At 44.9% G+C, this 72,089-nt stretch overlaps 3 protein-coding genes across 3 annotated transcripts; 2 read left to right on the top strand and 1 right to left on the bottom strand.

The window, feature by feature from the left end:
• The first annotated feature begins 27,192 nt into the window (after positions 1-27,192).
• SKOR2 (SKI family transcriptional corepressor 2) lies at positions 27,193-35,771 on the top strand. Its single transcript, XM_078600338.1, has 6 exons — positions 27,193-29,109; positions 29,449-29,524; positions 29,696-29,791; positions 31,867-31,941; positions 32,593-32,667; positions 33,403-35,771. The coding sequence occupies exons 1-6, from the start codon at positions 27,193-27,195 to the stop codon at positions 33,456-33,458; spliced, it is 2,295 nt and encodes a 764-aa protein (XP_078456464.1). The 3' UTR covers positions 33,459-35,771.
• Positions 35,772-48,455: 12,684 nt separating this feature from the next.
• Positions 48,456-52,447, top strand: IER3IP1 (immediate early response 3 interacting protein 1). The gene is made up of 3 exons (XM_078599979.1): positions 48,456-48,602; positions 50,567-50,668; positions 52,048-52,447. The coding sequence occupies exons 1-3, from the start codon at positions 48,512-48,514 to the stop codon at positions 52,101-52,103; spliced, it is 249 nt and encodes an 82-aa protein (XP_078456105.1). The 5' UTR covers positions 48,456-48,511; the 3' UTR covers positions 52,104-52,447.
• A 9,851-nt stretch (positions 52,448-62,298) lies between these two features.
• On the bottom strand, positions 62,299-65,211 carry LOC144722151 (uncharacterized). Its single transcript, XM_078600324.1, has 3 exons — positions 65,200-65,211; positions 64,926-65,104; positions 62,299-62,822 (listed from the first exon to the last, which is right to left on the bottom strand). The coding sequence occupies exons 1-3, from the start codon at positions 65,209-65,211 to the stop codon at positions 62,579-62,581; spliced, it is 435 nt and encodes a 144-aa protein (XP_078456450.1). The 3' UTR covers positions 62,299-62,578.
• Positions 65,212-72,089: the final 6,878 nt, after the last annotated feature.

Below are 72,089 nucleotides of genomic sequence, written 5' to 3'. Positions count from 1 at the left end.
GTCACAGCCAGATTAGCAGCTAATTTCATTTTTTACCTACGTGACTTTACCGAAAGAACTAAGAGTATGAATCCTTGCAGTCACGAAAGCTTCAAATCTAGAATTAAGTGTGAGTGTCAAGATCCAGCAATGTCCTTTCTCTGTCTCTCTGGGTTCCACGCTATGTGAACTGTAATGGATTGTTTAATATGATTTCTGCAATGTAATCAGCACCCAGGTCCTCAGTATAATTCTAGCGATTTGCATTATGCGTTGCTAATTATTTACCTGGGAAAGCATCAATCATTCTCGAGATTCGTTTGCAGGAGGGTCCTGCGACATCGGAAAGTTTGGCAAGTACCACTATTGGTTGTTTGCCTTCATTTTCGGAGGAAAGCGGAGTAAAGACAATCCCGGAAAGGTTAAGTTTCCCGAGAACGATTCGTAACCCGATTTTACCCCCACGTAAGCTTTCGCGACCAATATCATCCATAATATAGGTAAAATGTTTTATTACATTTATTTTTATTTCTCAATTTCGTTAGATTATCTAATTAGTCTTAGCCAGTAGTAACTAGTTTTGCACAGAACTTCAACATTATCCGTTCGAATAGCTACAGGCTAAGTGCTGCTTGCAAGCGAATAATCAAATAATACATTATTTAAATGCATGCCTATACAGCTCACCATACATCAATGGGGGTTACGTGTACTCAGATAATAACAGGTACAGCTATTATATTGTACGGAAACGACAGGAGGTACAACAACAATGTGCATAGATAATGTGAATGCAAAAAGTACGTCGATTACCATATGAATAACCCAACTTGCAATGGATATCCATTTTAGTTTATGTGCGTTCATTAATCCCCCCCCCGCCTTTCACACGTGAAGGGCTCACAAGTGACGTCATCACATCTATCCCTCTATTTAAGGAGCGTAACAGGAGGATTTCTCCACAAATCTGGCTGCCGCCTGATGATGCCGGTTGTGATTACTGGCGAAACGTCATACTCAAATTGTAAATGTTGTGGATTAGCTCTCCAACACACCAGTATTCTGTACTAGCTACGAATTCGCATGTTCTGTTTACGTGACAAACCTTACTCACTAGCCTTTTGCCCGTCCAAGGACGGGTGTATTGCAGTAAATCTGAAACTTTCAAGTGAAAAGCAGAGCGCGACGTGATATTCATTGCATCAATGCGTGTGCAATTTGTAAGGCCGCGGTGACACAGACTTATTTCATTGTAAGGTTATAATCCCTTGTTCATCGTGACGTCCTTTTTACTTCGATGTCTCAACAGCGCTACGGAGATCGCGTGACGTGAGAGTTCTGCCTTTGTAGTGAGGGTTGTAAGTTGACGCCGAGGAGGGGGAGGAGGCACGTGTTCATGATTATTAATGAGGGGGGCTGGTCGACGTGGAGTGACTTCACGCGCGTTACACACTGACATTCTTGGCTCATTATAGTAGGTATGCTGGCTAACTGCTAGGTGTAACAGGCAAGGATCCTTTCTTTAAGACATGGGTCCCAGTTTTATGCCAAATTTATTATTTTTATACATAAAAAAACACCGGGTCCAAAGTTTGCTTGTATGAAGTCAATGCTGCTGAAATGTTGCGCTCCGTGCAAGGATTGGTTGTGTAAATAATATTTATCTTTTTTAATATGGAGAGACGGATACGTGAAGATTTACAGTGTTGCCTTCTTATTTTCAACGTATATGCTCCACAACAATGCTCGTAATTATTTCGTGTTTTTTTTAATGCATTATTTTCTCATTACAAAGCTATAAACTGAAGAGATGTACAGCACAGGTGCGTACGCACAAGATACACTAGCCTTCTGGTTCGTGTTTAATAATCAAACAGCTGGTCATGTTTTATGGGCAGGCTGACCAATTTTGCAGCAATGCACAAGTCTCCCCTGACAAGACCGTCTTGGGGATATTATCAAATGAGTATACAGACCTCTCCTTCGGCGGAGACGTCACATCTGTTTGTAGTGATCGTAAGGCACAAGGAAAGCTCTTTCGAGGTGTAAGTTATTATTACTTATGAGCGCTGTGGCTGAATTTGCTCCCTTTTGTTTACTTGCAGCGCTTCAAATTGCGCCTCAAAATTTGATTATAAAAACGGCTACCGTTTTCTCGAGGATTATAAGATGTTTTTTCCTCCCCTGTATAATAACGCAGAAGTTGCGTCTGATAATCCGCGAGGTGTGTGCGCGCGTGTGACCAGATTATCTGAAGGGAAGTCCTTCATACAGCAGCGGATTCACACAACGCTCGACTCCATCATCGCATTATATATTTCGATTTAAAGCTTTCGTGACTGCAGGGATTCATCTTCTTGGTGCTTTCGGTAAAGTCACGTAGAAGGGAAATAATAAAATAATAACAATTAAACAGCTTAAATATACGCTGCCAAGCATGGTGGTGCTCATTCAGACGCTGTCTCCCCGACAGACCTGTTCTTCACCTGAGGACGGCTGCTTGCGTTGTGGCCGAAATGTCGTGAGAATTATTTTATTATGTTTTATTTTTATTATTTTATTATTTCCCTTCTACGTGACTTTACCGAAAGAACCAAGAAGATCATTATATATTGTCACGGTTGGTTACCGAAAGAACCAAGAATATGCGTAACGATGTTTAACGGTGTGGTGTAATTTAACAATATGGCGCTTGTGATACATTCGCAGAATCTCGCGTATTATTGATTATTTACAAAATGTGCACCTTGTACATATGCCGAACTGATTTCGCACCTCATATGTTATGGGCTCACATGGCCCCTACAGCAGCTACATTCATCACAACATTTAGAAAAATATTATTCACGTAAATTAATTGTTTATTTGTTACATGGAAAATCCTGTTTATGTTGAACTTCTTTCGCACCGTACTTAGCCAACCGTGTTAATCGGAGGTGGTAGACACTTACCCAGCTACATGTACGTGCATTTTTACTTGCTATACAGCATAATAATTATCATAATCAGCCACGATCAATGCACTGTTGGACGAAGTTCTCCCCAAGCTCTCACCATCTCTTACACCCCTGTGATGCAACAATCCATCTGTCACCTGTACATAAGCTATATATATTTCATATTTCAAGTCACTAGTAGTATTTATTGCGTGGGACAAAATAGACCGCATACATCTGTCCCTGCACCTAAAGAAGACGTATTTCTGACACCACCCATCGGCCATACGGCCGTCTGGAAGTGTTTAATATCAGCAGCATTGATGCAATACAAGCAAAATCTGGACGCATTTCAACATACAGTGTCTCATTAACAATCAGGCTTGAATCAATGGTGCTGGTGAACTGCCAGATGTTATAGGAAAGGACCCTGTTTGTTTAGAAATGGGTGCTAGTTATTATTGCATGAGTTTGGCAGCTCCGATTGTCTTTCTCAATGTACTTATCTGTACTTATCTGCCCCTTCTCTAGCTACAGCCTCGTATCCTTCCATCTCACCCTCGGTCTCTCACTGCCATCACCGGCATCTTCATAGTCATTATGTCACCTGCTCATGAGCTGTATATAGATATATATCTATAAAGTGTCAGTGCGGTTGTGGTGTAATCTTGTAATAGCTTTATGACAGCACATTTTTTGCGGCATAATTGGACGCGGCACAAATGTGCCTGATGGTGCCTCACTCCCTGGGGAATCCCTGTGGAGGCCGTGACCTCATCACGACCCCCTGCCCACTCTCTCCGCTGGTCGTCGCCCACTCAGCCACGACCCCCCCGCCACACACCTCGCCTTAAGCCCTCGCCCAATTCTGTTCAACCTCCATGGCCACCCCCTCCCCGCCACCTACCACCCATACCCGGTCCCTTGGCACCTCCCAGCAATTTACAGCAAAATGTTTTATCGATTCGCTTTGACACCCAGCCGAACGCACCTGTCACTCTGACATTCTCACTGATGACTGCGTTGGGAGGGTGTGGGCTGGATGGCTGGGCTGGATGGGTGGGTGGTAGGGTGGGTTGGTGGGTGGGTGGCTGGGTAGGTGGGTTGGTGGTGTGGTTGCGAGGGGGCTGATGAGAGAAGCAGGGTTTGTGTAGCAGGATTGGTGGTGGGGGGGTACAACATGAGCCGTGCCACCGAAAAACACTGGCTCTTATGACAGGTCTACTCTCACTCTCTCTCAATTCACATTGATTTATTTTTGTTTACACTATTTAGATTATTTTGATGGCATAAATGTCCAAATGATAAGCCACTTTGTTGAGCTATAACTCAAAAATAAGTTAATACCTCCGTGGGCTTTGTCTGGTAGGATGGGGATGCTAAAATTGTATTTTCATGTGATGGGCCGATTTGTTTACCTTTCTTGTACTTTGTACTCAGTGTTTTTGTACTGTTTGTTCTTGTAATGTTCTTACCCGCCCCGGCTGGATATCTGTGCAAAAGAACTTTATAGCTCATCGAATTCCTCCAGTGTAAATAAATAGTTTAATTCTGTAATAAGGACGTGTTCACAATTTTGAGACTACAGTACTCCTTAACAATCCCAAATTCAGGCCTACACACTCAATTGTGGATGATCCCCAAGTGGAGATTCCGAATTGGATTCGAACGTTTTACGTCACTGGGAAGTCTTCCACCTGTTACGTCACTTCCGGGCGTTTCTCGGCAAAATATGGTGTCGCACGTGGTATCGGGCTATTTGCCCTCATTATCACGACACGTAAGATTATCACATACCTGTCAACCCCGTATCAGTGCCAACCTTATTACAAACCAATTCACACCTTATTGGCCCTTATACATCTCTAAGTTCATCTTATAAAGTTATATCACAAGGGGGAAACACACAAAAAAAGACAGATAATTTTAACCCGTATTGAAACGCCTGTATGCCGCATGGACCTGAAAACGAAATTTATCTGTACAAAAATGCGGGTAACCCGTATGGGTTGACAGGTGTGTTATCACGTCTTGTAAATGATCGCAAAATCCAGACAAAAGAACCATGTATCCCTGCCTTTGATCAAATGGCCCATATGCCCCAGATCTCGTAAGCTGAGCAAATTCTATCCGGGAAAGTGCTTGGATGGGTGACCACACTGTTTAACAGGACTTATTGGTGGTGGGGGTGTGGCTACAATGTGGCAGTAAAAGGGGGCAGTGCGGCAAAATGTCGTGTTGTATTGTACCTCTAGGCCCCATGTGTGTGCTCCCCACCTTCAACATGCACCAGCTGTGTGGCGACACGCAGTGGAGAGCCGCTCGTTTGACCTGCGCGGCATGGGGAGGCCCTCATCCAGCAGTGGATTGACAAAGGGATATATACATTGTAGAGTTTAAATTTCGATTTAAAGCTTTCGTGACTGCAGGGAGTCATTTTCTTGGTTCTTTCGGTAAAGTCATCACGTAGAAGGGAAGTAATAAAATAATAAAAATAAAACATAATAAAATAATTCTCATGACGTTTCGGCCACAACGCAATACCTGAGGACGGCTGCTTGCGTTGAGGCCGAAACGTCGTGAGAATTATTTTATTATGTTTTATTTTTATTATTTTATTACTTCCCTTCTACGTGACTTTACCGAAAGAACCAAGAAGATTGTAGAGTTTCTCTACAAAGATTTTAGATGGCTCCTTTGAGTTTCTACATAATTGCTGCCAAAAGTGTCACCTGTCGCGCGCAGGACCCTTTGTTGTTAAATAGTTTTGATTTAGTGGGGTTGGTATATATGCGTATATTTTGAAACCCCGAGCATATATAGCTTACTAAACGAGCTCTATCATCAGAGTCACGCTGGTTTTTTTTTTTGCGCGGTGCTGATGACACGAAAACGAGCCGCCCACCTTATTAGGTCCGGCACGCGGGACACCATCCACCGCTGTCATTTCATTTTTTATGGTTTTAATAGAGAGCGGCGTAATGGCGCGATAATTTACTGCATTCGGACGAGTGTAATTACGTTGCTCCGAGGTTCGAGAAGGGACGTTGGTGTACGTTAACGTCTGAATTGGTTCATCCGCGCCATCATTCTTAGCTGAATCACTAATTGCACTCTGTGCGGCCCCGTGTTAATCGCGGGTCACATTCCAAGCAGGCCAGTAAATGTCTGCGCAATCCGGCTCTTTAATTAACACAGAAATCACGGATGGACAGGTCGGTTAAGCAGATCTGGGCACCCCCCTCCTCCCCCCGTAAGCTCCAATTCTGTAGTGGATTTGAGGAACTTAACGGCAGCTGTAAGCACATATCGGCGGGGATGAAGGGGCGGGAAAAAAAGGATGTTGTAGGATTTGACATCTTGTTCCCGAGTGATTATGCAGCTCTGACGCCATACATTTAAGACTCCTTGATGTGACCCTGTATCCGGAGATTTGCCCAGAATGTTTTGGCAAAGGTAACGAACGGCCTGTGACAAGGCAGCGGCTACGGACTTAAAATGGTTTATACACGTGCTGGAAATGCCCGTTAGCGGCAGCGTCCGACAGTCTTAGCGTGCCTGGCGACAAGGAGGCTGAAAATAGCTCTTTGGCTTACAAGGCCACTGCTGACATGGCTTAGACAAATAAAACAAAGCACTTGTCAAGAGCTGCTGTATAAAGATACTGTATTCATATATTTTTTTACACGATTCAGGCTCTTAGTGCGTGTGTAATATAACGTTTTTTCTTTTTAATAGCACAGTGGCTAATGCACTGCGCTTAGAAACCAGCTACCTGAGTTAAATTCACGCTCATGTTTAACATCGGTAAAGGGCCTCCCCTAGGTCGACTCAGTCTTACGTGATTTCTTGGTGCGGTGTGTAAATGGGGAGGCAAAGGCGGCCAGGCGTGGTGCTGGCTACATCGCCTCCTGTGCTGTGGGAAAAGGCTCCATCACTTCATTTGACGAGGACTCATCGCGTGGGCTCACAGGGGCCTCTTTGTTTGATGGACACAACTGATAAGGCAGATGCCCATCATGCTGTGTAATTAATTCACATGCTTTCGTCTGTGAAGTGGAAGGCAACGTTACACATTGTGATGAAAGGATGAACCGCATGGACTTTTAACTGGCGCGTAGAAATAATAGAAAACATGATCTCCACGCTTCCACCCCCCTCCAATGACAACCTTGTATAACGAAAAATATTTAGGAGCGGTGGTGCAGTGTTTAGCGGACTGCACTTAAACATTTAATCCGTGAAGCCCGATTTTATAGTAAATGCTGTTTCACCTAATAGAATTGAGGCCTCGTTTTGTAAAACCTCGAAGCTCATCTGCTTTCACCATTAATAGACTTTCCTCTAAATTATCCAATGAATGTATCATTGCCTTCCTTTTTTGTTATTGTCGAAGTCGCTGTAGTGTGTTTTTTTTGCTTATGGGGGTTTGTGCGGGTTTATTTATTTTAACTTTAATTCAAATGTGCAAAAGAGGGCCAGCAGAGCAGGGTTCAGCCGTTCGCTGCTTGCAAATAAAAAAATAAAACATGTATATGATGAGGAAAAACCCATCACGGCAGGAAAATAGTGCAGGCCGTAACGTTTCAAACAGCACGCAGAAATGTGTACAACAAGCACAGAGCCTTTGTACCTTATGCAAAACCCATTACCAGTTCCTGAAGAACTGTATTGTGGTCCTTTTATAATCGGTCACATTTGATAAAAGTTTTTTTTATGGTGGCCTTATACAAGAGGACCACTATGCAGTTATTCAAGAACTGTTGATGCTGTTTGCACAATATACACAGGCTGAGTGCTTTTTATACACATTTCTGTGCGTGTTATATTAACATGTATGTTCATTGGCACCGTACGTAGCCAACCGTACTATCGGAGGTGCGGGAAAAGAACTAAACGCAAAAAAAAATCAGTTCCAAATAAATTAGTCTTCAATTTAAAAGTGCATAGCTCAAGCGGCTTCCTAATATGTAAGGAAGAGCGTTCCAGACGGCCACAGAGGTGCATCTGAAAGTGTGCGAAGCAGTGACTGTGTTTGTTCGACGGTTAGCCAAAAGCTGCTGCGCGGATGACTGGAGGTTGCTTGATGGTTTATCCTCCTCGAGTAGATCAGAAAGGTATTGTGGTTCATTTGTGGCAAGCACTTTGTCTGTAATGAGCACGACCTCATAAAAACGAGTGTTTATAGAGAGTACACATCGAACTATTGGCGAGACTTCCACATTGCGGTGAGCGATTGAGGCAATGGTGCTCATCTCCTGTTTACAGCCCTTAGCCAGTGCTGTAAATTCCACATTCCTATCGTGGGCGTGAGTCTCTCCACAGGACATCCACTGCTGACTTCCCCACAAAGTGGTTACTAAAGTTTATCAACCATTATGATTTGTGCCGAGCACAACTAGTGAGAGGTAATTATATATTCTTTGGTTCTTTCGTTAAATTCACGTAGATAAAAAATAAAAATAAGAATAATTAAAATGATAACATTAATCAAAACAAAAACTAACTAAGTTTCGATCGCAACACAAGCGGTCGTTGTCAGGCGACCGCTTGTGTTGCGATCGAAACGTCGTGAGTGTTTATTTATTAATTTGATTTTAAAGTTAATTTATGTTATTATTTTCTATCTACGTGACTTTACCGAAAGAACCAATGAATATGAATTCCTGCAGTCACGAAAGTTTTAAGTCAAAGGTATATGTGTGCTGCTTTTCGTCTGGCTAACAATCCAACACGATTCGAGCTCAAACCCACGAAATACTGTGCATGAAATATTCGTCAGTTGTGCGGCTCCACCACACGCGGATAGACTTCACAGCGGTGGATCCATTTGCACCGCGGGGTGGATCGAGGCGACAGGGAGGATTTGGGAAACTTGCACCATCGTTCCAGCTGCCACGCCAAGACGTCGACTCGAGCCGGCGACCTCTGGGTTGCAAGTCGAGTGTGCTGACCATTGCAGCACGGCTGCACGTGCTGTCGATATAGTTGTGGTGCCGGCTTTCTAATTCGTAAGTAAAATATTGAGTCCTAGAAAACCGTAGCATATACTAACGTGCGTGTGGAGCTATTGCATGATGGTTAATGCACGACGCTATTAACACGCTGACCTGAGTTTGATTCCGGGTCAAGGCTAGCACGAGTGATATTCACAACTGGTTCTGGGTGCCCCCCTTCACCAGCACGCACTGATCGTCGTGGTGAACTATGGTCAAACAACTCCCACGGCCGACACTGTGTGGGGAGGCTTTCCTGCACCAGCATATTGACAGGAGGCTCTAAATGTTCAATCTTGAATGATACCAACTTATATCAAAGTCGCACAATAAAGGGAAAAGACTAGGTTGGTGAAAGCAAATGTATTTTATTTAAGTCACTGGAGTATGCAAGATGGGCTGGGATTCGGAGAAGGTGGTGGGAGGAGATTGAGGACGAAGTGGCGTGGAATGGGGGGGGGTCGGGGGGGATAGGCAGCGCAAATGTCCCTTATGTAGTTTCGCTCGCTGGCAGGGCACTGGCCTCAGCCGCCATCAGTGAGCAATTGAATAAATAAATAAACAGTTGGTAAGGGGGAGTAAATATCTCCACCCTGTTCACTACCCTCGGCGCAGCCTCCCGGGATGCTGATGAATTAATAATGCGCTGCCAGCGAGTGGCGGTAAAGGTTCTTTTAGCCCTGTAGGAAAGATCCAGATTCAGTGCCGGCGTATTGATCACAGCCGCTGACCGGGGCACGGGAGATTCGCGGAGCGACAGGCGGTTGGGGCGCAAGCGTCCACGGGGTTTGGCCGTCTGCGATCCTCCGATGGGGACGCGGTGCCGTTTCGTATCGCCCGGTCAGTTTGCGTGTTCCTTGAGAGTTGAGAGAAGAACAGCGTAGATCGATACCACCACCGGGTAAGATAAAATAAGTGATATCTGTATGCCTATTAAGCATCACAACGCTAATGTGACGAGAGCTCAATCGTGCACACTATTATTAACCTCAATGGAAAACTGTTTACGCAGCATTTCGTGGCCATGATAGCTTGCATGGGAAGTGCCTAAGGCATTAATGTTTTATGCATCTGGAACACAGGCCCCATGGTACACATTTGACATTTTATTGCACTTAACGTTTAACGTTTTTTAATGTAGTTTAAGCAGGAACCGTGGAGGAATTCCCCGCACGAGAGACAGCTGCGCGGGACAGGCTCGTGATGACACTTACACTTTGCCGGTGATACAGAGTGCACCCTGCACTCCTAATACGATGTGCGACAACAGCGGCAAACAACAATCATAAAAAGTAAAGACCCTCCGAATGGGCGTTAAGCTCTTGATGGCTTTCTAAGAAGATAATCCCTTTGGCGTTTTATTATCCAGTGGCATGTATGACACTATCCACCACCGCCCGATTGTTATTTTGCGCACTCTAATCCACGACCCGCTGTGGCCCAACCAACTGCTGCAGATGTGCGCGCGGCACGCGTGGGCCCACCACTTGTCTGCGACATGCATGACCCCACCGCAAATCCATGCACCAGATTAAACTCGCCCTCTCCCGATATGAAAATTGCAGGTGCACGTGCCAGTTTGACTTTAATCGAAGATGGCACACGCGTCCATTCGTTATGCGAGGCTGCCTCTACATTTTCATAGTCATCGTCGTCATCGTAAATCAACAGCAGGGACAGCCGTGATTTATCCACTGTTGGATGAAAGCCTTGTCGAACCATCGCAACCTATCAAGCTTGCGATGTAACGAACCATCGCAACCTCTCAAGCTTGCGATGTAACGAACCATCGAGCACTTACGCACGAGCTGATTTCATCTGTGGGGAAAGTCCACTTGGGTGTTTTCCCTCCTTTGGCCGCCACCCATCGTTAGTCTCAAACACCGGCCACATTGCTCTTCTAGTGATGATCACTCTTCTCGTGATGTGCCCGATCGAAGCCCACTTACTATTTTTGAAAAGGCATTGTTATGGCTGCAACGTGTATTTTTTTTTCTCTAAACCATCTGTTCTTCATTTTGTCTCTCAGTTTAATGCCAAGCATTGTTTGTCAAGGTCCATGTCTCCGATCCACGTGGCATAGGGCTGATTAAACAACTCTCTCCTTCAAGCACACTGGTAGTGTTGCTTCTAATTTTTAAGTTTTCAAAAAGCTGTAGAAACCTATTCTTGTCCACCTCTTGGGTTCATCGTTTTGATTTCGGTCCACTCTCAGCAACTGTCCTGGGTCACGTGTCGCTGGAACGAAATTGTTTCCCAGATGAAGGTGGAGGGGGGGAGTTTCAGATGTCATACTTTTAAGACGTACTCTTTGATCCTCACAGTCTGAATAAAAGGAAATGTTAATAATATCTACTTATTTACGCAGAAAATCCGAGGATTCGTTATTCCTGAGGGTCTTGCATTGTATTTTGTTTGAATGTTAAGATGTTTTCAGGCAATTTCTGAGTGTTCCTGAGCCAAATGGTGTAACTAGGGACACCATCAAAGTTGGGATAGTTGTTGGAACAACATTAACGGATCTAAATGTTAACTGTCTACACAATGTCATATATAAATAGTATAATGGTGCCCCGAGTTTGTGCTTTATTCGAACGGCTGATAGAACTGACTTGAACAATGACAACAGCAAAAAAACTCAACACATTCATCAATAACACTGCCTTCAAATGATTTTTTAAAAATGTCATCGACGAAATTTCGAGCAGTGGCCCTTTGTGGGATATGGCAATTAATTTGTTGATTATATTACGTTCATTATAAGGCCACACAGTTATTGACGAATGTGCTGTTGTTGTTTGGTGCTTGTGGACCACTGCCAATGCAGCATCACCAAATAATTTGTTCGAATTTCACAAAATGACATACCCCCTTCGCGTCTTATCCCGTGTCACTCGTTTCTAAAGATCATCGGAGCGATGGATGGATTGGAGAAACACGGGCATAAATGTAAGCGGAGGAAATATCAACCATCTCGGATGTGCCGATGACCTCGCCGTTGTAACAACGAGATGTGAATGAACGACAGGAAGTGACGGAAGAGCGAAATAAAGAAGTCTACAGAGTGGGACTCAGGATCAATGTAAACCACACAAACGTCACGTGCAATAAGTTTACTCAACAATTCATGTTTATATTCCAAACTAATAATTTTCACAATAAAGGAATGTGTTGGAAATATATTTCTTTTCAAATGCGTATTGCGCTGCAAAACATCCTTTGATGCGAGGCAGGTAACGGCCTACCTGTAAATTCCGTGTTTCAACACAGGCGTGCAAAGGTTATGATAACTTGACAAAAGCGTTAAACGTATCCACACCGCTACTTCTCCCACGTCCACACTTTATTTTCCTGCCTAAATTATTCGAGTAATCAAGTCCATTTTTAATTCCCCTCCTTGTATATCACGAGGTCGTATATATAGCGCGCGGTGGGGGCATCAACAGCACAGATGTCGAGACGCACATTTATACAGACAATATAACTAGGTATCGACAGATATCTTGTCGACGCAGCGTCGTCTTATCGTCGGTCCCAGCTGCGCGATCATGTTTAATGAAGCATCGCGGCAAATGAAACGCTTAACACGCGCGGTCGTGTTGTGCACGTTCACACGCTCGCACGCGGTCACAGTGGCTTTAAACCAGGGGTGGGGAACGTCCGGCCCGCGGGCCGTATAAGGGCCGCAAAATCATTTGGTGTGGCCCTGCCAAGGCAACCGCAGGCGGGACTCGAAATTCAATAAATCTAGGAGCAAACCTGGAAAAGCAGTTGCGAGTAGCAACATCATCAATACCAGCTAACATCAGACTCCTCACCAAAGAGAAGCAGTTCCAGCCATCACATTAGGGGTGAGTTAATTAAATGTTTGACCAAATATAACGGGATATTTTTTAAGTTGATAATGTTGTATGGCCCGCGAATGATGTTATATAAATATCCAAATGGCCCTTGGCAGAAAAAAGGTTCCCCACCCCTGCAAGTTTAAACGGTTTGCATCGAGGCACAATCCGTCGCTTTCGAGACTCCGGGACAATCCCTCATCATTCTTCACGCGCGTGCGGCGTGCGGCGCTAAACATCATCATAAACTGATGGGGATGCGGGGGGGGGGATGTATACAAATATAGAAAATATATAAACAATAATAATGAACTACGCAGCCCCCGTCGTATATGCGCGACCGTAAGCAGGGGAAAGGCCGCGTGAGACGGGCGCACGCTGAACGCCGGCTCCACGATACATCTGCTCTGCTTCACAGATGAACATTAAACGGGAGCAATTAGCCTCTGCGTATTTTCATTAGGTAAATGGTTCTAATTACGGCGAGCAAGCAGGCAGCTGTACGCCCCTTCGTGATTAGGCATCGACTCTGAAATGAGGGCTTAGGAAGGCACGAATGCTGCGCGGTATTATAGCCAGGAAAGAGCCACCCCACCCCCTCCCCGCCGCCGCCGCCCTGTATAAACACACACAAATTAAATTCATTATTATGATAAAGAAAAACATAATGGGTGCAATAAACAAACCGCGAGAACGCATCTGCATCGCGCGCGTAACGTTATCGGGAAGAGAGCGCCGTTTCTGCGCGGTTAACGATAAATTGCTCAGCTGTTTGGCACGCGCCGCCGCCAACGCAGATGGCACTTGCCAGGTTATGAATGTTTTTGATACCTTGTGCGAACCTGCCTTACCTTCCGCGAGTATGCTGACAGTTTTACACTTGCATTGCCTTTAATGCCCACGCGTGCATATTGATGCCAGTTAGTTCTGACGGTCGTCATTTTTTCGTAAAGTTTTCTCGTATCTAAGACGGACCTCTTGTTATTAAATACAACGTGTGTATCGTTCAAAACACTACAGGGTAGTTGTCAAAAAGTTTTCATATCGGTATCTTACAAGTGACAACAGAGAGTTGCTGTCGAACTGAATTTGGTTGAATAATGACCATTTATTTAAAGTGACGTGAAATGCAACTGTGGTATAAAGCATGGCTTTTGCCCAAAACATCGCCAATTACATAAACACGCGTATTTGTTTTTCCTTTTAAGGCAGTGTTGTTAATGAGTGTGAGTTTGATACTTGGATTTTTACCCTTCTATCTGGCAACAAAACTGACACATTTTTTACAAGGAGTCATGTGTACATAGACCACAATACCTGCAGTCATAATGCAAACAAAAAACATAACTCTGATAATGTGCACTGTCCTTGAAGTTGATTGGTGTGCGCCTTTTGGCGTCATTTGGTCCAACACCATGTGAGACTAGGCTCTAAGGAAAGCTGTCTCGGGTGTGGACCAATCAACTTCAAGGACAGTGCACATTATCAGAGTTGTGTTTTTGTTTGCATTATGACTGCAGGTATTGTTGTCTATGTAAACATGACTCCTTGTAAAAAAGGTGTCAGTTTTGTTGCCAGATAGAAGGGTAAAAAACCAATTTCATATTTTTTACTGGCAAATGAGGTTCCAATGGAGTGTGAGTTTATTATTATTATTAATTGTGGTTGTGCACGACTGCCAACTCAGCATCATCAAATCGTTTGTTTAATTTTGTTAATTTGTTTGTTTAAGAGTCAGCAGGAGCAACAGGGTTTTCATGTACGCAAGTGGATACGCCATGCCGCAGTGGTGAGTAACCGGCCCTAAAAAGCCGGCGACCTGAGTTCGATTTCCAGCCACAGCCAAAGTCAGTGGCAATTTGTACCTGTACCGGTCTCGAACCCCCCCCCCCCCCAAACACTCTAACCCCCTTCACCAACCACACTGGACCGGCCGTGGTGAAATCTGGTCAAGCAACCTCCCTTGACCAACGCCTTCGTCCAGCAGCGGATTGACAAAGACGCCGTGAGTAAATGTTTCCACGCTACGCGAAAGTGCTGTCAATATTTGAAAGCCGATTACAATTAACTTTCTTGGCTTCGTAAGCCTCTGCTTCACTTAAATCCACTTCTTGATCCAAACATGATACAGCGTAATGAAATCATCCTCTGGCCACGTTAAGCTGCTCCGTGAACATGAGTGTTCTATTGCTCATCGCGGAACGTGCTCCATCGCTCAGGCTCGCACTCCGCACGAATGTGCACGCTGGCCTTTAAGCGCTGTAACTAGCAAACACGCATATTGCCCGTTGCCTATGGCGAAAATGAAGTAATAAAACAAAGTGCATTCGATTAGCGGCTGGCATATGGCTTAGTAGTAAAGGGAAACGATCTCTGCAGATGGTGAAAGTAATACAGATCTATCTTCTTAAAGAGCATCACTCCCCTCGTAATGAAATGTGTTTGCTCGCGAGCGGCGGGGGCATTGGCCCGAACATTTCGGCACATAGCGACCTCGTCTGCGCAAACAAAAACGACTACGTTCAGGTAGATCTCATATCAAATAATCACCTTGTTGTTGTTGTTGTTCCCCCCCCGCCCCGTATTACAGTTGGCCGAATGAGGGCATCCAGCTGTGATTTGAAATCACCTCTCTCTGCCGGCATATGGCAAGGAGAAGCCGCATCCTGGCTGGCAGCTTGCCAGGCCCCCCCCCCCCCCCCGAGGCTCATTCTCACAACTGCTCTGGGACACGCCAATCATTTGTGCAGATAAAATGTTAATTGGCTTTAATCACGCAAATGGGCGAGAGAAAAAGACTGCACTCCTTTTTGGTTTTGCTTCTGTCTGCTGAATTGTTGTTTGTTTGTTTGCGGATCGCCAGATGGGACCCCCAAATCAAGATTTGGTGTCTCTGCTATAGCACCTTGCAAGGTGCTCGTGCCGCCCAGCAAGCACCGCATGGAAAAGTGGAGCGGTGCTCCGACTATCACGCAACGTAAACGATCACTCTCCCGATCATCGGTTCGAAGGGTCGGCGAATTGGATATCGCGAAAATAGTTGGGAGAGAAAGCACCGTCGTGTTGTCACTTGTCCCGTTTTAACGAGTGCCGCTGAACGGGAGAAGATTGTTAGGGGAGGTTGGGGGGGGGGGAGTTAATCAGCTCAATCGAATCATCGGCCCAGCTCTACACACGCACTAAGTTGGGGGTTTTGTTCTTGAACCAGGTCGTGCCATGGTCTCATGATGCAGGCAGTGCACCCCAGCTCCAGTTGCTGTGGAGTAAGTACTTGGCTACCCTCCCCCCCATTCACTCACCGAACTGACCAGCGTGGTGAAGTATGGTAAAACAATGTTTTTACCGAAACAGGAGTGGAATGGCATTCATTCAGCAGTGGAGTGACAAAGGGCTGTAAATGAATTGTCTGGCATTATGTTCGAAACTAAACGGTACCAGATTGGCTTAGGCTTTAACAGTGTCCACGTGTGATATCCAATTTAGCGGAACGTGTAACACTGGCACTTGATTGTGTTGTATACCCACGAGCGTCTCCAATACAGCCACTTTCGGCGGAGAGGCGAGGTTCCGCGCGTCTTAAATAGCTCTGTAACGACAGCGGGCTCTCTTCGCGTGCGAATTCAATACGGATAGGTTACCGTGATTTAGTATTTAGGCTCAAGTGCTCAAGGGAAATTTCTGTGAGGACAAAATCACCGACTCTAACGCTCCTGCCACGGCGCTGAGGATTAAGCAAAGCATGTCCGTGTCCCGCCATCGCTCTCCAGGTCCGCATTCCTGGCCTCAAAGCTCGGTGCCACTTTCGTGAAAGTTGTGTTTCGATTGGCCTGCAGACTGTTGATGCGTACAGTAGTTTTGGTGTTTAAAGTATTGCGCTCAAGTTCTCTGCATGCCCGAGGGCAGTTAAATGGCAACCAGCTCCCTCCATGTCTGTCTCTGTTCCATCCGATCCCACTCCGCTTCGTCACCTGGCAACACCACCTTCGTCACTGAGACTCTTGAGCTATGGCCAGGAAGGGACGGTTGTGGTGGCTTTCCTGATGGCTTCCTCAATATTGTTTGGTTTAAACGTCACCATCACCGGATGAATTGTAATGGCACACCCGGGAGAAATGGGCACGTTGTACGTTTATTTTTAAGCAATCTCCACTGATGCTCAATGTGTCATTAGAAAAATAAATTACTTGACCTGTAGCCATCTCGCTTCGATAAGCTTACGCAACAAAAAAAAACCTTCCAAATGAACACATTAGTGTGGACCAAGTGCGACTCCATTGAGGTCAAAATGGGCCACGCGTGTGTGGATCTAGTGGCCCGGAAAAAAGAGTGGACAAGGCAACAATTAATAGCCCTTAATGCACAGCGCCAACTAGAGAGAGCATTAATTATAGAGACTGGCATTGCGAGCGAAATAATAAATAAATAACGGCAATTACACAAAATGTAATTTTGAAGGTTCGCGAGCTCTGTGCCGAGATGGAATCCATTTCTCAGCGCGCGCATTTCTGCCGCGGCAGACTGGCCTGTTCGAACGTAACCTGATTGAAAAGGTCCATCAATTGATTTCCCTATACCACAACGTTCCCAAGTGAAAGCCATTTATTAAAAAATAAAAAGAGCGGTGCAATTGTTACTTCTGATCTTCTCTGTCAGTGCTGACAAGGATTTATAGACACGACGTCGGGTTTCTTTATTGGTTCATCACCCACTGCACGGTCTTATATTAAGAGCGATCACAGCTACATCCTTTAAGTAACACAATACATCACAACTCGATATTGGAAATCTCCAGGACCCGCCCGGTGTTATTACAAGCGGTCCAAACTAATAGCTGTGGAAGGGGGATTTTATTTAAAGTCATGAATCTTATTTACACCCAGGGTCGGGGAGGAAAAAAAAAATCATCTCGCCAACCCGTATAAATATTCCCCGGAGCACCGACGCGTCCGGATCCCGCGGAATAAATCGCGCGTAACGAAGGGGCGCGCGATGCGGGTCGCTGCGGAGCTGCGCGAGGCCCTTCTGGGTTTACCAACCTCCTTCACGCTCGCTTCAATCAGGCTGCGATGAAGCATTCGCTGTGCTCAACTGCCCCCAAATTGATTGGTTCACTTGAAAGAGATTTAAATGTGGCTCGGTTTAACGTGTCGGCCGACGTTGCGCAGAGTTACGGCCGTTGCACGAGGCTGAGCGCTTTGTAAATGCCTCCCCTCTGTGTGCGTGTGACTGCCTAACAATTGCCTGTCAGGTGAATGGGAGACGTCTTTAAAATGTTTACATGAATTTTGGTGGTTATTGTCGTGTTGTTGTGGCTCGCCTTGTGAATTGCCCCTGAAGGCCATTTTTTTTTATTTTGCGCAGCTCAATCACTTGCCAATGGACTGATCTCTTGACAACGCAACCACGAAGGAAAACAACAACAAAACAAACATTTATAAAAGTCCCGCAAGCAGGGTGTTTGTGTTGCGCGGAGTAACTGTGTTGAGTGCGGGAGAATAATACCTTATTATAGGGCCAGTCAATAGATTCGTGGAAAGTGGCAGGCCTCCGTTTATGCCGTGGCTTGAGACGCAGTGGCCAAACTCTCATTGAACCTGACACTAATGTCTCGTATTCATTCCGCGCCGTGCCAAATGGGCGCGTCTTCGCTGCAGCTCGGTCGATCGCGCGCGCACGGCTGTAGACTTTAGTGCACTGCCCGTCCAGCGCATCCCGAAGTGCTCTCCTTGTAAATAATGCACGGCCCGGGCAATACGGCCAACACGGCGATACGCGAGGGTTGCCGAAAAGAGCCCGGGCCGCGCCGGTCCGGGCCGTGTTTGTTGTTTAATCACACCCCGTTCGGTCGGAGGGAAAAGAAATCACCATTAGCGAAAGCCATTAACACGTCGCCGTGCCGACCGGGGGACTTGATGGGCACTAATTGCAGATAAGTGTCGTATCGATTGGCGTGTTCTCAGTCGTCAGCGGGTATATTAAGCACAATCCCCTTGGTGTTTTAAATAAGTCCCCTTAATGCGCAGTGGCAGGCTCGCGGGAGCGGCGATGGCGGTGCGAGGAAGCGGCGGGGATGAGGAAGAGGGGGAGTAGGGGGGGGATGGCCGTGGCCGCCTGAGCTTTCGTGGTGCCGGGGTGCACGGTCAAAAAGCGGCGCCTGCACGCGCGGAGGAAGGAACGTCAACCGCCACCGATTGCGAAAAGAATCACCGCGGACCACGCTCGCACGTGCAGACGCGCGCGCAGATGATAATGGCGCGTATTTGGAAATCGACGGGAAGATACAAATTCTATAGCGCTGCCGTGCAAACGACGAGCAACTCATCAGGCACCTCCGACTAGCGCGGTTGGCTGCGTACGGTGCGAAAGAGGTTCGGCATACGTACGTTCGCACCAGAGGCGTGTTTGTCGCAGTGTAAAGTTTGCATGAAATCATTATCAGAAAAATGTCCGATTGTACACCGTGTGGATGAATTAATAATGTACAATCTTGATCTGAAGCTTTCGTGACTGCAGGAATCCATACTCTTTGGTTCTTTCGGTAAAGTCACGTGGGTTAAATAATAATGTACAGGCATTTTTTTTCACTACTGGATGAAGGCAATTCTCTCACCACCCAACACCGTGTCGGGCATGGGAGTAGTGTGACCATACTTCACCAAGCTAGTCAGCGTGTGTTAGCGGTTTAGATATCACTCCCTAATGATACCAGCCAGGGCCAGGTTTCAAACTCAGACTTACAGTGCTGTGCACCATCCACTGAACCGCATCTTCACGTGTGTCATGGACGCATATATCACATGCGTGCGCGTTTTATTTTGTCGTAGAGTCACGTCGCATTGTATTGTATGCACGTTGAACTTCTTTCGCACCGCACGTAGCCAACCGTGCTAATCGTTGCATACGTTCGCTCATTCGCGCGCTCGTGGCTTGTGACTAAACGTTATGAAATGCGATGGCTTCACACTGGTGCAAAAAAAAAAGGAGGGCGGATTGGAGTAGGCAGGGGTTCGTCATTTTGGTCTCCGATCGATAATCAAGCACTAGAACATCTCCCGCAGGTTAATGTGTTGACTGTCGGGTCAATTGAAAACAACCTTTTAAATGTTACTTGCATCGCCGTGATATTTTCTGGGCGAAGGGCGGTGGGGTACGTAATAGCGTAAGACCAGAGCACTTATTGATTGATACCAAAGAGAAATCAATCGCCATACAACTTTCTATTTATTGGGGTCGCCATTTGGAATGACTCCGTGCAGTCCCCAAACTGCAAACGGGAGAGGCGCCCGCGTGCGCGAGGAGAGCCCCCAGCCCCTCCGCCGGCCTCCGCCACGATGGGGCCGAGTGAAGTCCCTACAAAACCTGCGTCTGTCCTACATGAGTTCTCTTGCGCTGTTCATGTCCGAAAGCTTTGTGCGCCACGCTTGGCGTACCGTTACGCAGCCCGAGAGCGTTGCGCGTGTCAACCGGCGGCGTGCAACGTCTGTATATGCGCATTTGGCTGCGGTGAGATGCTCATGCGTGCTGATTTGACTCTCCTGTTCGTGGACCCCGTATGGATGAATTTGACATCCTTATAAAGGCCTACTGTATAAGTTGTAGTTTTTGTAAGTGTTTGTATGTGGTGTGCCATTTACATGTTCGCTGTGTGCGTGTCATTGAACACCCTGGACAAACTTGTAAATAAGAGGTTTCATTTCCAAGCAACTTTCCAGGTAATTTTTTTTTTAATGGGGCTCCACATCCTTCTCAAGTGTGTGTCAGACACGCAGCACTTTTACTTCATCTACCTCTCGTTCCTTCATCTCTGCTATGAATTGACCCGTCTGTGTCCAGTCTTGATACGCACCTAAACCATCGCAAAAGTCTTTCATGACATTTTCTCCACCATTGTTGTTTATTGTCCCAGTTACCTTCTAAACGACGCACCCCCTATTTTCTGCAGCCTAGATCAGTGGCGGAGCCAATTTGGGGGAGGCGATGGGGCTGACCGGCCCACCCCCCCTATCCCTCCGCCCACCTCTTAAGACCACGAAAATATGTATTTTTTGTTATTTACCAGAGATACTACGTAGAATGTTTGTATTAATGTAGGGCCCTATGTGAACATTTTTACATAAAAAATTCTGGGAAGTTCCTAGATCCGCCTTTGTTCGAGACTCTCCCGGCATGCCTCCCTTCGCGACCTCATCCCGTGCAACAGCCGATACATATTTGTGTCGTGCGTGCTGCCGCTTCATGCTCGTGGCGAACCTGCCAGGGCAGTGCAACGATGGATCTCTTTGGAAGCCCACAACTGCGTTCACGAGTTTGTTGATTCCGGTGGCACATCGGCATGATGCGACGGAGCGCTTTGGGTATGAAAGCGCTCACAATGCAAATTATTATACGATTCGGATTTACACGGCGATGTCTAAATGCGGGCCTCATCTCAAGACACTGCACATGAAGCGTGTTTGTTTCGAAGAAAGAAAGAAAGAGGCGGTCGATCATAGGCAGAGGACACATTGGAAGGTTCTAAGTCTGGATTTTAACTGGGAAGTGAATTGTTAACTTATCTTAACCATATCTCATTAAAATAATGTAACGCTGAGAAACATTTTCATAAATGTGTGTGTGCATATCGTGAGAAGCGAAGGGTGTTGCAAGTCTACGTGTTGAGTGCCATCGATTTGAAGTTGTTACTTATTTGGTTGGCTGCACATTCATTGTCAAATGCATACACGGAACACGGTATGACAAAGTATATGCTAAACCTTCAGTTAGTTCTGTATTGATAAACATCATAATGACCTAATCCGTTTTTAAGTACGGTGCCAATATTGCCGAATGAAAAGATGAGCGTTATTGTATTAATGTATTGTATTTGATCCGTATAATGTGTACTGTATTTATCACGATAATTAATGATCTTGCATTTTAAAGAATGCTCTACAGTTGGGGATTTACTTGACATTTACACATTTGACTTTTAAGAAACTATCATCCCATGGTTCATTTGGACAATCACCCTCAAAGGACCTGCCTTGGTCAGGGATACCCCAAAAAAGACAAAGATCCCCCGTGTAGCCTGTTACATACTGTTGGGGCAAGGGCTGTTAGCGAGCACATATGAAGGCGATCGTGGCGTACAAAGGGAGTGGTGTGGCTAGAACCACGCCCGGTCACTTTTGGCTTACCAGTGCTGACGTTTACACACCACACCAGGCACGCATTTAAGGCTGAGTCGACCTAAGGGAGGTCCCAGACCGTTCCAGATATTCGTCACTGAATGTTGGTCGTGAGCGGGACTGGTTTTCGGGTCGCCGAGTTCGCAGCGCAGCGCGCAAACCACTGCGCCACCGGTCCCGCCAGGGATACCGATCCCACACGCACACAATCGTTACCGTTGTGCAGTTGTTGTTTTTTTCGCTTTATTTTGTATACCCTGAAGAAGACCACCGTCGCATGGTGTGTAGGCTGCGCAAGAAAGACAGAGCCGCCTCATTGAAGCCTGTAGTTTCATACATCACAAGTGATCGCATGCACGCCTCTGGGCGGGTGGGGAGCGCAAGTGTAATTCGTCGCCGTGAGTCACACACTCTGCTTGTGCAAATCTACGTATATGAGCATCCCCGTGCAAGAGTGCCGACCGTATACAAAGGTCTCCCCCCACCCCCCGTATAGCCTGAACAGAACTTTTGTGGCAAGCGAGCAGCGCCTATGAGGGCCGGCACGGCGCACGAACGGCGTGGGTGGCCAGCACCACGCCCGGCCGCCTTTGTCTCCCAAGCAGCTATGTATACGCAACGCACCAGCTACTCATTTGAGACTGAGTCGATCTAGGGGAGGCCCAGGACCGATTCCGGTGTTGGCAGTATTGGCGTGGTTGGGAATTAAACTCGGATTCGTACGGCGGTGCTACACACACACAACTACTGGGATCCATTGGCCAGCTGCTTGGGCGCCTTTGACTGACGTCTTGCTCGTCAGAGACTCGGAGCCAATGGACCTGGCTGTGGTCGGGAGACGGTGATCCTATTGCTGCAGTCATTTGGGTTCCCCCGTGACAGATGTGCGTGGTGCGCGCGCGCGCACGTGTGTGTGTGCGTGTGTGTGTGTGCGCGCGTGTGTGTGCGTGCGCGCGCACGTGTGTGTGTGTGTGCGCGTGTGTGTGTGTATATATATGTGTGTGCTTGCGTTGACCACACGCTTGCCTTTTTGCAGCAGCGAGTGGTGGAGGAGGGTGACCGCTTTGGCTGGAGGGCGTGCAGGCCAATTAACCCGGGGCGCTCCGCGTGGCCACATGGAGTCCTCCTCGCTTGCGGTTGGCTCGCTGGCTCCGAATTCGGCTTCTCGTTTCATCCCAGGCTGATCATCGCCACCGCCGCTGCTGTCCTCCCAGCTATCGTCTCTCAGTCTGGTTCCGTCCCATCACACGAAAGGTATGGGTTCATTTGCGTACGCGTGCGGCATGATTTCTTTGACGTTTTTTTTATTTGTACAAAAGCACTCGTTTGTTAATTGATAATTGGCAAATGAGGTTCCAATGGTGCACTCGTTTGTTGTTTATCCAGTTTGCAGTAAGTTACGGAGTATGGACTGTAAGTTTAAATTCTTCGGCGCCGTACGTAGCCAACAGCTCTACTCGGAGGTGCGTGCGTGTGTTAGGGGTACATTTTTGTTTTAGTTTTTTTTTCCTTGTTAGTTTGCAAATTCCCACCGTGCAGTGCCCTGTAACTGCTGCCACCACTGCGGGCGGATCTTGGGCTGTGGAAGAGCTAGTGAGCTCAATGGGCTTTACCAACTGAGTTAAAGTCTCGAGTCTGAGTCCCGTTTCCCGCAAGGGAAGCTTCTCCAGTTTGTCATGGTCACTCGATGGCGAGCATTGTACCTGTTACTAAGCTAGGGGTGTGTGTGTGTGCTCGCGCGCTGACGGTTGTAATTAATTGGAGCTTAACTAATTCATAATTGATGTTTACATGAAACAGGAGCGTGCACGTTTTGTCAGTCGACTCAAAGCTAAAATGATATATGTCCTAATAGCTTACTATGAGTGTCAATGACTGGGGAACTTGGGGAACAAATATTACGTAGCATTGGAGATGTAGTCTGCAATGTTCTTTATAGGCTGCAATACCTAGCAGAAAGTGAGCTGTCACTGAGAATGGTGGTCCACATAAGCCCCAAAAAACCCTCTATTATAGATGATATTAGCATTTAAATGGTGCTCCACTGCGATTGTTGCACAACAACAACCAACATTCGCCACTAAGTGGCGGTGGCGTAATCACGGCGCTTGTGCCAGGCTATGTGCATACACATACAACAAACAAAGATTACCCGTATAGCCAGTAACAGACTGTTGGGGCAAGTGCTTTTACCGTCCACTTATGAAGGCCGGCACTGCTGCACACGAGGGGGTGGGTGGCCAACACCACGCCCGACCGCCTTTGTCTCCCGAGTGGTAATATTTACACACCGCGCTAGGTACTCATTTGAGGCTGAGTCGATTTAGGGGAGGCCCATGACCGGTTCAGCCAATCGTCCCTGGTGTTGACCGTGAGCGGGAATCGAACTCGGGTGGCCGGGTTCGTAGCGCAGCGGGCTAACTGCTACACTGCCGCTCCTCATACACACACATACACACACATACATACAAACACATACAAAGACAAAGATACACACATGCACACTCATTGTCGCTGGCAAAATTCACTTGCCGTGACTTAAATTAATCAGGAAAAGGTAAAGTGAAAATAAATCAATACAAAAAATATAATTTTGAGTGATTTTATTGATAAAGTCAAACTTTGGCGCTCGAGAAACAGAGGAACCCTATAAGAAAAGGGTGTAAAAAAAATCAAAAATAAAAGATGAAAAAAGCCTTTATAAATCTGCGTATCCAAATATCAAACAGCGCGACAACTTCGTGCCTCTGTTCAAACGTGACATTTTCATTCAAGCCATCGTTTATGCAGAATGCTTTAAAGAAAGTGAGTGAGTGAAATAAGTCTCGTTGTAAAATGCACTTGCACGCATCACTTCCCGAAGCTGAAATGATGCAGCGTTTGATTGGCCCGAGCATGGAAGGAACGCACGGGGTAGAATTTGTCAAAGTGCAATATCGGGTAAAGCGAGTGAACTACTGTACCTTGAAACCGTGTTCGACGAATGTACTACTCATTAGTCCGCATATGCAGGTGTAGAATTTTGTTTTACTAAATGTGCGATCTAAATTGAGCTCTAAATTCCCGCTGCAGTCTTAGTTAAGCGATTAGCAAGGAATTACGGGAACACCTTATAGCAGTAACTGGTGCGTTATTAATGCGATTGTACCTCTTGTGTTATTGTGTTTGCATATTTTTTCTCATTTAAAGAAATGTCTTCGCGTTTTATTCACACGAGCTGTTGTGTGTGTACGTTCTTTAGGAAGCCACTTTAACATGCACATTAAACAAACAAGTGAAGTCTTAGTTCGCTGGGATAACATCCTGTTCTCAATTCGTTACTTTTGGTGTCAAAGTCAACGGCTGAGAATCCGTTCACATTCACAGGTAGCTCAGAATCCCCTCCTCCAGGTGCCGGATGAGGCTAGTGCGGGGCCTGTAGCATTTGTTATAAAGGGGCCCAAAATAAATAAATAAATAAACACGAATATTCAAACACTAATTTTTTACTTGCATAGTAAAGTAATTGTATTTTTGCATTTTCTATACAGCCAGATAATAAGACAAATCGCTAACCTTAAACACCCAGTAGTTCATAAAAGTTGAAGGCGGTATAGTACTATAGTAATAGAGCTAGTGCAGAATCACTGAACCTGAATTGATAGCTTGAAAGCATTTAGCGCGGGGGCCCTTGAACGTGCGGGGCCCGTAGCTACTACATGTGTAGCTACTTGTGCTACTCCTTTTCTGCATCTATGCCTCTACCATGAGTCTGCGTGTATTGACTGCCATACATCCGTCGACTGCGCTGAGCGATTCGTAAACATCGAGGCATCGTCTTAAAAAACCTCGAAGTACTTCAGTTAAACCGGCAAAAGAACAAAACCAGGACGCGTGACCTTGATAATATTAAACTTGGGTTTGTGAGTGGCACCCTACATAGCCTACATCTTATGTTTATGTAGCAAATTATAACAAATAGTCGTCGTCAGTAATGTTCTGCGTTTAAAACATGGAATTATATTTGTTAGCTTAAAATATAGTCAGTATTACTGATGTAGAACTGAGCTGCAAATTAATTCGTATCTGCTTACACACATTGATTGATAGTTATTTTATCTGCAGGTTATTTTTTATTATTAAAGTTGCATTGTTATTTTTATATAAAATTTAAATGTTCTAAAACCGTGCTTTTGCAATGTTTTTTGTAAGTGCCAGGCTAAAACACGAGTGTGTATATATGTACTTTGTGTGTATATATACATACACACATTCAAGTAAAACTATTATGAGTAAAAAGAGAAATTTAAGATAGTTTTAAGAAAGATGATGTGATCATAAAAATGGGTTGTCTTTCCTCGTGTTTTTTTAAATATTATTTGTAAATCATATTTTGATAAATTATTTAAACAAAAATGTTTGAGGAATTTTTAATTTTCAAAATGTATTGTCTAGTACATGAGCCCAGATCGCATATTCCACCTGTCGGTACCCCCTGAGGTGATTCCAACTTCTCTCTGCAGCCAAGAACAGTAACTCACGTTATGACCACTTGAAACGAGTGTGGTTTTTTCGGTAAAGTTGAAGACGGAGGCTTGTGTTGCCCCCGAAACGTCGTGATTTAATGTATTTGTTTTCCTTTTTAACCTACGTGACTTTATCGAAAAAACCAAAGAGTATGGATCCTTGCAGTCACGAAAGCTTTAAATCTAGAATGAGTGTGGTTATCAAGTAATCCACTCTCATTGGCCATGAAAATAAATCTATGTGACTGACGTTACCCGAGGTGGTACCGATTTCTGCTCTGGCCCAAGAATACTGATCGGCTCGTTCATATTTTTTTTGTCATTAATTTCACCAAAAAAGAAAGGCATTGTGTCGCATTTATAAAACAGATGTACACCTTGTAAACAAATGAAGATGATGAGTGAGGTTACTGTCATGCGTATATGTCATAATGAAGACAAGCAAAACATTTATGTAGCAGAATTTAGTTGCATACACAAGTTTTGAACAGTGAAGAGACTCAATCTGTATTGATGTAATTCTTTAAACATTAATCTAAGCTTCTCCTTTAATCACACTTTCTCAAACCGATCACGGCAAACGGTAAACTATCAGTATTCAAACTTCCCTCGGTGTATTCCAGGATTATTGTCCTCTTTGCTACCCAGAAGATCGACATATTAAGTCGGTCATGCGGCTCTCATTGTGCGTTCATTTTGCCAAAATAACATTACGACGAAACGTCTCCCCTCGGTGCATTCCAGGATTTATTTTTCCCCCACGAACAATGGACATCCCAGCTCCCCCGAAGCCCGGTGCCCAGAGCAGCCCGGGCCCCGCTCCGTCGGCGCCCCCACCGCACGGCGCGACCCCGGACAACGTCGGCGGCGGCGGCGGCGGCTCAAGCGTCGGCGTCGTCGAGGCGGTCAGCCCGACCCCGAAGCCCGGCCACGTGGGCGAGGTGCTGCTGTACGGCGCGCCCATCGTGTCCCTCGTCATCGACGGCCAGGAGCGCCTCTGCCTCGCCCAGATCTCCAACACGCTGCTCAAGAGCTACAGCTACAACGAGATCCACAACCGGCGCGTGGCGCTGGGCATCACCTGCGTGCAGTGCACGCCCGTGCAGCTCGAACTGCTGCGGCGGGCGGGCGCCATGCCCGTGTCGTCACGCCGCTGCGGCATGATCACGCGGCGCGAGGCCGAGCGCCTCTGCAAGTCCTTCCTGGGCGACCACGAGCCGCCGCGGCTGCCCGAGAACTTCGCGTTCGACGTGACGCACGAGTGCGCCTGGGGCTGCCGCGGCAGCTTCGTGCCGGCGCGCTACAACAGCTCGCGCGCCAAGTGCATCAAGTGCTCGCTCTGCGGCCTCTTCTTCTCGCCCAACAAGTTCATCTTCCACTCGCACCGCGCGCCCGACGCCAAGTACGTGCAGCCCGACGCCGCCAACTTCAACTCGTGGCGCCGCCACCTGCGGCTCACCGACAAGGATCCCTCGGAGGACATGGTGTGCGCCTGGGAGGACGTCAAGGCCATGTTCAATGGCGGCAGCAGGAAGAGGGGTCTCCCTCCGATGCAGGGCAATGTCAAGTCGCAGCTCGACGCGAGCCACCAGCCTGACGGCAGCGCACTACTGCAGCAGCAGCAGATACGGTCCATTGCCTCGACCTTCAAGCGCGCCCGATTCTCCGACGGCGACGCGCTTCCCTTCCCGCGGGAGCACCCGGCCGAGTACGTGGCCGCTTCCACTGCAGCGTCGTTTGGCAAGGCCCGCGGGCAACTGCAGCTCCCGTCCGCGTCGCTGCCCGGCTTTCCCAACTTCCACCACAGCGTGTCCCCGCCCAGGCTCCTCGCCGCCAAGAAGGACGATGGCCTTGCGCCGTACGGGGTCAACCCGAGCAAGCTGGGGTGTTCCCTGTGGCCGGCACCCAAGGAGGCTGTCTACTCGCCATTCTACATGCTCTGGCACCTGCAGAGCGCGCACGGCGGGGTGACCCTCCCCAAGTTCCCCTCTCCGCAGCCGCAGCCGCAGCTGCGTAAGTTTGCCGCCCACTGGATCCGTGGCACGACGGCCACGCCGGGGCCGGCGCCGGAAGCCGTGACGCTGTGCCACGACAGCGACCACGAGACTCCGCCGACGCCGGGCAGCAGCGTGGGCAGTGAGCGCTGCTCGAGCGCGCATTCCAGAAAGGAGGAGGACGACGAGATGAGGCCTCCGGGCACCGTGAGCGGGGGAGGCAATAACCCGCAGCAGCATCATCATCATCGTCATCATCAGGAGGGTGCCGCTTTTCGTGGCTGCCGGCCACCGCCGTACATCTCGGCCTTCCGTCCCGTGGTGGCGGCCGATGCATCGGAGATGAGCATCGCGAAGCTTCACGGCGCAGGGCTGCAGAGCGCGGCGGACGCACCCAGGGGTCGGCCGTGCGCCTCTCCGCCGTGCTCCCCACTCGGCGAGGGCGCTCGCCGGCTGCGTGCGGAGCGCGCGGCGAGGGACGCGGAGCGGAAGCTGTGCGTGGACGGAGCCGGTGGCTCCTCCGAGGGCAGGTTCACCAGCCTCATGGAGGAGCAGCAGCCGCGATGGGCCTCCAAGGAGGACAAGGGTGCTGCTGCTGCTGCCGGCACCGCAAACCTCAACGAGAGAAGCGAGAGATCCAGAAACGGACACCTGTTGCTCTCTGATGAGGACGCTATAGGGCAAATGAAGGTACGGCATCGCTTTAGAAGGGTGTGTCTCATAAAATATATCGGTGTCTTGTGCGTTTTATAATATGATTAGTATAATTATACTTGTTTGCCCAGAGAAGCCTCCCTGAGTTTCACGACTCTTTTTCAGGTGGACACTGACGAGTTTTTGCAGTAGGGGGCGATGATTGCCGTGCATTATTCCGATTGAGTTATGTTTGATAGCTATTTGGAGCTACCTAGACTAATCTCATCTCTGGATATTAATAAGGTTATGTGTTTTTTACAGTGTTGTTTTGTAATATTGTATATCAACTCAAGCATACAGCCTGAGTATATTATCTCGATGTGAATCTTACAGGACTGTCAAGAACGTTCAGCTGCTAATTCTTCATTCGAGACGGAGACTCCAAACCCCAATTACTGCAACTTCATTGGTGAGTGAAGGCACGGTTGAAACACGAGTATGGACGAGCTTAAGGAATGACAGCGCCGGCTTGGTGATTGAAATGCCGTTTCAAGAACACTATCGATTAGCTCTGCTGGGATAATCCACGTCACATTGTTTACCCTTCCAATAATCCTCGAATCGGTTTATTTTTCCGCAGTCACGGGCAGAGGGGCAGACAATGAACTCGCACTGGAAGGCTTGGGATCACCTAGGGACCTGAAACCTCTGGACGCTCCGCTGTATTTCCAAAACGGTAAAGATCGTCGCACAGCGTGTTTGCGTTTGATGTGCCCGGCCGTTGTTCTGTGTGTGTGTGTGCGTGCGTGCATTTTAAAAAATGCCTGCCGCACACGTCATTGGTTAATAGTTTTTAAGTGCAAAAATAAACGTGTTTGCAATCTCCTAGTTGACTGGAATTGTCTCGTGAAGACTATAGTTTTGCCAAAGCATAATTATTGCTGTTGTTATGTCACTCATCTACAGTCCAAAAATGGCAAATTTCAGGCAACTCAAAAGCAAACTCTTTGCCACAGAATTCGTATTGTCCATATTTGCCATAATCTACAGATGTTTACGACACGTGTGCATGGCATTATTTTATTACTATTTAATATGATTATTCCTATCGTATGAATTACTTCACGTGAGAGGCATTATCCATCCTGGTCTCTCACATTGCAGTGCATTTCTTCAGGTTAAAGAATGGCCCACAGAAGGGAGTATCACAGAGCTACCTCTGAGACCCTTCAAGTCATCTGGTCAACACAATAGGGCAGTACCTCCCCCACTACTCTATCATATGAGTTCAAGGTTTGTAGCATGACAGTCAAACTGGACTGAAATTTTGCCAAATAAAATACAGAACCAAATGTAATGTGACAGTTTTTTTGTGAAATTATTCGTGACTCGGCTGAGCACTCACTCCACTCAAGAATTTTGTGAAATCAGAGGCAGCTGCCTGGATTTGAACCCAGTATCGTCTGCAGTGCCGACGCTGCACCCTGACCTCTGAGCCACCCGGCCAGCGACTGCGTGAATGGTATTTAAGTCACAGGCAGTCACAGTGTCATGAAGTCAGTAACGGTGTTTAATAACACACCGTGTTCGATCCAGATCACTGTAAGCAGTCTGTCATAGTCTCAATGTCTATGTGATAAACTCAAGCCCTCCATATTATGACAGCAGGGATGTCGCTAAAATCAAACTGGATAAGAGCCCCTATAGGACATAGTAATAGCCATCCTATCGTATAAACGCATGGTACTATATCATGAAAACTCTGGGATTATTTTTGACCACTTCAAATACAGCATAGAAAGGCCTAGATAACCCCTGTATACACAGAGTAAATGTATAGACAGAAACAGAAACACATCAATTAGATAGCATATGCCAAGTAGGCAGTCAAAGGAGAGAGAACACGCCTGACCAGAACGTCAACCGTGGGGGGAGGTGCTTGAGAGATTGCTGCATCGCAGTATCGTGAGAGATGATGACGGTTTTAGGGAGGACTTCATCCAGCAGTGCACTAGCCATGGCCGCTGTTAAAAATACATCTACGCCCCTCCCCCCCTAATTTTCCCAGTTTCCTCCCTCCCCCTTAACTACGCTGTTCCCGATTGTTACCCCTACCATGGTAGGGCGGCGAGCCCTAATTGCCTTGTTCCTTTCCTAATTATGAGGGTGCATTACGTCTGGCTTGTTATATGTTGCATGTTGTTCCTCCCTCCTTTTGATGTTCCCACTGTATTCTGGGTTCTTGAAAAACAATAACAAAAATGCTAACAAAAAATGTATCTACGGACACTGCTCAATACAGGTGGGGTGGCATTACGACCTTTATAATGTAACTAATTGTGGTTAGCGGCTTACCGATCTACCGTTTAACACGTAGGCTTTCGCGACCAGTATTATTCATAATAAAGGTTTTTGGGTTAGATCGCGATTCGAGAGCAGTGGCTGCTGCTCTCAAATCCTGATGGAGTTCTACAATGATGACGTCGTCCTGCACTATTTAAGACCGGAAGCAGGTGGATGGCTTCACTATTCTGGCAAATCGCTCAAAGATGCTGGATGTAATTTCCAGCGAAACGTCGTACTCAAATTGTAAATGTTATGGATCCATTCTTCAACACACCAGTGGGCTAAAGTAGTGAACTATTTGTCGTTTGTCAACGTGACACATTTTTTACTGATTGGCTGTGTCGGGTGGTGGAGGGTTGCGAGACATTTATAAATAACGTGATCTAACCCAAAAACCTTTATTAGGATCTGCCGTTCCATATAGCGACGGCCTCCGCGTGTTTCTCTCCTTTGTGACGTGCACAGAAAACCTGCACACGTTTCTGCTGCACCAGATGGCGATGCGGCGGAAGCTTGAGCACGAACTCGTGTTTGTGAAAGGTGCACGCACGCGACACGCACGTGGTGACGACGCTGTGAGGATCGGCACTGGCAGAACTCGCAGAGTGATTTGTAGTCCACGTTGCCCTTTTTAATCCGTTAAATGTTTTCGTGAAATTATGTGGCGTAAGAGGTTTCTCTCTCGTTCCTAATCCTTCCCATAATCCTAGCGCTCAACCTAACTACGGCTTCAAGCTAACCGCTAACAAGAAATGGCAGCTTTCCCACCGGTTACAGCTATTGCATATACAAGTTTACAATCAATTAAACTATTTAAGTTAATTCTTTATGGTTACTGCTATGATTTTCGGCTCACCATCGAACACAGATGGTCACTACATCGCGCACTTTCAGATCCGCTGCTGCGGCCGTCTGGAACGCTCTTCCTTCCGATATTAGGAAGCCACTGGAGCGATGCACTTTTAAATATCGATTGAAAATTTACAACTGCTTTTTGTGTTTAGTTTGTTGTCCTTCCCCCGCACCTCCGATTAGCACAGTTGGCTATGTACGGCCCGAAATAAGTTCAACATAAACACGTACATACACACTGCGCCACTGGTTGCAGAACCACTTCGAGTACAATCGCTTCGCAGAGCGACTGATGCACATCTGGCGTCCCCCTCCCTCACCGCCGCTGTGCCGACCTAGATGGTTTTGAAGAGAAGCGCACGACTCCGTACAAAGAGGAGCTGGCAGACCACGAGGCGCTGCAGGCTGTAAAAGGTATCATGGCCTACAATGTGGCACGTGTATCGCCTTATTATGTCTATCAAAAAGAATGTGTTTACCTGAATTTACGTGGAGAGGTACAGAATTCGGTTCGCACAACCACAGTAATGTTTTTAAAGTGCACTTCACAGCTGTTTGTGTCGGTGCTGGCGTTGCCAGGGACGCACTTTGGTCATTTTGCTTACGACTGAAAATTTATCATGGGTACCGAGGATTCTGATTTCCTCACTATTCCAAACACCACACTTTGTTCTTATGGGAGACGGAGCTTTTTGCAGCCAGGCTCCGCGATTGTGGAATTACCTTCCTCGGTCTGTTAAGGGATTTGAGTCTTACACTTTTGAAGATGTGTCTTAAAACTCACCTGTGTTTACAACAAGCTTTCTCCGTAACTTAAGCTTTATGTAAAACGCTTTGAGGCCTTGTGTGTATTGCAAAAGATATAACCGAGTTATTTTTATTATTATAGAAATTGCTCAATTGTGGTGATTTCAAAATTTACATTAGAAATAATGGTAATACTTTTAAGCACTGTCAGGAAAAAGATAGAATCATATAGATGTATTCTGTCACATCATTAGTGCTATAACGTATACCTCATATGCTTGGCTGTGTTCATGTGGTCAAAACTGGCTTTTGTGTTATCAATCCTGTGTCATTATATTGTTTCTCTTTGAACTTACAAAGGGACCAATCATCTAAAAATTGTTACGTTTTCTTCTCTTTCAGACGTCCCAAGCTCACTACATCCCTACCCCTACAAGATGCTATTCAAGCACTTCTAGTAAATACAGTATTTATGAACTCCTGCTATTTATATGTTCATTGTCCCAGAAATTCCCTGTACATTTGTGTACAAAACATTTAGTTTATTCGCTGCGTTTTGACTTTCCCCGTGTATATAGCGGGCGATGGAGTTGTTCTGCCGTTCCCCGTGTGTCGCTAGTCGACTCTGATATCGTATTGCTTTTAGAATGGCTTATTTTCACGTTGTTCGTGATCGGCTGCCCATGAAGGCTACCACTGTTTGCAAGTGCTTGTGGGGTGCTGATTTAAAACATATGCAGTGCATTTTGCGCGACAAAAACAAAACGCTTCTCCCAAAAATGCAACCTTAACGGTCGGTCGCACTTGCATTAACGGTCCGTATGCACAGGTGCGATTTTTGGAAAATGTTCAATTCAAACGCTGAATGTGAATACTCTCTGTTTAGATAAGAAACACAGTGGGTCCCAATAGGCCTTCTACAGCTCATCATGCAGAGGCTCGCCGCGAGGGCTCACGGGGATATTCACGAGGTCACGCATGGGGACATGATTGCTTCAGACCGCCGTGGGCCCGTGCCAATGTCCAGCCCCACGTGGGCGACGGTCACCGAAGGCTGTGAGTGGATCCCTCTACGCGCCTCCAGATCCACAGCCTTAGAGCAACGCATTCATTCTCACCCAGTAAGGTAAAGGGGCTCGCCTTGCCATATGCTGCCGTGGTGTGATGCTCAGCAGACAGAGATCTACAGTTTGTTTCCCGGCACGGAAATTGACAAAATCGGCAAGTTTATTCAATACCGTTGCATCTGTCCACTCAGCGGTATTACAGTTAGTCGATCTGTAGGTCACGTGTGGTGGGGTAAAGAATGGGTAACTCCCACCTCTTTCAAGACATCTAGTCAGTGTGTAAGAGGAGGCTAAATATCCTTTAGAGGGGCTCTCTAGAGCTCCCTCGAGTTGACGCCCTTCCATCTTAGCCCATATGGGGACATGACCAGGATTTATTTTCGTACGATGAGCAGAGCACGCATATAGAACCCAATTCACATGTTAGGAAATGTTCATGTTCAAATGTTCATTTTCATATTTATGTGCATGTCTCCTTTACGAATAATAGGGCCAATCCCCACCACAGCAATATCGACCTGAGATGGATGATGGGCTGAATTGACCCCTAATCAGGATTTGAGGTCGCAGCCTTTCTATTACGGGGCCCTAGCTCTACCGCTGAGCAACCTGGCCAGTTTTGGCTGAAGGAGTAACGGGAGATAGGGCTCGGATTCTCACTACCTGTTTGACACATACCTGTAGGCTTTCGCGGCCAATATTATACATAATAGAGGTTTTTTGTGGGTTCGATCACGTAAATAGAAATGTTTAAACCCGCCACCATCCGACACACCCAATTATTAACGCTCGTCACGTAAACAGTGACAGACCTCACCATTGGAACCTCCTTTGCCAGTAGCAAAATATGATAATTGTTTTTTTTTACCCTTTTATCTGCCAACAAAACTGACACCGCCTTTTGGCGTCATTTGGTCCAACACCATGTGAGACTAGGCTCTAATAAAAGCTGCATACATTACCAGAGTTGTGTTTTTTGTTTGCATTCCGACCACAGGTATTGTGGTCAATGCAAACATGACTCCTTGTAAAAAAGGTGTCAGTTTGTAGCCAGATAAAAGGGTAAAAAAAACAATTATCAGTGACAGACCTTACCACCTTACAGGTGCCTTTGCACCTGAGGGGCTCACAAGTGATGACATCACATCTATCCCTCTATTTAAGAAAGAAACAGGATGATTTCTCCACAAATTTGGCTGTCGCCTGATGATGCAAGTTGTAATTACTGGTAAAACGTACTCAAATTGTAAATGTTGTGGATTTATTCTCCAACACACCGGTGTGCTGTACTAGTAACGAATTGGCATGATCTGTTTACGTGACGCACTTTACTAATTTGCTGTGTCGGGTGGTGGCGGGTTTAACGACACATTTATATTTACGCGATCCAAGGCCGTAGCCATGGAGTCAACACTGGGGGGGACCAAATCTTCCAGGGGGTCTGGGGTCCCCCCCCCCCCAGAAAAACATCTAAATTTTCAAACGAATTTCCTGCCTAAAATCTAAAAAATTCACTCACACATAAGATGGACTTTTAATTTATTTTTTACAATAATGTCTAATAGTGTATTGTATTACATTGCTGTTTTTTTCTTTTTTATCTTTCTTGTTTCATTGTATGTAATGGCAGAGATTAGGGATTTATAAAGTACAACCATAACAACAATCATATAAACAGAAATTTATTTTATAGCAATATATTGGGAGGACATTTTGAGCATATTTGAATATTGGGGGGGATGTGTCCCCCGCCCCCCCCCCCCCAATATATATTATAATTACGGCCTTGACGCGATCTAACCCCCAAAAAAAACTCTATTATGAATTCTCACGTCCTGTTCGCTATTCACGTGGTGCAAGCACTTTGCTTGGGCTCGCTGTCTATAATGCTGCCTAAATAGAGATTGGACTGCTTTTAATCTATGTCTGCAGTACTTGTGAATCTGTGCTATGAACCAGCGACCTGACTGCCTCCTGGCCATGGCTAACCTCGGCCGCGAGAGAGAATGTCTGAACCGGCTCTGGACATACACCCTCCCTTGTCACCAACACGCCCTGATCAGCATAGCGAAGTATGCCAAACAACCCCCATGACTGGCACGGTGTGGGGGAGGCCATCATCTGATCGATTAAGGCTTATACATGTATGAATGTGCGGTGAGATGTTGAGCATATTGTGATGAGATGCATACCGGCTGGGTTTTCTCTGTGATCCAAAAACTGTGACAGTTAACAGGGCCACGTTGTATATAATGAGGCTTCACGATAGTATTCTATCAAAGTATTTAGCCTAGAAAGCCCCATACAGTGCAACATCCCAATGATTAAGAGTATCCAGGGTGTAAAACAAACAAGGGTTCAGAAATACTCTACAATTATGACAACGTTCGTAATCATGCTTCATAAAAATCGCTGCATACGAGTTCGCGTTGAATGTGAAATTTGGTCTTTGGAGATAAACTGAAATACTGGTCTGTGAATTAAAAAAATTCACACCATGTATATTGTAACGGTAGTATATACTGTATACTGTAATGGTACTGGAACACTCAAATCTGGCCATCTATTTCTAAGTACATGACCAGACTTTAATCTAGATTGAAAGCGATTTTCTTTAGAACTGCTTTTCGAGTTTAGTTTGTTGTCCTTCCCCGCACCTACGATTAGCACGGTTGGCTACGCACGGTGCGAAATAAGTTCAACATACTTTATGTAGCACAGTTTCGCCGCAATAAAGGAATATCAACATTGAGAGAGCAGTAATATGCACGGGTATATGAAGAATACATGGAGAAACACCTCTGTGTACACGCACACGTGTTAATCGGCAACACTTATTGTGAACACTATATGCATGTACTTCGTTGTATACAATAAAGGGATGTTCACGAATTGGAAAATGTCTTAATGTTGTGGATTTCCTTCCTTTAACACCAGGCACTACCTTACAAGTCAATACATTGTTTGGTGATACTGCGATGGCAGTGGTGAAGTATGGTCAAACTTCATGCATGACCAGCAAAAGCGATCTTCCAACAGGGGATTGGCAAGAGGGTTGTACATGTACGTTGATTTTTTTCAAGACAACGTGCAACTGATTAAGGGAACAGATTTCATTGTTATTACAATAGACACTCACACTGAACAAATCTACACTTTATCACTCGTCTGCATGTTCTCCGATGCGGAATTAAATTTATGTCGTTTACAAGATGGTGTAAATTATATTGCGGTAAAAACACTCCTAAGGTTGATCCACAGAACATAACCTGAACTTGCGATAAGACACCTATTGCTAGACTACATCCAAAGGTGAATCTGCCATATACAATGTGAGGCCAATTATTAACTGATTTTAACAAACAAAATATATGCATGATGTTCTACTTTTGCACCTGGTTCAACTTTGCTTATAGCTCCAACCGATGACTAAATCACGCGGAATGCTCCCGGTCTCACCAGACAGCAGAATCTAAGCATGCTTGAGCCTGGAAAGGTACTTGGATGAACGAGCCACCATGCATAAAACAGGTGTCATAGGCCTCGGGGCTACGTTGTGGGCAGCAGTGGTCTTGTGGTCCATTGTTGTCCAGTGCTTCTATGCTCCCCACGTCTGCGCTGTCCGCCTTCACAAACCTGCACTGATGGTTTTGGTGATGTGCGGTTAAATAACCCCCCCCACCTCCACCAATACTCGTACGGTGTGGGGAGGCCCTCATCCAGCAGTGGAATGACAAAGAGCTGTACGTGTATATTCATGAAGTACAAATGAAGCTCACAGTGGCCCACACACCACAGACAAGGTGTGTGGTGCATGCTAATAGCGTCTGCGAAAGGGTCTCCGTCTCGCGTGGGTGTATTGTGAATTGTGCCTCCCGTGATAAGCATTGCCTTGCCTTGCAGGAAAGTGGCGAAGGGCGGCTGATAGAACTGGTGCTGTGGGGGTAATTTTAACTTCTCAATGACACGTATCAATGTACCGTGACCTTGAATGGGAAAGACGACGACTAACCGTCTCAATTATACGATTAACACTTTAAAAAAGTGTGATATTTCTGTTAGCGAGCACCTAATGAAGGCCATCATCACGGCCAATGCCGGATTAAGCTAGTGCGGGGCCTGTCGCATATGTTATAAAGGGGCCCTAAATAATAAAAAACGCACTTTATATATAAAAAAAAACACACACATTTGTTTACTTGCATAGTAAAGTAATTGTATTTTTTACGTGCTATACAGCCAGATAATACGACAAATCGCTCACCTAAAACACCCAATCGTCATTCATGAAAGTTGAAGGCAGTATAGTACTATAGCAATAGAGCAAGTGCAGATTCACTGAACCGGAATTGATAGCTTTAAATCATTTAGCGCGGGGGCCCTTGAAAGTGCGGGGCCCGTAGCTACATACATATGTACATACATATGTAGTTACTCTTGCTACTGGGATAAATCTGGCACTGCTCAGGGCGCACGATGCGTTAGTGTGAACGGCACCAAGCCCGGTGGCCGTCGTCTCCCCCGGTGCTGATAATGACTAACACATCGCGACGAGATGACTCGTTTTCGACTGGGCCGACCAAACAAGGAGGCTCAAACATCGGATTGCTACTCGCCAATTGCCGTGAGCCGTGGCCTGGAATCGAACTCGGCGTTGCAGAGCGATGCGCTAAAACCACTCTCACCAGCACGCCTCCATCCACTCCCGGGCACCAACATACGCGGGTCGCCTGTATATTTAATATTGCGGCCCTTGGCATCGTTGTGCAAATCGCATAACTTGTGTACGTGGCCAAGCCGCTGCCTATCCGTTGCTAGATGAAGTCCTTCTCACGTCGTGTGCCGTGAGAAGGAGAGTTTGTTGAAGGGGGGAGTGGGGAGGAGCGCCTTGTTCGCTTGCGGCGCAATGTATCCGTGCGATAAATGCACATTCCGCATGACGCTACCAAACGCAAAGACACAAATACACAGATCATGATCATGCCGTTGACGAGCACCTATGAAGGCCGGCACGGCACACAAGGGGGGTGGGTGGCCAACACCACGCCCGGCCGCCTTTGTATCCCCAGTGGCGATGTTGTGTAAACACCGCACTAGGTACCTATTTGAGGTTGAGTCGACCTAGGGGAGGCCCAGATAATCGTCACTTGGTGTTGGTCGTGAGCGGGAATAGGGATGTTAACTCTCTCGCCTGGTATGCAGGAGGTCGTGGGTTCGATTCCGACCCTGACGCCTGCTGCTGTATATTTGGAGTTTGCGTGTCTCTCTCATCATCATCACGGTGGCTAGGAGATGTTAACTCTCTCGCCTGGTATGCAGGAGGTCGTGGGTTCGATTCTGACCCTGACGCCTGCTGCTGCTGTATTATTGGAGTTTGCGTGTCTCTCTCTCACCCCGTGGTGGTCGCGTGCAGTTTTTCTCCTCCACGTTAAGAAACGTGCGTTTATGAGCGTTTCGCTGCTTTAAATTCCCACGTAATAAGCCACTTCGTTGAGCTATCACTTGTGGTCATGTCGCTTCTGAAAAAGAGCTATATAGCTCATTGGGCATTGCCCAGTAAATACATAAAGTTTATAGTTTTGCTTTTATAGTTGTAATTCGGGTCGCCGGGTTTGTAACGCTTCCTTTTACACGCTGTCACAAGTGCTGTTAGCGAGCACCTACGAAGAACGGCACGACACACGATGGGGTGGGTGGCCAGCAAGACAAAGATCCCCCGTGTAGCCTTATCAGACTGTAGGGGCAAGTGCTGTGAGTGAGCACCTACGAAGGCCGGCACTGTTGCACACGAGGGGGTGGGTGGCCAACACCACGCCCGGCCGCCTTTGCCTCCCTAGTGGCGATGTCAACACATCGCACCGGGTACTCATTTGAGGCTGAGTCGACCTAGGGGAGGCCCAGGACCGGTTCAGATAATCGTCACTTGGTGTTGGCCGTGAGCGGGAATCGAACCCGGGTGGCCGGGTTCGTAGCGCAGCGTAGCGCTAACCGCAGCACCACCGCAAGACGCAACAACAACAACAGCCATTCGCCACTAAGTGGCGGTGACGTCACAATGACGCTTGTGCCAGGCTAGGTGCACGTTGAGGCCACGTGAAGTGTCGAACGCCCGCTGGCAGGAGGTCACGGGGCAGACCCAGCAGGTGCCACGGGTCGACTGACTGAGATGAGTGGCTGATGCACCACCTGTGCCCCCCTGCTGTGCCCACAAGGCGCACACCCCCACACACGCGCATGGCAATCTCATCGCTGGGCTACCCCATTCATTCATTCATCCACCAGGGTACACGCCACACAGACTCACGGGAGGGCATCCATATAGTGTGTGTGTGTACCACCTTGCGTAATGCGTTCCGCCTGTTGAAAAGCGAGGCGTTCGAGTCGACGCGGGATTATTGTTACATAACGGCGATGGATTATCTACAAAGAGGTAACACGATCGCGATGTGTATGAGTGAACGATGGTGGCGGTGCAGCGGTGCGCGCAATGCTTGTCTATGAACTCCACAACCTGAGTTCGTATTCACACCTTGGATATATGCATTGTGTTAATATATCACACACAAATGCAGGACTCGTAAGGGGCCTTGGATATATTAATTCGCCATGTGGCGAATGTATATATTTTCAGTTTTCATTTATTTGGTATAGCCCTGTGAGCCATTCGGCTCTTGAATCGGGTGCAACCGCAACAAACACAAAACTTGAACAAGAAAACATCTTGAAGTGACTATGTGACTATGTCCAAGACGCCGATCAATGCAGTGATTGCAAACTAATTTCGTTGCAGCTCTTTAGAACTGCATCTTGCTGTGCTTAGTCTGTTGTCCTTCTCCCGCACCTCCGATTAGCACGGTTGGCTACGCACGGTGAAAAAGAAGTTCAACATACACACATACAAACAGCCCGCACAATCGACACGGTATGCGGAGGTCTTCATCCAACAATGCACTGATAAATGGCTGAAGTAATCGTTTTAAATGATAATTCAATATATTGTAAAATGTTTTGTAACATGGTTTAACAACTGATTAGACGACTGTATTGTGGTTAGAGTAGATGTATGTCACTGTACTGTAATGTTAAGCAGCAATTGGGTGCTAGATGAGTGTATCTGTACTTTCCAAATACGACTTTAAACATTAATACATGTACACGATAACAGTTAAAATTATTAGAGATATAGCAACGGCACGCACCATATTATAATCGATTATCTATTTGTATAATGTGTATGCAGTCATGGGTTCACGTAAACACCGCCGCTACATTCGCCCCATGTGTGCATGTACAAACATTTGTCCACTGCTGGATGACGATCTCCCCACATCGTGCGCTGCTCAGTCAGGGTTGGTGTAGATGGGCAGCACAGAGAGCGACTGAGTCGCTACACAACACACACACGGCATCGTGGCTATGATGAGCATACGTGGCTATTGTTATTGTGAGATGTTTGTACAAATACCAGCCCATTTTTCTGTTTCAGACAAAAATTCCACCAGCCAATCAGTGGGAGAAATTCAAGAATATTTAAGGAACAATGCAGGTAGGTGTGGATGAGTGTATTTAAAATGTTTATTTAAAGCTTTCGTGACTGCAAGGATTCATATTCTTGGTTATTTCAGTAAAGTCACGTAGAAGGGAAACAATAAAATAATATTATGAGTGTATCTTGTTTTTTGGGTCTTTCGGTAAAGTCACGTGGAACAAAAAAATGTGACTTTACCGAAAGACCCATAGAATAAGAACCCCTGCAGTCACGAAAGCTTTAAGTCGAGTATATCTTGATTTACAACTTGCTGCATCTCGATGAGGACTCGTAAGGGGCCATCCATTTAGTACCTACGCAAACCCCCCCCCTCCCTGTACGCACGCGTACTTTTTACACGATCAACCCGATAGTCCACCGATAGTCCGCCGCCGGCTGCATTAAATAATGAAGTTCCGTACCGTTACAAAATTTGTCTTGTGTCCGCTAGGTTCAAACGCCGACTGAACCCAGTCGAACAGGTGACGTATTATAGGGGTTTCGTCAACACGCGCAATGTCAGGCTAAATAATAGCTGCGTGGTAGCTGCAGTCAGGGGCACGGTGGCATACAAGTGACACCTCTCCCACAGTCCCACTTCTCCCGGCAGTACTTGTTGTCTGACAGCTGAAGAAACTGAACTGTGGCTCATTTGAAGGCCAACGTAGACAAATTATTATCGAGGCTTCACCCCCCCCCCCTGTTTCTTATGCGTACGGACATTGTCAGTAGACCCCCCCATACGCAAGCGTACGCGTTTGGGTTACCCGCCCCCACTCCAAGCGTACGTACTAAAAGGATGGTCCCGAAAGTGGGGTCGGGACTAGAGCGGCGTTTGCTGCTCCTTGCAGAGGTTAAAGGTTTGTTTCCAGCGCCCGCCCTTTGAACACTATGGGTATATTAATTATAAAAAATACGCACCGTCTGCAAAGTTAACAATAAAAATCCCATGAATTAATTCGCAAGAGTAGGCCATTCTGTGCGCGCATCATGTTCAACCTTTGAAAATATAATTCATTTGGATTCCACAGAGCAATTATTTACCCCACTGCGAAAACTCAGTAAGACCCCCCTGAAAAAGAGTCAGGGAACTCGTTGAGGCGTCCCTGGCTGTAACAAGCGTACTAATAATAAAACACCAAATGTGCACACGTTCTGTCGGCTTTAGCGTCACTCCCCATGGGACTGGAAGAGTTAAAACAGTTGAAAAGTTTAGGCTAAACCTGCTCGATTAAAACGGACATCTGGGACGTTATTTTGCGGAGTCCAATAAAACACAATTTAGGATGTTTCTATTTATCAGCTCAACGTTTGCGCCAACTATCAGCTTCATAGCCCTCCCAGGATATACATGACTCGTTCACGGTCGTCTCTACGTTATACACTTAGTGACTAAACATTAATCGCATTACCTTACCCGTTTATACAATATTTGTCACTAAATATACATATTAAATTGAATAACATTGAAAATATGAATGTTGAAATTCTACAGCAAACAATACGTGTTACTCGCATCTTGACATTTTGGACAGTTAACAGCGTAAATCTAGAGTTAAACTGCATTGTTTAATATACGTTTTTAATAATCATACGATATTCTTCATCTGAAACATACACACGTATACAGCTTTGAGAATATGAAATCAACGTTTAGATTATCAGGCCTTATACAAATAACATTAAAACACATCTTTGAACAGAAGTGAACACCTTGAATCATCGTCATGTATGGTCAATCCACTGCTGGATGAAGGAATTCCCAAGCCGCCACCAGCTCTCAGCGATCCACCTCGTTGAGAGCTGGTGGCGGTTGCAACGGACCCGTTGCATCCGAGCTGATACCATTGCTCCGTCTCTTTGGTGGAAGTGAGAAAAAAGGGCTATTATGACTTTTTGTTCACGTGAAATTCATGGTGCTGTTTGGTTATATATTTTTGTACGTGATTGTTGGCCAGCGGCGATTCGAGGTGCGCGGATTTACAATGAAGCCATGCTGAGCATCAGCGTTATGGTGATGATCATCAGCTTCGTGGTGTTCACGGTGCTGCAGTACAACAAGTGAGTGGTGTGCGGGGGGGGGCACAGCCCACGTGAGCCAACGCATTGCACTCTCACGTTGAACTCAGCAAATATTCACGGGTGAAAGAAGGAATGACGCTCCAACCGAAAATGTATTCACAAACGATGCTGCCGTGGTTGTACTGGTGAGACGCCAGATTCTCCCATGCATTTACTGGAAACATTAAATCATGAATGAACAAATTTGCTTTTAATCATCTAATTGACAATAGCTCACAGCGCAATTCAAATATTGCATAACATTCTACTGCAGCGGTGTTATGGTTAGCATACTGGAATTGCAATACAGAGGTCATATGTTCGATTTCCCGGCGTGGCAATTGAAACGATTAACTAAGTTTCCTAAATTACCCACCTCTGTCCACTCATCTTTAGAAATGGGTTTTGTAAATACACTATTTTGCTGCTGCTATTATTATCAGTGATCAATTGTGCGATGTGTTTCAAAATGTAACCAGCTGACAGCCTGCACACTCAATAATTGTGCCACTGTCCACTGCCTTTGTGTCGCCAGGTGGAAAGCGAAGGCTGCTCGGAGACGAAAGAGCGCGAGTTTCTCGACAGCGAGATCTCCCGGTGGGTCTGTCCACCATGGTGAGCACAAGGGTTTCACCTGGTCAGCAGACTCTACCCTCGAGGGCGGCATCCCTGGCGGAGACATCGTCAACCTCAACATCACCAACCACAACAATAACAACACCAAAACCACCACCATCGCCAACACCACCAACGGTAGTTCACACTGGGCCAGTCGGGGGAGTGTAGTGTAGCATGGGTTCATTTTAAGTCTTTCGTAATAATCTCTTTCGTATACACGTAATTGTGATATAGGCAAAGCAACTGGAATCTGCTGCCAGTGGCTTCAAATCTAGATTTGAAGCTTTCGTGACTGCAAGAATTCATATTCTTAGGTTTTTTCGGTAAAGTCACGTAGGTAAAAAAATCTAAATTAATTAAAGTAAAATCAAAATAAAATAAAAATGACCACGTTTCGGAGGCAACACAAGCTTCAGTCTTCAGGTGGAACCGTCACAGCACGATTGCTGTAATCAAGTAAATGAGAGATTCCAAGGGATACTACCCCGTATATATACTGGTTGAGGGGAGGGGGATGGTCCTGGCTCCGCCAGTGGCTTCGTTGTTAGCGCTTTCTCCACCAGATGGGGGGCACGCAGCACACGCAGCTCCCCCAGGGAAATTGTTCTGGTGGGAGCCCATCACTGATAGAGCAGCATGATCACCACGCGTTGCATTTGTGTTCACATTATTATCAATTAGCCCACCTGCAAGCGTTGTCTATCACCCGATGCTGGAAAACCCATAGCGGATTTTGTTGCCTCCTCAACATAGAGCCATAATCCGCCACATAGTAATGTTATAGCTATGAAGAAGGGTCATTGCCCGAAACGTCATCTCATAATTTTTCATTTCAGGGCATTCATGTTGACGAATGCGTTCATTTTATCTTCCTTTGAACTGGTGTGGCTGCGGGTCATGGGCGGTGAGCTTAAACCTCATAAAGTGATAAGGCTGCAATGAGTTTTACACGGACAAATACATGATTCAGTTGTGCCGCATGGACCTAGGTTCAGCTTTTTCCGTAATGTGTTCACTTTCACTGGGAGAGGGTGTTAATGGTGCATGCACGGTGAAGAAGCAGGGTTTGTATTTTACTTACTTCCCCCCAGAGCTAAGAATTTGATGCCAAAATGAGAATCGAGCACAAAGTTATATCTTTAATAAAAAGTGGACTCACTCCCCCGCGTATTTTGGCACCAAGATATCCAACAGGGATTTGGTAAAGTTGGTAGGATGCGCATGACACATTTATGAGCAGAGAATAGTGAATACCTGAAAGAAATGTAAAGAAAATCACATTTTAGTGACATACTACTGCAATACAATAGAAGTTTTTTTTGTTATATACAAACTTAAATTTGGAAGTAAATACGACAAACAACAAAAAAAGCATTTGCCTGCATCAGTAATAGAACGAATTATTGAATTCATGACGATGTTGTGTTAAACATTAAAACACTCGTGTTAAAACACGGGATCAATGCACGTTTATAACCTACACGTATTTAAAAGTACGGTAGACAATTAAGATGTTTAAACACCCAAAATATTTTAAATGTTATGACAATTGGTACTAACTGCACGTGTGAGTTGTTGGGCAATTAGAAGATTGACGTAGTTATATAATTACTACGATCATCTCACTCATTCAGTCGTCAAACAATGAGGAACTCCTGGTTTGGTGGAAAGATGAAGCGTGAATATTATATATTAAGAAGCATAACTTTCTGTGATTATAATAGCGGTAATAAACATGTTTTTAAAGGCGGTCCAGAGAACGCCGGTGTGTTTGTAATTGTGTGTACACAGGAGACATTGAATAAAAATGGAAATAATTGGTTCTTTACCCTTCTATCTGGCAACAAAACTGACACCTTTTTACAAGGAGTCATGTTTGCATAGACCGCAATACCTGCGGTCTATGCAAACATGACTCCTTGTAAAAAGGTGTCAGTTTTGTTGCCAGATAGAAGGGTAAAGAACCAATTATCATATTTTTTACTGGCAAATGAGGTTCCCATAGTGTAAAAATGGAAAATTTTAATTTTAGATTAAAGGCTTGTTTTAATTTTGGTTGTGACAGCTACGGTAATCAAATGGATATGTAAGGTATGGCATTTCCTCGGAGTGATTATGTCAAAACCAGTCCCGAAATTGCCGAAAGTGTCTCAATGCTGCTGAAAATATGCACTCCCAGAAAGTCGTGAGGCTGATTGGTTGTGTAAAAACAACAGTTTTTGCTGCTGCCATTATTATTATAAGTGATCAATTGTGTGATGTGTTTTAAAATGTAACAAGCTGACGTCTATATTATTGGTTGTTTCGGTAAAGTCACGTAGAAGGGAAATAATCTCTGCAGTCACGAAAGCTTTAAATCGAAAGCTGACGTCTATTCAGTTTATGGAAATTCCCACCATGCAGTTTAGGACACTCGGTAAAAACAACAGTTCAGGATTTCATTGTTTTACGATTGTGTTTTTAATGGCGTGTCAATTGTTTAATTTCAATGTCATATATATATTTTACTCTGATTTACAGCGCTTTGAGATTACTAATGTAAAAGGCGCGCTTTATAAAATTGAGTGGATGATGTTTGGCTTTAAGGTGCCACAGCGTCCACACAGTAACACTCCGTATGCCCTCTGTAGGTATACGTGTGCATAGCATATTGAGTTTCTGTGGCAAGCCTTGTGGAAAGCCCTCGAATGCATTTCCCCATACGCGTATCCACTGGATTTGTCTCGTCTCAATGATGGACTTGCTCACCTGCATCATTTATGAGAAGAGATACCGATATCCACACCTGCCAATCTGCCCATCATGCGATACGTTACGCTCAATGGACCAGTGACCAGCGACGTTAGGACTGTGATCATTGAGTTTGGTGAATAAAAGCATTGCCACGATTCCAATGGCAACTTAAGATTTTACACGAGAGCGTAAATCAATTAACAATTAAACAAAATAGCTCAATACCACGGTGGCCTAAAAAGTAACAAAAATAAATGTAACAGACCACGTTTCGGGCAATGACCCTTCACAGTAAAGAAATAAAATACATAAAAAGAATGGCCTTTGCTGGAAATGTCATCCAATGACCACATGTACAGTGTATGTATTTCATATTCAGGGAGCGTTGACATACGTGATTAGTTTTGTTATTTTGTGCACCACTGCGAACACAGCGGCATCATCATTATGAACTTATTAAATGTGTACGTTATATGTATTCGGTCACTTGCTAACATTACCACTCCTATCGGTTTGTTTCCGTATTGTTCGTTGTTTGTAACTTGCTGACACGGCGCCATACTGGACCCATCTGTGAAAAAAGAGCTTCATAGATCATCGGATTCCTCCTGGAGCCCTCCAAAGATTCTGACCACCAAGTGATTTAAAAAAATATATCTTATCATATTTTTATCTTACGTGATAAGATTTTTTTTTAAAATCGCCGCGTTATATTTTTGTACGTATAATTTTAAAGTGATTCGTTTCCCCTTCCTATACTTTGCACTCCTATCGTCGTTAATTGATCGTTCGTTGTAAAAGATCTTCACAGCTTTTCGGATCACTCCTCCAATCCCAGACGAACTCTTCCGACCACACTCTTAGGTTTAGTCGGTAATGTCACGTAGGTAAAAATAAAAGTAAATAATAAAAATAATATAAATAGTAATAGAAATAAAATAATAAATCACGACGTTTCGGAGGCAACACAAGTCTCCGTCATCAGGTGGGACCGTCACAGCTACATTTACTGTATCAAGTGAGGAAAAATCCAAGAGACAAGCTCTTAAATACAATTTGGATTTAAAGCTTTTGTGACTGCAGGGATTCATCTTCTTGGTTCTTTCGGTAAAGTCACGTAGAAGGAAAATAATAAAATAATAAAAATACAACATAATAAAATAATTCTCACGACGTTTCGGCCACAACGCAAGCAGCCGTCCTCAGGTGAAGAACAGGTCTGTCGGAAAGACAGCGTCTAAACTCTAAATACAAGTTAAGGGGGAGGGGGGGCGGGGCTTATCTGAATGTGGTAGCCAGGAAATGGAACGGCGTGGGGGGGGGCTAAAAGAGAACAATGGTGCACATCGACTCGGGCTTGTGGCCGGTGTCAGCTGATAATCACCACGTGCTGTTTGGAGGGTCCTCGCTCCGGCAGCCCGAGCAGCTGGCGGAAGTGACGCCATCGGCGCGCCGTCTTCCCCCCTCGCCCCGCCCCCCCGCGTGACGTCACCGGCGTGCCAACATGGCCTTCACGCTGTACGCGCTCATCCAAGCGGCGCTGCTCTGCGTCAACGCCGTGGCGGTGCTCAACGAGGAGCGCTTCCTCGCCAAGGGTGAGGAGTGAGCGAGTGAGTGACAGAGTGAAGGAGTGAGGAGCAGTGAGAGAGTGAGTGTGGCCCACGCCGCTCAACCTCGACCCTGCAGCGGCTGGAATCGCGCGGCCTCAGTAACGTCTTTGGGTGTCGTGGCAAGAAGTCGTCACCATCCGTGGTGGGGCAGATTTTCCTCTCGTGGTGCTGTGTGTGACTGCAAACTTCGTCATTTGTTTCCACTTTCCTCTGTCGTGCGTCAAGATGCTCTCGAGACTTGTAATCGCATTTGTTGGGAAAACTGTTACGTCGGTTATATCGCATTGTTTTAGTAAGGTTTAGAGGGGGCTTGGTTTGGCCGGAATTTTTTACATTTAGTATAGATTTATACTTACATTTGTTTCTAGATTTGAAGCTTTCGTGACTGCAAGGATTCATACTCTTAGGTTTTTCGGTAAAGTCACGTAGGTAATAATAATAAAAATAATAGAAATAAAATAATAAATTACCACGTTTCGGACTGTATCAAAACTATTTTTTTTAATCTGTATTTTGTGATTGTTATTGGGATCAAACATCGAAATGGAATTTTTTTTGCACTTTCTGTACGCAGCATGGACGGGTTGTGCTTTTTCTGTAGGATTTTATTGTTTACGTATGTGATGTTCAATTTTGTGTACAATGAATTTTAGGTGTATCTTGTAATTTTGTTGTTTGTTGCGGTTGAACCCAAATCAAGAGCCGAAGGGCTCACAGGGTAAATCCTAATGAGATTGTTGCCAAACAAACTTTTGATTTTCCTCCTATTGTCACTCTCACGTGTGTTCAAATAGTGCCAAATTCCTTCTCGACACTGCCTACAGATGTACGGTAACCAGAGGGAGTCCAGTGTTCTTCACTAATTTTCAGAGGGGATGGGGTGGGGGGTACTTAACCCGTTAAAGGGCCGACACATTTGACACCATTGGGGTTTGAGAGCACGAATGGAGTGTGTTCACATGTTGTCTATTGTCGGGGGCCGCACGAATTGCGACCAGGGGCCGCCAGTGGCCCGCGAGCCTTGCAATGAAGAACACCGATGTAGTCCTTCCGTCTAAAGATAGCCCCCCTCCCCCCATAATCTAGTACTGTAGCCTAAACAGAAGACTGTTGAGTGCTGTTCGAGAGCACCTATGAAGGGCGGTACGGCGGGTGAGGGGGCTGGGTGGCCAGCACCGTTCAGAAATTCGCTAGCGGTGTGATGTTGGTGGCCTGCGAGTGAGAATCGAACTCGGAACTCCGAGTTTCGTAGCATCAGTGCGCTAACCTCCTCCCACCGCCTTCCTCCCTATGTCCCTTTTTGCACTAAATCTTTAAATATACATGCGCTTTATGTACGGCTCTTTTGTAAATCCACTGCTGGATGACCCCCCTCCCCACACAGTGGACGGTGGCTGCACTGCCCCCTGCTGCCCACCGCGTTGTGCACGGTGGTGGTTGCCCTTAAAGTACAATATTCAGGCTCAAACATGTTTGAGATTTAGAGATCTGTCTGACGTTTGTTTTTTTGACACGCTGTTGAGGTGCTTCAATTTATGTTCTATGGCTTGTCAGAAACTGACGTGGCCAAGTCATGCAGTTTTTTCTAATACGGGTATTTGTTTTGTAACAATTGGAAGGTGCTGTGTCCATCCAAATAATTTCGTTCTGCCATGCTTTGTGTGACATGCCATTTCCGTGCTCTCAAATGTATTGAGGTTACAGTGCCTTAGCTTCATAAGCCTTAGCCATATCCATTAATCCTAAAACTCACTGAATTAGCTCATCACAACCTTGATCTGAACAGGAGCAGCTGCTTGTAGATTTACACGGTCAATATGTTTTCTGAAGCTTCTATACGCGCAGTAGTTTTGATGCAAAGCTCACTTTCTGCCCGTGGATCGAAACGTCGGACATGCCAAAATCAATTGGCGTGTTTGATGTGTGTATGCTTTGGCGTGTGGTGACAGTCGGCTGGGCGACTGAGCAGAGTGTCGGTGGCTTTGGAGACGAACCTGGTATAAAGTCGCAACTGATTAACCTCATCAAGTCGGTCCGGACGCTCATGCGAAGTAAGTCGGTGCGAGATTTGTAGCAGACACTCATTACCACGCTTGATCAACACAGCAGATGTTTTTGGAATGTGCTTTCCAGTCTAGAATTTGATGAAGACTTGCAATTCCAAAGTCCATTGTTAACACTGCTAACAAGAGAAATTGTGTAATCTATCACGCTACACCTTGATTATTTTCACTGAGTTTTAAAAATACAGCTACTGCGACAATTTTCGATGCTTATTTTGTAAACAATATTAGCTTTTGTTTTGTACTGCATCTCTAAAGTGCTTGTGTTAACGTCATCGCTTACTGTCTGAAACCTGGTTGCTTCTTTGGATAGCACACATGAATTAACTTCCTAATTGAATCATGGGACCTCCTTTGCCAGTACCAAAATATGAGAATAGTATTCCCCTTTTTTTTCTGGCAACAAAACACCTGTGTTAAGATGTTAAAACACCAAACTGAAACATTTTACAAGGAATCTGCATTAACCACAATACTTGTGGTCAAAATGCAAACAAAAAACACCATTTGAGGAGACTAGGTTCAAAAGAAAGCTGTCTCTGGTGTGCATATATTATCAGAGTATGTTTTTTGTTTGCATTCTTACCACAAGTATTGTGGTTAATGCAGACATGATTCCTTGTAAAATGTTTCAGTTTGGTTTTTAATATCTTAACACCTGTTTTGTTGCCAGAAAAAAGGGGAAAACCTATGATCATATTCCTAATTTAATATTTATAGTACATTGCTGAGTTGCTCATATGCACTTTTGTTAAAATAGATATTTAAAAACAAATATTCCTCTTTCGCTATTCTGAAAATAACATAAGCCTTAATGTAATTTTTAATGTAATTTTGTTGTATATTTTTGAGATGTTAACGTTTGTAATTCATAAATTATATTATCTATCTTTGGAGCAATAATTCAACTTATTCTGAAAATATACCTGATGTGGTTAGGTTACACAGGATAACAATTAAAATTGGGTTATTTCACGATTTAAATCAATCACCAATCTCTACTGCATGAAAAAAATGATACAGTATTTAACTGTTCCCATAATAGATAATCAATGTTCACTTTAGTTATCAGTGTCTACAAATGAGCAGCCTTCTCCCATTGTCGTTAATTCATTCATATTCAGGGAAGTACTGCGTCTCTTACTTGTCCATTGGGAAACAAATGTCTTCAGAGGAGGGAGTAGTGGTATTGCAGCTCAGAACCTGGCCACCTGAGTTCAATTCCATATAATTCCCCCACTCCCTTCAACCAGCACAACCCCATGAACGAAAGTCTTCATCCTGCAGTGATTTAACAAAGGGATGTAGATTATTCTTAAATATCAATAACAGTTATTGTGGTATAATTGTGTGCGTGTGTGTTGCAGTACCACTAATTGCTATGAACACGGTGACGATCGTCCTACTGCTGCTGTTTGGATGAGTGGAATCGACCCAAAATGAAGAGACTTGCAGCCAAGAAACATGAGACTTGTTGAACATTTCCATTACCTACTCTGTTTTGGTGTGTTTTTGTTTAACTACACGTGCAATGAAATGCAGCCTACCCAAGTTTTATTTCTGATGTAAAATTAGGAATTGCACAATCGGTTAATGTATTTGGGAACAAATGTCTTGCTGTATTGCCTTTTTTGATAGTGCAATTCGATCTGATAAGCAATTCAAGTATCAATTTACAGTCACATTGAATAAAGCATACTTCATCAATCAGAAAATGTAAGACAATGCCTATTAAACGAATTCAGAATAAAGTCGCAAGTTACTTTTTATTTTCTTGCTTTGTCATTATTTTCAGTTGGAAGCTTAACCACGTAATTATTTTAGACGTGGGGTATTAGGAGACGAGAATGAAGTTTAGGTTCAGTGACTTCATGTTTTATTACGTAAAAGGTTTGTATATTAAGCTCGCAAGCCATTAAAACATCACATTAACGTCTTTTGTTGTGATATGCACGTATAAATGTAATTACACTTTATACCACTCATTCATTACATATTAGACAATACTTTTGTTTTATGTAGTCGAACACATGACTTGCAAGAACGTATGGTATTTTAATATGAAATAAACTTCAGCTTCACACTGATACTTCTGAAGTAATCTACACATCTGCTTTGGATTAATGTACATGCACTTTATAATCAAGTGTGATGATAAATATCAATGCATAAAACGACATCACAAACTAGATGAGGAATTAACATGTTTCAACAAAATATAAAACTCCGTGGGCGTCGAGGCGATATACCTTGGCTTGCCAGAAGGTGGTACTGTACAACAAATGTGGACTCCACCTGTTCCACAGTATTTCCCATCACGCGTGGGTTTTTCCCGTGTGCTCCAATTTCCTCCCATGTGTAAACACTCAATACACGTTCAGTTTCATTTTTTGTAAACTAGTAGGATAAAAGTCGTATTTTCTGCATCTATGTTGAAGTTTTTTTCGGAGATTATTTGAACTTTTGTTACCTATTTTTGGTGTAAAAAGGTCTACGCTTGTTTACAACATCATTAAAACATTTTCGAGGAATTGACTTAACTTTTTGATCGTGGTTATATTCTTGAAAGCTTTTCGCTTAAAGATTCGGATGTGTGATAAACCAGGTCGGTAATACTTTATATTTTTTCTGAATGAAAAATCTAAATATCTAAATTTTCCGAAAGTGGGTGGCTCGGGCCAGAGCATTGACTTGTGAACTGGGACTGCTGATCCTGGATTTGAATATATTGGGAGCCACCCGTCAGTAAACAGGGTTCTCAATGTTAAGTGAGTTGATGGTCTGAGCCCAGTAAACATACAGTACTTCACAAAAATCTCATTTAATCTGTTTTTGAACATTCTTTTATTTGAAATATGTTTTGCCTACCGTTTGATGAATAATGTACTGTTCTTTTCTTCTGTAGCAGAACATGTGGGAAAGTGTTCTCCCTATTGTGTAGATAAATCACTAAGGGATTTCGGTAGTTCTTTATCTTCTGCTGGCCATTCTGAAATACGATGCACTGCTCTGCCCTGAATGGATGCTTGGCTCGTGACATGACTCCGGTGGTCCATTGCAATACAATCGGGAAGATGACAAACCATTTAATAACTATCTCCTGTATGCTTATGTTCCTGCTGGGACTGCGATGTTCATTCTGAAAGACTGCCAACATATGTTCGTTTTCCCTTGATATTGCTCCGTCTTTTGTATAAACCCGATGAGCAATATGTAATTTAAATACACATTTTTTTTCTTAATAAAATCTATACGTATATTTTGAAACTATAATCCAGGCATCAATTTGGCCATCAAAGCAATGTGCATTATCTTACTGGCTTGTTGGACATTTCCACCAACAAAATATGTTGTTTCCTGGAATAATTCTAAATCACGCCGGAATTTGCTACATTTTTGTAATGCAGTTTTGCACGTACCACACTTTGAACCTGGCAACCTGTTTGATTCCTGGTTACGGCGAATATCGGTGGCGGGTGAATTACGAATCAGTTATACGCCCCTCCACGTAGGAGGATGGGCAAAAAAGCATTGCCCGTACGATATAGTACATCAATTAATGCAGCCTGCTGTCGTCTGCCTCATTTCGACGTTTTGATTTTGGTCTGTTCAATGGTTGTCCTTGGTACACGATAATCTGCTGTTTTCCAACTGTCCCTCCGACATATATCTTATTGTTTAAGAGAACGTGTTCTACATTACGTGTTATACAGGTAATTTATGTCACGAAATTAGTTTTTCAATGTTTGCCAATGGGCATTCGTTTTAGCGTGTTTATCCGTCTTTTACTCATTAACTGGTCTAATTCTTGAAAACTATTTTTTGACCTGAAAATTTCCGTTATAACCATCCAATAAAGATTTGTATTTTTTGCCACTGACATTTTCTCTCCGCTCCTCCAATCTATATTTTTCCAGCTTTATCACTGTCCATTCAGGTCTCTCCTTCTCTCTGCTCTTGGTTTCTCTTTTATCGTCGTGGATTTTCAAGGGTCTTTGACTTCACCATTGGGTATCTCTGTATCCTCTCGCGCATTTGAATGTACAAATGTACACTCGCACTTCTGTTAGGCGCATTGTCCCTTTGCCACACGTCCAGTTTTCATTATTTCAACTTGCAACGCGCATAGTATTCGCTCACAGGTGGAGTCAACATTTTTGCTGTACTGCATTCTTTTGGCAAGCCAATTAGTTGTATGGCACCGTGACGCCCACGGGAATTTTCACAACATTTTTTTGATCCACCAACCCTCGCCTCCAAAATTATTGTTGTCGAGATTTCAACCTGCCACCTTCAGTCTCTGGGGTCGTCTCCCATCTTTCTGGGCTACCGCGTGCTCACACAGGACTCAGGAGGATGGTCACCCTCCACGTGGGCGAGAGGCTGCTGCACCAAGCGCGCGCACGTGGCCGATTTAAACACGTGGCCTCGACTCCGTCTTCATGCTCGATGACATCATAGCGTGGGAGAGCTTGTGACGTCATCGCGTTAATCGGTCGACCAGAATTAGAATGCTGTTATATTGGAGGAATCCGATGAGCTAATGCCCAATAGGGGCAGATCAGAACGTTACAATAACAACAACAACCAAAAACACGATAGGAGTGGAAAATATAGGAAAGGTAAACACATCACTGAAAAGATATATACGAAAAAAGATAAACTATTTTCTTTTTCATCTTACCAGATAAGGCTCACTGAGCTTTATCAGAAGCGACCTGTCACAAATGATAGCTCAACGAAGTGGCTTATCATGTGGGCATTTATCTCCGCCAAATAAGCTAAACTATTTAGACGCTATATTCTTGGTTCTTTCGGTAAAGTCACGTAGAACGGAAATAATGAAAATCTAAAACAATAAAAGCTTTAAATCAAAAATTTTCTATACGCTATCTGATACCAATTATGATAATAGAGTTTGCGTTGAATGTTGACCCTGAGACAATATTCCTCTGCCTTTTGATTTGTTTAATTTTAAAAAAATTGCCGTTTCGTTCACGTTATTTATTCAGTACAGTACTGAAAAGGACCGTTATATTTCATACACCGCATTGGCAGAGGGTGCCTACGTATCCGCATCTGATTGGTGGGCGTCTCGCTCGCTGACCAATCGGAGGCGAGGAACGCCCCCGCGGCGCTCATGAGAACTGGGATATACAAAGAGGGTTCGATAATCCATCGCCGGTGTTGACGAGGCCGCCGCTTCGTGTTTCTTTAAAGTTCGACCAGAGGCGGATAAAAGTAACGTGGAGTGAGTGTCGCGATCGATCTCATCGCCTCTTAACGCCAACACCACGTGCGCTCGTAGTTGTGTTAAACAACGGGGGGAAAAAACTGCTCAATGTCAGCGGCTTGCCGTGTTCGCGTTCCTTAGGTTTCCGGGTTCTAGAACATGTTACCTTGAATGTTTTAATAACAATTGATGTGTAGTTTGTAGTTTCCTCTAACATGTTTAAGAATAACATGTTTACATCCGCTACTGGTATTGCGTGTTGTGGTGTCGCAGTCTTGTGTAACAGTTGCCTTCATGTACAGTAGAGCTGTTGTGTCGTCTACAGTTTTTAGCTCCGTAATTTATTAAAATACTAAAGACTTATTAAAGAGCGTGTTTTTAAAGCGTCTCTGTTGATTGTGTGTGTGGTGGATTTAAAGCCGACGTAGGGTGTGCTAATTAAATGCTGCTGGAATATAACGCATTGGTCCTGAGGGACAGGTCAGCTGATGGCTGGCTGGCTATGAATGTTATTTTCTTAAAGTTTATATTTTTATTGCGAGATAAACCTTTATTTTGTTTAACTTTTATACGATAAAATATCCCGCAAAGAGTCCGTTCTGGGAAGCAAGGTGGGATTCAACCCCGATCGTATTTGGATGGGTAACCAAATAATAAGCTTTGGTGACTGCAAGGATTCATACTCTTAGGTTTTTTCGGTAAAGTCACGTAGGAAACAAATAATAATAAATGAATTGATTTATTTTCATTTATTAGTATTTAATTTTTTATTTTCATTTTTTATTTTTACCGACGTGACTTTACCGAAAAAACCTAAGAGTAGGTTAAGGGTCTTCAGAGCTACTACATTGGTGGTCATGACGGCGTCGATATTAGTAATACTGTACATTACTTCTGTGCTTCCACAGTATTAAGCCATCGGCCACTCGCGCTGATCAGCATGGTTAAATTACGGTCAATTAATCACCACCCTTACAGAAGGGGATGCTCCTCATTCAGCACTTGATTGGCAAAGGGCCGTACTTGTACATCGGAGGCGTAAGAGTGGGCCAAAGGGACATCGACCTATGTTTACCCCCCCCCCCCCCCCTGTAGTCCAGCACAGTGGATATACATTTTGTAAGGTGGACAACTTCACAGAGATCCTCATTATGGTGAGCTCGAAATTGCCTCGAGACCACCAGGTCGACCTCGGTTCGTTTTCAAGGACTTTGGCGACAGAAACTTCAAATACGTCGTACGTAGGTGACGTGAAACTGCGTGAGGCTATTGTCTTGCGCGATAAGACGGATTCCACTGACGATGCACAACAATGAGAAACATTTCTTGAACGCATGATTTGTTTTATGTTAATTATGATAATTGTTTTTTTTACCCTTTTATCTGGCAACTGACACCTTTTGTACAAAGAGTCATGTTTGCATTGACCACAATACCTGCAGTCGGAATGCAAACATAAAACACATAATGTATGCGCTGTCCTTGAAATATACAGCAGTGTCTTCCCTCATCGGTTTAACACGTTGCCTTTCGCGAGCAATATCCATAATACGGGTTTTTTTTTGTGTTACATCGCGTAAATTTAAATGTGTCGTTAAACGGGCCAACACCCGACAGTCGTTTAGTAAGGGTTGTCACGTAAATAAAACGTGCCAATTAGAGAGTAAAACATTTACAATTAGACTACGACGTTTAGCCGGTGATTACAACCAGCATCATCAGGCGACTAGCCAAAAACAGGGCACTTTGCCGTGTGCTCACTTGTGTAAAAACTAAATAGAGTAGAGTAAAAAATATACGGTCCTGTTATATACAGTACATCTGTATATATTTTGTCATGTGGCATAGCAAGCGGTGTGTAGATTGAACGTTGTGATAACACCAGGACAGTGATATTTTGTGATATTTTGAAATGTACCTATTTTCAATGAGAAAAGTGTGCATTTGTGTCATTCCTTCACATAAAGTCCTGGTCACAAAAGCAAAGTTTGTGGGGAATAATAGCCATTTTCTATACTTTTTAGGCATAAGCAATAAAAAAATAACACTACCTAGGGAATAAAATCGTGTTACATAGTGTAATCGCAGTTTTTTTTCTCCCCCCCCCGCCACAGAGAATAAAAGATGGTGTGCATTCCGTGCATCGTTATCCCTTTCCTGCTCTGGGTCTACAAGCGCTTTCTGGACCCTTACGTCTACCCGCTGGTGGCGCCCTTCATTGCCCGACTCTGGCCGAAGAAGGCGGCCCTTGTCACAGCGGGGGGAGGTGCTCAGGGCAAAGTCCTGGATGGTGGGGACACTGACAAGGTTCGTTCTGCAAGTCGCACGCACATACACAGCCCAAAAAAGACTGTGCGTACCCAGACAAATGACCTCTCGGTTTCCAACCGTGAGAAGAATATAATTGTATCCACCCCTTGGATTTACCTTTACAGGTTACAGCCCTTTTGTCAATCCACTGCTCACAGTGGCCCTCCCGTCCCGTGGGATCGTAGGTATTATTTGACCCGACTTCACCACGCTGGTCAATGCGGGTTGATGATTGCACAGTAACGTAGAAGTACAGTACAACAATGGGCGCTTCTGCATTGCCCTCTGCTGCCCAACACTTTCTCACAGGCTAAGACACTTTTAATACTGTTCATAACGGTCACCCATCCAAGCACTCACCAGGCTAATAATCCTTGCTTACCTTCCGATATTTTACAAGATAGGGTGCAGTGCGGTTGATTTGGTCGTGGTCATCATGCTTTTGGCAATATACTGATATTATTTCATGCTGGGAAAAGTATTGTCGTTTTTATCTTGTAGACGTACGAGTTCCTTTTAAATATTAGCTTCTTTTTGCATTTATGATGTGTACATCTAATTATTGAATGCTAAGGAACCAATTTCAACTAATGCAATGAATTCTGGATGTCAACATACACAGACTGAACACTGAACTACAATATTAGATGCATCATTAAATATTAACCTACAATGCTAATAGAGGCTCACGACTAGCGTTAGGTAATTTATTACAGTAATAGTATTCTAGTTGAAAAAACATGTTCATGTGTCTTACATTTTTTTCAGACGGAAGGTTCAACTCCAGCCAGTGGGACGACACAGGAACTGGTCAACGATAAAAGCAGTTCGGATAAGAAGATAGACTGACCTAATACTCCATATGGACATATAGAGCCAACTTTTGCACCATTCTTTTGCGCTTGGAAGTCTATGGAGGGTCAAGTGTAATTAATATATGAATGTAAAGTTATATTATTCATGTGTATTCTGTCACAGTAATTGTTTACCTTTGGTAAATCACTCAAAAACATGGCATTTGATCTGAGTAATTAAAAATATGTAGTAAGCATGTGTTACAGTTCTTTGTACATAATGTTTGTTTGTGTGAAAAGTTTTTTTTTATGGTCTAAATATCCAACTCATGATGTCATTTTACAAAAGTATAATTTTCTCATGCAGAGCTGTAACCGATATACGTTGTTAAATACCATTTCATGTTTGAAATTCTCCCTTCATACGATCAGCACAGTGTGAACACATTTTTATCGGGCAACGAGAGTAATGCTTTTTTTCCCATCACAAACTAATCTGAGAACTTTTGTGTGTGAATTTAATGCAGTAAATTAATTGAGATGTCCATGGTGCTGTTTGTGAAAATTGCTTAATCACCAGTAATCGGTTGAAACAGGAACCTTTAGTAGATCTTTACAGATTGTAAAATGAAACCACGATTTGGAGCTAGTGGTAACTGAAGGCTGTCAAAATGTTGGTGCACACTGAATTTCATAGCGATGTATTATTTCCATTGATGAAACACCATTTTCGAGGTTACATCTTACTACGTTTAGACTTTTTTTTGGCAAATGGCTTAGCTTTGTGGCAATATTTAGATGATCACTGTTACTGCTTCGGTATGTTTACCTGTAAATATGCTGCTAATAGTAATTTGTTGCAATGTTTGGTTGCATTGGACCCCTAATAGACATTTATAGAGACGTTTATCGAAGCCATAACACTTTTATTTTACTTTGTTTATTTTATTTATCAACACTTTAAAAAAATCAGCTGCAAAAACCCTGCATCCGAGTCATATTTTGCTGCAATTCACTATTGGTCTGTAGTGCACAGACTGCAAAATAAATCTTTGCCCCAGTTAAAAAACACATTCCTTACATTAATTTTGAAATTTGTTTCATATATTAATTTATGTCAATGATGGAGCACTAGTAAAAATATGAAGTTAACGTTTGAGTGTATGCCCCTTGTTAACATGCATTCTATGAATAATAAAATCGAATTAACAATTGATATGATCTTGTTTTTTCTTGTATTTCACGTACATAGTTTGACATGCCAAAAAAAATCTAGGATGCTCTATTAACTGCTTCAGAACTGGTCGTTGTGCACACCTCCACAAGTGGAGAATTAAAGACAACCCACAGTGTGACTGCGGCCACCCGAGCCAGACAGTGGACCATATCGCAAAAAACGGCATCCTACGCCCGCTCTCCGGCGGACTGAGCAGTGTTAGTTGCGCAACTCCTGAAACTATCGCATGGTTCAGACTTCAACTTGGACGTGTGATTTCCACATAATTGACATACACTAGAGAGAGATTGTTTGACAGAGCTACACCTTAGATAAAATAAATGCATAGTAAGTCTAGCTTCTGGACTGAACATTTATGTCGTGCACACCCTGTTTTAAATGCTTGTCAATTTCTGCAGCCTAGATATTTCATTTAAGTATTTTACAGGCAGAAGAAAAAGTTGATATCAACAAAATATTTATCAGTACAGCTGTCCCCCAGCCAACTGTATTGTTGAGTGATCCTTGCGAAGATTACATGGTAAAGGTGTCTTGCATGTACAAGGCATTAATTAGTTAGGAATGTTTTGCTTTAAAACATGCTCAGGTAGGTATTTTTATAGGAGAAAATATATTTTTTCACAAAACATTGGTGCAATACCTGGTTCTTATACGTTTTTTTTCGTTATTGCAAAAAAATAACTGCACTTCTGGTTGTACTATTTAAGAAATAAATTGGGAATGAGTTATTGTTTTAATTGTAGAATTGCATTATGATAGCCCTTCTGAAAAAACACTGGGAATGTTCTGTAGCCTGAAGTGTCTGCACCCCAATTAGTTGAGTTGTACAACTTTGGTTTAGGTTTGGTTACAACTGAATAAGTAATTGAAATGCGACCTAAGCTGTCTATTTCTAAAGAGAATTCGGCCAGAAGCAAACATAAAAGCAGATGATTGAAGGTGGCATTCACTCGCCCTACATTTCTATCAACGCAATTGAGTCGGAACGGTTGGCAGTTAACTGGCCTTTGTATAATGTATGTATTGCTGATTGATAAGTAAATCAGTAGCACTTAAACCTATTCTGCAGTCTAATCTAGGTTTATCGGATTCTATTATTTGAGACAAAATGCCAGTTGTCTTTAACATGTTTATCTGCTAACTAATCAAAAGTAGTAATATGATGACAAATTGTTGTAACTGTTCATAAGACGTCTAATTTGCATTTAAAGAATTAAATACTGTGTGGAGACCCTATGATTAACATTCATCATAGTTAATTTTAAAAAAATTGTTTAAATGTTATGGCAATAATGAAAATAGATTAACATTCTCTTATTAAATGGAGGGCTGCCATTAAATGTTATTCAGATATAATTTTCTACCACTTGCCTTGAAATACTATATTTAGCATGTGCTGTATATGCCCAAGTTATTTGACTAAAAAGCAATGTTTTAAGTAAAGTAATTTCAATGTAACACATTATACCTTTCAACATTACTGAGTAGAATTAGCGAAGTCTGGGTTTTTATTACACACTGAATGTGATTTAAGCAGATAGGCGATTACAATTTACTTGTCACTTTATGCATACAGCATTGAAAAGCTCATTCAAAACAAAACACGGAATGTTGCAATTCTATTTGCAAACGCTTTGAGCTCACTAAATTTAGGCATGTGTTAATTCAATTAAAAACAACTCTCCAATGCAGTGACATTCAATATGCTCCCTGCACGGCTCAGAGGCCACATTGATAATTTATAATGGCCAAATAACAATGAGATATGCTTGCCGTTGGAGTGAAAGCGAGATGAGAGCTACTGGACAGAATGTGGACGGACCTGCGTTTGACCAGTCTGCGGTTTTGGCAGGATAATGAGCAGCAGAATTTCGCCACATTTCCATTTAAGACTTCTCTTCCTAACGCCAGCTGGATTTAGACATTTGAGGGATTTTGCTACGACTCGTGAGTGCGTTTGTCTCGAACCATGGCGCCAACTCGATCGAGGATAATCATCGTTGGTATTCTTCTCATCCTAACCACTCACAAAGGTAAGTCTTACAATTGTTTTTATCTTGCAGTGCTTAATTTGGCACAGTTTATTGTAATTACGATCACTTACAAATTGCCATTTAACGTTTTAAGTGAATCATTTAAACAAAACAAAAATCTGTATCGCGCGTGTGCTTAGCCCTTTCAGCAGGGCGTAGGAAATCGATCAACAATACAATTGCCGTGCCACAAACAAACGGCTCGGCGATCAGACCGGACAGCAGCCCCGCAATCGGGACAGCGAGGCAGCACGGACCCAAGAACCAAGTGAAGCTCCAGGACGTGGTGGGCTACGCCATCGAGGGGCTGCGTTTGCTCGGAGTCATCGAAGGCTCTCGCTGGAGCCCGCCGGCCTTCTCGCATCTCAAGGGTGCCGACAAGAAGATCACAAACTTCTCCTTCCACTTCCACAACCTGCTTCCCCCGTCGGAGCCGCAGGGAGCCGCCTCCGCGCCACAGCCGCCACCGCCGCCACCGCTCGACGTCAAGCCAGAACACTCGTTCTCCGGTCTCGCGAGTGTCCTGCAGACGGTGCTGAGGGTCGAGAGGGAAGGGCAGAACGGGCAGCGGGTCACGCTGAAGCTGGAGGACGTGCTGCTGGTGCTGCGCGGGGTGAAGGGCTGGAACACCATCCTGGCACCGTTGCACGAAACCGTGCGCACCATGGGGCAAGCGCGACTCTGGGAGAGGCTCAGCCGGCAGGTGGAGAGCCGCTGGCTCAAGGTCGCCTTCTCAGTGGCGCAAGCTTTCTCCAGCAGGTTGTCTTTTTTTATTTAGTTGTTTTTCATTTATTTTTTACCTACGTGACTTTACCGAAAAAAACAAAGAGTATGAATCCTTGCAGTCACGAAAACTTCAAATCTAGAACGTCTATTTTTTTTGTACGTGGAAACAAATAATAGTTGTTATTTTCCCCTTGGCTTTAATTTGCTGTGGCTGTATTTTATCATTAAGATTTATCATTAGCATCAGGCGTGGTCAATCCACTGCTGGATGAAGGCTTTCCCAAGCTGCCATGTGTGGTGATTTTACGATTGAATATAGTGATATCATCACCATCGTCACGCTTTATCGTTCGTTGTCACCATTGTTAATGACTTGTGAACCTTTTATCAAAACTGACATTTCTGACATTTAAAGTTCCATTTAAATGTCATACTGCATGCTTTTATTGCTGTATCTTCATATACAGTTGGGTTGTCTCTTGGTTTATATTTTGACCTTGTTTATTGTTTTTAATAATAACCAAGGTATGTACGGTATATATTTTATGCATGTTGCATCTCAATGCTGTGGAAAGAGGCACGAGGAATCACGCAGGAAAGCCGAGAATGCACCCAAACCCATGCCGGCAATTGACAAAGTTCAGTGGTCCTATATTAGGATATTGGCCAAACTCCATTAATGAGCATTTATGACCTATTTTATGATCTTTTATCACAGGTGCTCTGTTTCAGACTCTTAATTTAAATGAGCTAATTTTGAATAAAGATTTTGATAGACTTCTCGAAAAAGGTTCATTTATTCTATCTTTTTTTAAACTTATTTTTTTACCAGGCTATACCCACTGAGCTGTATAGCTCTTTTTTTATAAGTGACCTGGCCACAAATAATAGCTCAACGAAGTGGCTTATCACGTGTCAATTTATAGCAGACATATGCTCTTAACGCCTGTTTCTAAATTTGGAGAGAAAAACCGGAGGACGAGGAGAAAAGTCAACGCAATCACGGGGAGAACATTCAAACTCCAAATATACAGGTGTCGGGGTCGAACCGACGACCTCCTGTATATCAGGCGAGGCAGTTAACGCCTCACCACCGTGGCGCCCCCATTCGGTCGAAGCAACAATTTGTGAATAAACTACTGTATTGTCAAGTTGGTCATATCTTGCATGTAATTTATGTATAGTAAATTGCAGTTATATTGATTATTCTTTACTCTTCCTTCCGATAATTAATATTACTCCAGTTCTCTTCGTTACTGGCCATTTTGCATGACAGGCTTTAATGAGTATTCCGAGTTGCTACAACATTTAGTAACTGTCCCAATGAACTTCACCCGTATTGAAGACTCGGTCTATTAGACTGACTGTGTAATCCCATCCATCCGTACTGTGTTCAACCAGCACAATCAGGTCAAAAACATTTCTATTTCTGCTTCTTTCCTTCAGAATCTTTGTCAAAATCTTAATTTAAACTGCAGGAGGAATCCGATGAGCTATGAATTAATTTTTCACAGATGTCCAGTCTGGGCGGGACAGCAAGTTACAATAGCAAACAATACAAAGCACGATAGGAGTGCAAAATAGAGAAAGTGGTAAGCAAGTTAATAAATACAAATAACAAATTACCTACAGTTGATCAAACTTGGGCAAGGCAGCAAAATCAACAACAATAAAAAAAAGTCCCAGGTCACACCAAGATAACACAGTCTCTCAATAAAATGGCACATTACACTGCTCGGCTCTGTAATTCCTTCCCATCTTCTCTCTTGACAAGCTCTCTCAATTCAAGAAACCTATTAAATGTTATATATATATTAAACCTTCATCCGTGCATTTTGGTCCTGTTGGGCCTTGCACCACAACCGTGATTTAAATAAACAAAAGTTGTTTTCTTTCTCCAACCACAGCTCACCAGTGGACAGAGGCATGGTCGAAGACCTGGGCAGTTCCTTGCGCGGGTTCCTTTGCGTCCTCTTTGGCGACAAGCACCCGGAGGAGTGCGGGCCTCTCGCCAGCCCACTGGAAGGCATCATCCGCAGCCTGATCTCCAGCCAGACCTGGAGCAACCTCAGCTCCTTCCTGAGGAACAACCTGAAGGTGGACGTGCGCGGTGACCCCGTGGGCTTCCTGGAGGCCCTATCACGAGCCGTGACGAGCAGCGGAGACCTGCAGCTGATGTTCAACACGGTGACGCCCATGCTGAGCATCCTGGGCGTGCAGGGCAGCACCCTGCAGGCCGTGTCGTCGGCGGGGCGCTTCATGCAAGCCGTGCTGGGCTACGACACCGCAGAGATGGACAACCTGCGCAGCCTCCCGGGCAACCTCATGGACCAGATCGGCACGCGCCTTTACAGGCGCGTGGTGCAGAAGATGGAGGAGGTGAACAGCTTCCTGCTGGAGGAGGCCGCTTCCACGCTGGGCATGCAGCATCAGCAGGATCCTCGGCAGTTCTGCCAAGAAGGTGAGAGCGTGGATACAGAAAAAAAGGGTAAAACAAGATCGTGATTGAATGTCAGGTCTTAGAACGCGATAAATGCGTGCAATCATTGGCGCACTGTTCGCTGTATTGGTAACCGGTACAGGTGTAGAATCTGCAATTGTTTGCTCAAGCTACTGCTGGTGGAAGGGCCTCCGCTAGAGCGCCCTCTCTCGAGGGTATTTTGTCCAATTGTTCCACGCTGTAATAGTCGTGATAATAATCATTTACAGCCCTTCGTCAATCCACTGATAGATGAAGGCACCTCCATGCCTCGTTGATCATGGTGGTTGATTGACCATCCTTTACCATGCTGCTCAGTGTGGGTTGGTGAGTGTGGGGGGAGATGCAGAAGGGTTCACGTTTTGCTTAATTTTTCGCTGTATATTCATGCATTGTTTCAATACAAATTGTAAAGCATAACTTCATATGCATAATGTGAAATACTGTATTGTAATTTGTCAAATAATTAAAACCATGTGTGTTTTCTGTTTTTGTTTCAGCTGACTTAAGACAGCTGCTTCTCTGGTAGGTTAATTTACACACCACTTAAAACACATTTTACCATAAAGTAATTGAGTTATTTGAAATACATTGTGCAGCATATTGGCATTATTTACCCCTGCTGGCACTTGGAGCCAGGTTGAACATGTGTTGGATTTGCCTGGAGTGTCCTTCCCTTGTTTTTTTCTTGTTCATCTTGTTTGGACGTCCGCCAGGGGTGTAATGAATAACATCACCTGGGACCACCAAGGGATGGGCTTCAGTCTCCAGGATCTCCTTTCCCTGCTGCTCTTTGCCGCCTGCGATGACGACGCACTTTCCGAGAGCCCGCATCAGAACACACGCGACTCCCTCGCCAAGGGGCCCCGTTCTGCCTCCAAGTTCTTTGAAAACGACCAAGCACAGGGGCAGAAGACTGTGAAAAAGCAGTGCGGTAGAGAGCCACCTTACTCGGGCTCCATGGCCCAGTCCGTTTACTGCAGCGTCTTCAGCGCTGTCATGAACGACGCAAACTTCGAGGATGCCTTTGCAGCGTGTCGAAATGTTTCCCGGTTGTCGGACATGTCAGAAAACTTTGGCATTGTGTACACGTGCGGCTGGGTCAGTTTGGTTCGTTTCAACGAGTCGATTTGCAATGGGGACGGTTTTTCGGAGGCCAGCACTAGTCCTGGTCATTGGTTGCAAGCTCGCTGCAGTTACCTGCAGCGCGAAAAGGTACACGGAGGAACGGAAAGCGGCTTCATATGCGACAACATCCTGTGGTTTGTGAAGCCGTTTGGATTCAGTGTCTTAGACTTTTGCTTCGATCAAAGCCCAGCACGTTTCATCAGTGCCATTTGCTCCTACCCTCATCCCACGGATTACAATGTCTCTGTCCTGGTTAAATACTGCAATCAGGAAAGTAACGTCACAACAAATTCCGGCAGTGAGTTTTTCGTGAAGGAACTAGAAGAGATTACTTTGCACTGTCGGGACTTGAACGTCGTCGCAAAACGCAACTTCAGCTACAACGTCGTTGAAATCTGCAACGTGTACATGTGGTGGGCAGTACGAAATGTTTTCTGTGCAAACAATAGCCTCCTTGATAACTTACAGACGGACCTTCCGTGGCTGAACGCATTCTGCGGAAGCCCTCAAGCAGAAACCACCATGGCCCACCTGGTGGCCAACATGTCCACGGGAGAACTGTCGGCACATTCTGACACCATAAAGAAGTTTATTTTAAGAGGTTTCAATGATACGACTGAGACACACTTCTCCGTACCCAATTCTACCACCATTGCGTCGACAAATATAACCCAAGGGGAGGAGGCTCTTGCCCGTGGCCTCGACTCACTTGCATACAACGGCTCGGACACTTACCACGGTCCGGTAAGACGGAACCGTTTGCCGAGCGCGCGGCCCCGTAACGCGTCCGTCGGAAGCAAAAACGCGAGGGAGTCTCTCCCCGGGCAAGACCCTTCGGTAAAAACGTGCGTGAGGCTGCCATCGCTGCTCAAAAACCTGGTGTCCCTCGTCTGGAGCGACGGCACGGGCTTCGCCGCCGAGCCCGAGATCACGACCGCCTGGCTGCGTCTCGCCACCGAGGACATTGGGCAGCAGCTGGTGGAGGACATCGACGAGGCCATCTTCCTGCTCAGCCTGCTGAGCAGCAACGCGTTCCAGGCGTACGCCAAGCCCACCGCCTCGCTCAGCATCCTCCAGTCGATCAGCGGCTTCCTGCACAGCGTTCCTCCAGACAAGGGCTACCAGCTGCTGTCCTGCTTTGGGGTGGGTCTTGCTTCTTTTTTCTTTCCCGGCTGGCTACGTGTAACACGTAGGCTTTCGCGACCAATATTATTCATACTCTTAGTTCTTTCGGTAAAGTCACGTAGGTAAAAAATGAAATTAAAATTAATAAAAAATAAAAACAATGAAATCACGACGTTTCGGAGGCAACACAAGCTTCCGTCTTCAAGTGAAACTGTCACAGCAAAAAAATCTGTAAAGCGATGGGTATTACCTTGTTATCGCGGCATCTCTTGAGGAAGGCCAACGTCTCGAGAAGCTGTGACTTCTTGTCTCGTTGTCTGTTAAAAATTCTAACAGATAGGTGCAATTCCTCCCCGTAGAGGTTGTTTAATTCTAGATTTGAAGCTTTCGTGACTGCAAGGATTCATACTCTTAGTTCTTTCGGTAAAGTCACGTATTAATTTTAATTTCATTTTTTACCTACGTGACTTTACCGAAAGAACTAAGAGTATGAATCCTTGCAGTCACGAAAGCTTCAAATCTAGAAATATTATTCATAATAAAGGTTTTTGGGTTAGATCGCGTTATTCATAAATGTGTCGTAACCCTCCACCACCTGACACGGCCAAACGGTAAAAAAAAATGTGTCACGTTTACAAAAGACAAATAGTTCACTACTTTAGCCCACCGGTGTGTTGAAGAGTGAATCAACATCATTTACAATTTTCAGTACCACGTTTCGCTGGTAATTACATCCAGCATCATCGGGAAATTTGCCAGAATGTTGAAGCCCTCACTTGCTCCCGGTCTTAAATAGAGCAGCAGGGTGAAGTCATCATTTAACCAAATCTGGTGCAGTGATTTGAGGCGGAGATGGGGAGGGTATTGTAATTATATAATAGATTGGTAATCATTTAATTTTATTAATTAGTATTTGTTTCCCCTACAAGGAATTGTAGTTTTGTTGCGTAGTAGTTTTGTTGCGATGATTTGTTGTTGTGTGTGCGTTTAGTTTATTGTCCTTCCCTCGCACGCACCTTCGATTGGCACGGTTGGCTACGTACGGTGTGAAAGAAGTCAATGTACATATTAACATTACCCCTAAGTTACGCAGGAAAGCCTCACTTTGTTTAGAGATTAGACTTTTAGGATGGTTCTGCATTGGGATGATTGGCCAGTTCCATCAATGGGTGTTTGACATGTGGGAAGCAACTGAAGTAGCCGAGCCTGAAGAGAAGCCATGCATATGAGGCAAACCACTCAAAGCTCCACCACACAGGTAGATTAAAACATCCATTACTACACTGGCATCTCCAGGCCACCCCTTGTAGCCCAAGCCGACATAACCTGGTGTTATCAGGTAGTCACCCATCCTAGTACTAACCAAGCTCCACTCTACTGAGCTTCCAAGATCCGACGATATCATGCGCAACCATGGTTCATGGTCGTAAGTACCATCTTCAGTTTTTAGGAATAAACACATCGGCTCTTGGGATCTTTCGATCTCTGTGCAGCGGTAATCTACCCACTCCATCTCCCCACTAGTTGTGGTGTGTAATTTGTGCTGGGTTCTGGTAATGTAATGTATATGGCGTGAGCATTAACATCTCTCTTGACTCACATTGTGTGTGTTTTTTCCCACAGGGTACTTTGTGGAATTTAATGTTTTACGCAGAAAACTCCTCGGAAATTCTCTTCCTTTTGCAGGTGACGTATATCGCGCGTGCTATTCGTTCGATCAAACTTCTGATTAGGGGCCGTCCATAAATGACGTCACGTGATTTTAGACGATTTTGACCCCCCCCCCCCATAGTCAAACGGCGTCACAAAAAGTCAGACCCGTCCTCAAATATGACGTCACAAAGCTCTGCCACCCCCCCCCCCCCCAAAAAAATAAAACATGCTTAAAATCGCTTTAAACTATTGTCATTATAGTGCGTATTTAATGTGGCGCTGCACTCTGATGTTGTAGGAGAAAACATTTATTAAAAAGTATATTTAATTAAGTAGAACGTGTTGTCTAAATTTATTTAAAGTTGCGCATTTTGATGTGACGTCACATTTCTCAACCCCCCCCCCTCGTCACACATCGCCACAAATATCTGACCCCCCCCCCCTAGGTGCGTTACGTCATTTATGGACGTCCCCTTAGCACGATTGTCGACCTATGTAGCCAACCATGCGAATCGGTGGTGCGAAAGAAGTTCAACAAATCTACATATATACTTCGCGGCTTACAACTGTTCTGCATAGACACTCACGATTCGTGCTGTATGGCTCTCTGAGACCCGGTTAAGGTTTTCTGAGAAAAACAAAAGAACTTTGAGGATAACTTTCCCTCCAGCGGATTGAAGTGCCATTTCTTCTCCGATTGTGTTCGCGGGCCATGCAGCGTGCTGTTCTGCACAATGTCCGACGTGCTGGGAGCTGCCATAGGAATTGAAGTTCTCAGCATGTGGAACGCTTTGTTGCCTAAGTTGGTGTGATATTTGGACCTGAGCTTGGTCTTTTTAGTACCCATTCATAAGATTATTGACAAAGATGATCTCCACGTAGTGTGTGTGTATGCGTCAGTATGTGTGATCGTGTGTATGCGCATTAGCTGGGGTGTTTAGAACACTCTTCTCAGTTCATGGCCATACATGGTATCTGAACCTTTTCTGCATCTCCTATAAGTTAACCTAACCTAAAATACGACCTCACGTAGTGACTGAAACCTCAGCATCGATGCATGACGATGGCCCCACCAACTTTTCTTGTGTGATGCCAGCCTGAATGTGCACTTGCTAACAACAGTCAAACGGTCATAGGGCTAACCTGAGGATCACTGTGTTGTGTTATTATCACATTTGCCTGAAGGCATATACTGTCACGCAAATTGGCCAGCGACTAAAAAACATTTCACCAGCATTAGCCGCTCTAGCGTAATCCATGCCTCACAGAGGACGAGCACGCAGCTTGCATAGAACACTGGCTAGGGCACTTTCCGGCAGCCACAACCAGACGAGTCTATAGCGGGAGGCAGCAATAGTTCCCGACACGGTCCAGCTGTTGATTGCGTGCGCTGGGTTCCGGTTGGTGTCAGGAGTACCTGCGCCTGCCCAGCCACGCGATGGAGACGGTGCTCTTCTCCAGCGATGACGTCACCGTGCGATACTTCCTCTCCGAGCTGCGCCAAGCCTGGCACGACCTCTCCGTACGTACACCACACCATTCTTCACATGACACAAAACAATGATTGGCGTCGCTGTGGAGTATACAAAATCGATAAGCAGGCAATGTCTCCTTCAAATGTTCGTCTCTACACGTAAAGGTATTTTTTTACACAAATCACTGCTCCATGGCCGTCTGGGTGTGCATCATTTCAGCAGCATTGATTCAGTATGGGCAGTCCTCGGTTTACGAAGCTAATCCGTTCCTGAGACCCATTTGGAAGTCGGGCGTCCGCAAGTCGAGGACTGCATGCACAATCAAACTCTGTACTGGTTTTGAAGTACACGTTCGCACGTGTACAGACAATGTTCAAGTTGTGGCGAGGCGGCCACGACACAATGTTGAGCTGGCACCACTGAGATCCTCAATTAAAATCCGGGCAGCCAAACCACGATACAACTGGATCCTCAAGTGCGTAAAGTTGACCGTCGCAGTCAAGTCACCATTGACTGCTCAAAACATCATCGCTTATTTGACCTCCGAGAAGTAGACATTTCAGTTTGATTTACAATGACATTTTTTTGCAGGGTATACCAATGGTATGTCCCTTGTGTTGATAAAGAGGCTGAGAATTGAACAATTGTCCCCTGCAAAAATAGCAGATGGACATTTGTCTGATCACATGGTGTCAATAGCAAATTTGCATTCTAAATGTGGTAAGAAAAGTCAATCATAATCAGAGATACATTTTTGTGCAACATTAAAGTTGCCTAATGAACCGCAAGTGCCTGTGTGGGCCTTCACACAGGTGGAGGAACGCTCGGAGCACTTGCTGAAGCCCATGGTCGGCTCACTACTGCGCCGATTCCACAACCTCACGGAGGACATCTTCCTGGAGATGGTGCAGCTGCTGCCGTACCTGAGTCCCGCCGACATCACCGCCTTGCCGGCCGCGCTGCTCGAGAGCCCCAGTGTGTGCGTTTGTTGCGCGCTCGGAGAGCAGCCCGACATTGGTGCCACGGTGGCGACATGTTAATTACCTCGTCTGGTATACAGCAGGTCGTGGGTTCAATACCGACCCTGACGCCTCCTGTATATTTGGAGCTTGCATGTCTGTCTCCCCGTGGACGTGTGGATTTTTCTCCGGGTCCTCCGGTTTTCTCCTCCACGTTTAGAAACAATGATAAGCCATATTCTTATTCTTGGTTCTTT

Source organism: Lampetra planeri, chromosome 13, assembly GCF_965212315.1.
Source record: "Lampetra planeri chromosome 13, kcLamPlan1.2.h2, whole genome shotgun sequence".
Classification (NCBI taxonomy): domain Eukaryota; kingdom Metazoa; phylum Chordata; class Hyperoartia; order Petromyzontiformes; family Petromyzontidae; genus Lampetra; species Lampetra planeri.
Note: the sequence above shows the minus strand (reverse complement) of the source record. Positions and strands in the feature narration are given on the sequence as shown.

Coding starts and splice junctions, on each gene's coding strand:
- SKOR2 (XM_078600338.1), top strand. CDS start 27,193: ATGGACATCCCAGCTCCCCCGAAGCCCGGTGCCCAGAGCAGCCCGGGC. Junction 29,525..29,695: donor CAATTACTGCAACTTCATTG/GTGAGTGAAGGC, acceptor ATTTTTCCGCAG/TCACGGGCAGAGGGGCAGAC. Junction 31,942..32,592: donor CGAACTCGTGTTTGTGAAAG/GTGCACGCACGC, acceptor GTGCCGACCTAG/ATGGTTTTGAAGAGAAGCGC.
- IER3IP1 (XM_078599979.1), top strand. CDS start 48,512: ATGGCCTTCACGCTGTACGCGCTCATCCAAGCGGCGCTGCTCTGCGTC. Junction 48,603..50,566: donor GGAGCGCTTCCTCGCCAAGG/GTGAGGAGTGAG, acceptor GTGTGGTGACAG/TCGGCTGGGCGACTGAGCAG. Junction 50,669..52,047: donor GGTCCGGACGCTCATGCGAA/GTAAGTCGGTGC, acceptor TGTGTGTTGCAG/TACCACTAATTGCTATGAAC.
- LOC144722151 (XM_078600324.1), bottom strand. Junction 62,823..64,925: donor GACCATGCCTCTGTCCACTG/GTGAGCTGTGGT, acceptor CTCGACCCTCAG/CACCGTCTGCAGGACACTCG.